The sequence below is a fragment of the Humulus lupulus genome, chromosome 8 (assembly GCF_963169125.1).
Source record: "Humulus lupulus chromosome 8, drHumLupu1.1, whole genome shotgun sequence".
NCBI classification, from domain to species: Eukaryota; Viridiplantae; Streptophyta; class Magnoliopsida; order Rosales; family Cannabaceae; genus Humulus; species Humulus lupulus.
In genome coordinates this window covers 10,184,476-10,256,564 of record NC_084800.1, presented here as the reverse complement: position 1 = coordinate 10,256,564, position 72,089 = coordinate 10,184,476, and the positions used below count along the sequence as shown (strand labels likewise).

Genomic DNA, 72,089 nt, shown 5'->3' with positions numbered 1-72,089 from the left:
AAATGGAAGATGTTTTGTTAACCAATCTATAAATATACTGGAGAATTTCATTTGTAGACACACACAATTTGGTACTGAGAATACTCTGCAAATTTGCTTTGTAAAAACTTTAAGAGAATTTCACCACTCAATAATATTGATTTGTGGACTAGGCAGATTTTAACTGCTCAACTACGTAAAATTCCAATTGTTCTGATTTATTTTCTTAATTCTGTATTTAGTGCTCTTCATATTTAAGTTGACGAAAAACAGCGTCAACAATTATAATAATATATAATCCTAATTTTTATAAAATTTTGCTAGAATAAATATTTAGTAATTATATTAATATAAATTCAAATATTATAAAATAAATATTATTATAATAATATTTAATACAAAACTAGATATTTAATAATTATATTAATATAAATTCACATGTTATAAAATATTATTATTACAATAATATATAATACATAATAAATGCATTATATATAAGTGTCATGTGTATACAACTAGTATGATTGTGTAACTAAATGTTTAACGCTCAAACGTGACTTCCACTTAGCGGTAGTCGTAGTATAAATGAGTGTATTTCTGGGCACTAATCACTAAATAAGAGATTAGAATAGCGTTTATCTTCTATTAAGAATAAAAAAAATTATTTTCCAATCTTTGAGATGTGATTTGAATAATATTATCACAAATATTTTGTAACTAAAATAGGAAATTTATGATCTGAAATGTTATCTTATTATTTAAAAAAAAATCATAAATGATATTTTGGTTTTTTTTTTAATATATTTATGTTATTTTTTTATATATAATATTATTTATTTATTTAAAATTTATATAACAATCCTAAAAACTTAATAAGTAAATTTTATAAATAAAACTAATCGAACATGTATAGTATAGAATATAAATATAAACGAAGAAACACATTATAGAATGTGCCTTTTGGCTTTTGTATTAATTCCAACACTGCTACTTTATAATAAAGTTGATAGCTTTGGCTATAAATTAAATCTATCATTTATAGTAAAAATCTTTACATTAACCGAAGTTTTTTTTTTGCCCCCACAATAATGCGTGTAATGTACCGAAACCATTCATGTACGATATTGTTCCCTACTAAAAAAAATATTCTGTTTGGCACACTGAATTATTAAACAATGGAAGGAGAAGGTCGAGTGTTTGGTTGAGATATGATAGAGATTTGGGTTGGATTTTGTTTGGCCAATTATTGTAGAAAAAAGTTTTGTTCTACTGAAGAAACGGTATGGTATAAGGGGAATATTCAAATAATTGATTCACAGTTTTATAATTAATAACTAATTCAGTTTATATAATAAACTAAAATTAAACTAGAAACTGAGATCATTAACGCTTAAAATAACTAGTCTAAATAGGAAATTTTGTCTATTTATCTTATAGTATTTGATATTATATATAGAATAAAAAATGCAAGAAATATTTATTATTATATGCAAAATGTTCTGTAATTATCGTCAAATATGTCTTATATGTCTCAATTATTATGGTTATATATAGTTCATTTTATATGAGCAGTATTATATTTGGTGTGTGTGTTGCCACCTTTTAGAAACATTTTCAAATAAGTATACATTTAAGAAAAAATAAAATCTATGTAAATTTACTGTTATATACATTATTGCTTCAAAATAAAAAATAAAAAGAATATTAAGGCGTCTTTGCATATGTAAAATAAAATGAGTTTATCAATGGAAAGCACAAGGGAAATATTTTCCTACTAAAAAACAGAAAAACTAAAATGAAGATAAATGAATGCACGTTTTTCAAAACTAATAGGTTTTTTTTTTTTTTTTTTTGCATTTTTGTTTTTATGGAAAAGAAATTTGCATTTCATTTGTGTGACTGTATCAATGATAATGTTGGTATATATACAACTGCATTATGATAGAGACAAAATTTATGCAAAATAAAATGTTGTGTGCTCTTTAGTCACTATTTCACCTGGTAAATTTGTACTGAATAAATATAAAAAAAATTATTTTTTTTAAGTCACATTATTTGATCATTGATGTAATTTTTTTGGGGAGTATTTGGTCTCTTCAATATTATAAATTTCAACGAGTGATGTCCCTATTTATATAATTTTAAAAAGTAAATAAAGACGAGGTGCATCTCACTCTCACGCAACGAATTGGATCCATTATTCAGCCCAGCCTCACTGGAGCTTAGAGCTTATTGGGCCAAGCCAGGCCAGGCTAGGCCTATTTTTGAGCTTAGAGTTGGGCTGCTTAGTCTCACCAACCCTGATCTGAAAGTAGTATTTCGTCAACTCAATAAATAACAACAACATTAATAATAAATAACAGCAAGTCAACAACAACAAAAATATTATAAATAATTATTTGCAAATGTGTGGCTATCAAATTTTCTTATCCAATTATAAAACAACAAGACCCATCGTTGTTCTATTATTAAATAACAAATGGTTATACTTTTTTTTTACTTTATATTTTATCTTATTATTTGTTTGGACTTTGTATTTTAATAAATTACTTTTTAGACCATATATTTGTAAAATGGTTAAAATAGAACCTTAAACCTGATTTTGGTCAATATTTTCTCAACTAAAATTACAAATAATTTACCAAACTAACAATCCAGAATAAAAATAAAAACATTCTGTTTAAAAACTGTGTTGTTATATTCAATTTTTTTTCTTCATCAAAATTGAGTTTAGGATTCTATTTTAACCATTTTACAAAATATATGGTCCAAAAAATAATTTATCAAAACACAGGGTCCAAACAGGTAATGAGACAAGACACATGGTCCAAAAAAGTATAAACATAATAACAAATAAACATTATATCTTTACCACATTCACCTTAGGTGGGGTGGTGGGGGCTTGGTCATCAAAGTTAAGGATGGGAATTGAAACCTAATTAATGTATATCATGTATATACACATGTATTTGTTTATGAAGATATTGGTATTGGTCCCCCAAGGTGTTGTTGCTATGGATTCCGCTGCCCTTGTGATGAGGTTTTGTCACTCCTTCATTCCATGGATGTTCCTAGTAAGTTGTTTCGAGTATTACAATGTATACATTGCATGTAATATACAATGATTTAAAAAAAATTGTATCTTTACACAACAAAAAAAAAAATTATATGTTTTCTATAATAATTCATTATTACGATTCACACAACCCCAACTATATTTAAATAGTCAATCTTATACTAATTATTTTCTCCCGTGATTATCAATTTAGGTGTATATAAAAATAAAAAATAGTCAATATTTCTACCAACAGATCAGATCCCTTTTATTTTAGAGAAAAAAGCAAATTTTATTAACGAGATAAATCCGCCATAAACAAGACAAACAAATCGTGAGGAACAACAACCCCTCTATATACACAGTTTGAATTGAAACAAAAGCTCCTAACTAAAAAGTGAGCAGTTTTGTTAATAGATCGACGAACAAAAACCACTTCCACATGGTGACACCTAAACAACATATCCTTGCAACCACAAATAAGCATACCAAAGGAGAAAGAAGTTTAGAATGACAATTAATAGCTTGAGTAACCAATAGACAATCCATCTCAATGATTACCTTTTGAATATGCTGGGTCTTCACCCAACTAAGAACTTATTTTAGCCCAATTGTCTCAGCCATATGAGCTGGAATAATGCCTCTGTAGTACCTCGTTTTAGCTTCCACCACCAGACCGTGATGGTCACGAGCCACCCAACCAATACCAAACACATCCTCATGAGCAAAAAGTGCAGCATCGACATTAACTTTGATTTTATTCTCCATAGGCTTTGGAACATCCAAACTAGACGACAACACAATTCCCTTATCATGAGTAATTTTCCATTGATCAAAGTAAGTGTTGACCGCGTTTTTGGCCAACGACGTGTAGACGTCAAAAACGATAAAACCTTCAAGAGAAATGAAACGACACAGACGATTTTTATAGTGGTTCAGCCCCAATGTATTGGTAATAGCCTAATCCACTTAGAGTTATGATTATAGATTTGCACTCAAGATAAGATGAACCTGAGTCAACTGAGTTTCTTCAGTGCAGATTACAAGAATACAAGAATTCTCTCAAATACAAGTACTCTCTCTCTCTCTAGAAAATAAGAATTCAATCGAAAGTTCAAAAGTCCCAAAAAAAGTCCCCTTTATGATGTCATAAGCCTTGTATTTATAGGCTTAGGATCGTATAGATGATATCCTCCATCATCGGGATATTTTATTATTCTCATTATATTTAAATTACAACAATATTCAAAATGTAACAATACACAAATTTGTGGGATAAAGGAGAGATTCCCGCGTATGCCAAGACCGATTCTTGTTGAAGTCGTTTCTGGGAATCTTGACGTAGTCCTACTCTATCTAGTTGATCCATATCACCTTCAGTCTGGTCGGCCACACCTTTACTGGGCAATCATGCACTTGACTGGGCAGACATGCACTTGGCTGGGCAGACATGCACTTGACTGGGCAGACAGGTCATGACTGGTCGGACATGGTCATGACTGGGCAGATAAGGTCATGCCTGGGCAGACAATCATATGACTGGTCGAACAAGGTCATGCCTGGTCAGTCATGACACTTGACTGGCCAGTTAAAACTCTTCATTGGTCTACCGGGTCACTCCTAAGCCAGATCACTTTATCACAACTTTGAGGAGCCAATATATTTATTGACTATTAATGTGTCGTTTACGGACCATGCATTGCCACTTGTCACCTCTATTGCCACGTCATCGATCTCCAATTTTTGGGGATAATAGTAAGTAACGGCGAAATCAAGTACCTCTCTCACAAACCACCGCTTTCCATTCCAAACCAGGTCATTTCGGGCCTTCCATATCCCCCAACAAATTATGTCTATTTGGTAGACCTTCTCCCCAACACCCTTAGAGAAAGCTTGCACCAGCCAAGAAGTAAAATCCATACCTTCCATATTGGGAAACACAACCCCAAACTTGGTCCAACAAAGCTAAGAAAACGGGCAAGAAACCAAAGCATGCTAAACAAATTCATCATGGCTAAGGCACATAGGGCAAGAGATACTAACATCAACAAATCTATTTCGAAGCTGGACATTTGTAGGTAAACAACCTGTCACAGCTTTCCACTAATAATTCTTCACTTTGGGGGAATTTTCCGATTCCAAAGTGTGCGCCAAAAGCCAGAATTAGCTTCCCCAATCCACCTACCATTAAGAGCTTGTGAAAGCTTGTAAGAACTACGGACTGAGAAAGTTATGAGATCTCATGATTCCAATACCAATGATCCTCACCCTTAGTCCAATGCAAAGGAATTTGGCGGATCAGCTCCTGATCCTTATCCTCAAAAATATCAGCCAAAATATCTTCATCCCAAGCTCGAGCATCTTGCTGCTTAATGCTTTTAACAATTTGATCAAGTAAGCTCGGATGTCTAGAATGCACAAAAGGATATTGATTATGCGGAAGCCAAGGATGATGGAGTATAGGAATACACAAACCCGACCCAATAGACCAACGAGCACCAGAGTGAATCAAACCTTGAGTTGCCCAAATACTGCGCTAAAAAAAACTCGGATTGTTCCCCAAAGAAGCATCCAAATAAGAATTATTTGGGTAATAACGAGCTTTGAACAACCGAGCCACCAAAGATTACTCTCGCAACTTAAGTCTTCAACCTTGTTTACCCAACATTGCCAAATCATAATCCCTTTCATACCAAAAAAAATTGAAAAATGTTGAGAGTTTTATTAATATTGGATATTATAATTAATACAAATACAAGATCTACATAACATTATTTTTTTTATTAGTGTGAGATTCACTTTTAACAATATTATAAACAAAAATTCCCAAATATATATATTTTTTAAAACACGGCTTGAAGACAATCAGTGCGGATCCAACATTCATATTGGCTTGGAGCAATGAACTTTACTTGATTTCTTAACATTTTTTTTAATAATAGAGTGAACAATGTTTGAAACTCATAATACAAAAATATTATTATTATTATTATAATGGCATCCAATGTTAAATTACGAATTTATTCAAGCACACCTCAATTCTTCACTAAATTAACAGGGAATATACTCTAGAATCACCTGTTATCCAAAAAATTAGCATTGATGACGTGGCAAGTGATCCCTGGATACGTGGCTGACACCTGGAAATGTTCTGTTAGAGTATCGACCAGAAGACACATTAGAAGCAGTGCAGACCAGTCTTACCTGCGACCATTCTGGTCGATAGTTCCGCATACAAAGCAACATTTATGGGAAGATCTTTGTGAATCCCGAATTTATCTCGCACAATCTCCTGGATATCCGATTATTCAGGAGATAATATCTGTAACAATTTTTTGTAACCCCCCTTGAGCCTATAAATAGCAAAAGATAGCTCAAGGAATGGACTTTTGGACTTTTTTTGGCTTTTGAATCATTTGAGACTATAACAATTCTCCTAGCAATATTGTATTGTTCTTCAGAGGTAAGTGAAACTCATTGAACCCTAGTTCTTTGATCACTCCTTTGACCCTTAGATCAATATCAGTCTAAGTGGACGTAGGTCATTACCAGATCTTGGGGCCGAACCACTATAAAATACTGTGTCTTATTTACTTTTGTCATTGCGTTCTTCTCATCATATTCATTCATATCAAGCATATTCTGACTCAGTGTCAGTTGGCCAAATCTTGGGTCAACATTCTGGTGCTTTCATTGAGAGCTTGATTTATCGTTGTTGAGAAAACTAATGGCGAAAGCTGGACAGGCGGCCGCCGCTGCACCATCGAACCCGCCACCTCCTCCTCCTCCTGCAAGCATGGCAGAGGATGAGCCACAACTGGACTTTGAGGAGGAGGAAATGGATGATGCAATGTTGAAAAGCACCCTGGGCGCGTTGCAGGAAGAGCTGGCTAGTCTGAGAGCTAGTCAGGAGACTGCCGCTGAAATTATGGCGCGGCAGCAGCAAGAGATTGAACGGCAGCGCGCGGAATTGAGTGAAAGGCAGGCAGAGGTGGACCATCGCCAGAGCGAGGCCATGGCAGCCCTTGAGGCAGCCTTGCAACTGGCTAGAAATCAGGCTGCACCTGCTTCGCAGCCTGACCAACCTGCTAATGGGCCCCCTCAGAGAGGTCCCAATCCTAGCCCACCGATCCAGCCTTCAAGTCCACAGAGGCCCGAGCAGCCTCAGATGCCTCATGACGATGTCCAACTGGATCCTGTGGCGCAGCCACCATCCCAAGCTGCTCGGGGTAACCCCCCGCAATAGAGGCAGAATAGGGCCGAGCATCAGCCTCGCAGTCCTAGACGCCGTAGGGATGATGGGCCAAACCTACCGAACAGAGGTCAGCACCCTCCTGGTAACAGGAGAGACTCAGAGTTAGGCTCTGTGGTCCGGGGTCCCCCACGGCATGATAATGCACGGGGACACCACGACCAGCGCAGGCCACCCTCTAACGCTCGGGACGTTTCAGCCAGAGACGGGAATAGAGGGAACAGTCGATCCCACCATAGCCAGTCGAGGTTCAGAGATGGCCACGGATATAATGAGGCCAACTCAGGCAAGGGAAATGCCGGTGAGAGAGGCGAAGAAAGAGGTAAAAGCAGGAGCCAGGTACCTCAAGATGAACAACCCAACAGACGGGACTCTGGGGGGCAGCCCAGACAAAGTAATGTCTACAACCGGCTCGGGGGTAGCGACCAGCGGAGAAGAGACGAGGACCTAAGAGATGTACTCAACGATCACCGTGAGCGACATGGCGAGAACGTCCCCCCGGCGACAGAGGCCACAGCGATTCCTGCCGCTGTACAGGCCCAGATAGACGCCCTCAACCAGGCAGTGCAGCAGCTGGTCGGGGGAAGAACTTCTTACATCGACCACGATAGGAGGAAAGGCACTCCTTTCGTACAAAGGATAGCTAATGCCGAAACTCCTAGCAAGTTCAAAATTCCTACACTCCCAAACTTTGACGGATATGGGGACCCAGTGTCCCATGTCAACAAGTTTGAAATTCAAATGGACATTCAGAAAGTTTCCGAAGACGCTCGATGCAGGATCTTCCCTGCAACACTTTCTGAAGCAGCGCAGGAATGGTTTTTTAAGTTCCCTCCTGCAAGCATAGTTTCCTGGGAAATGTTCGTGAGGGAGTTCTACGGACAGTTCTACGCAGGTCGTGTGCATCTGACCGAGGCGAACCAGTTGGTTGAAATTCACCAACAGGAAGGGGAGTCAGTGAAGGACTACATCCAGCGTTTTATGCGAGCAGCAGCTGGAGCGAAAATGGTCGGGGACGAAGGCAAAATGATGGCCATAACTGCAGGAGTTAAACGTCGTTCTCCCCTCCGGAAAAGTCTTCGAAAGGAAGGAGTGAGAACTATCCAAGAATTTTTGGACCGGGCTGATCGCTACATCAAGCTCGAAGAAGCCATTGCCGATGATGGAAAGCCCTCAGGCAAGGATAAGAAGGCTTCCGAACCCGCCAAAGCCGCCGATGGGTCCAAACCTAATGGCAACGGCAAGGGCAATGGGAACGGTAACGACAATGGCAAGAATGGTGGAAAACGGCCGTATAACGAGCCTTCCACCTCCGACAACAAACGAGCCAAGGGTAATCGTTATGAACCTCGGTTCACCAACTACACTGCCCTCGTTGAGTCTCGGGGAGAGGTTTATTAGGCCACAAGTTCAAGTGTGCCTTACAAAAAACCTGGCCCCATTCGAAAGGATATTTCGAAAAGAGACACCACCAAGTTCTGTCGTTACCATAACGACTATGGACATGACACTAATGAATGCAACCAGTTGAAAGATGAAATCGAGTTCCTTATTAGACAAGGACACTTGAGAAGGTACGTACGGGCCTCGGGAAATTCCCAACAAGAAGCTCCGGGAGGCAACGAGCAAGTGCCCACGCGCCAGCGCTCGCCACCCTTACAGCCTGCCCCCGTGACTGGAACACTCTTAACCATCTGTGGAGGACCGCACCTCGCGGGAAATAGCGGAAAGGCCAGAGAACGATATGCTCGGACTCTGCGCCACGACCAGGACATCGAGATGATGAATGTGGAGGACCGTGCACCAAAGAAGGCTCGGTCAGAAGAAGGAGAGATAACCTTCTCTGATAGCGACGCCCAGCATGTCAGGTTCCCACATTCCGATCCGCTAGTCGTGGACATCCAGATGGAAAACATGATGGTGAAGAGGGTACTGGTCGATACAGGAAGTTCAGTGAATATCCTGTATAAATCGACACTGGAACGCATGAAATTGTCCATTAAGGACTTGGAGCCCTGCAATCAAACGATATACTGCTTCTTTGGAGAAGGACTCGCCCCAGCCAGATTGATAAAACTCCCAGTAACGACGGGTACAGTGCCTGCAACAATGACATTACTCGCCACTTTTGTAGTGGTCGATTATCCTTCGGCGTACAACGCCGTTACTGGAAGGCCAATACTGGTTGATCTACGGGCCGTCATCTCCATGTGGCACCTAGCCATGAAGTTCCCAACAGACTCGGGGGGAGGACTCGTGTTGGGGAACCAAAGGGAAGCCAGGGAGTGCTACAACGCCTCAACCACCAAGGCAAAGAGTGGAACGTCGAAGAGCACTACCCCAGATAGGTTGCTGTAATGCCCCAAATTTCCTAATAAGGTTTAGGACCTTGATTAGGAGACCGGGAGGGCCATAATTGATTTATTATAGTATTTAATGATTATATGCATGTTTACGTGAATTATATTATTATATGATGGTGGATGCATGCATATGGGAGAATTTATTATTGTGAGGGTATTTTGGTAATTTGGCCACTGTGGGCGTAATTGTATATTCTGGGTGCATGATTGTGATTAATTAATATAGCCACATTATAAGGTGGATTGGTTCGAGCTTTTCGACATGAGACGATCATGAGATGTAAGTGTTCGGTCTAGTCATAACGGGGTTGAGCTCGGGGCTCGGGGTGAGTCTCGGGGTGATATTAGTAATTATAGCGTTACCGGGGATTTTAGGGTAATTGGACATGAGTTATTGGTGTTTGAGGATATTGAGATTAGCGGGAATTAGAGAGCGTTAATTATGATTAACGGTATAGGTTGGAAAGGACAATTTTACCCTTGAAGTGATTTTAGAGGCTTTTGGTGGCTTAAGGGCATTTTGGTCATTTAAGGTTTTGGATATATATAACATAGGAGGGCTGTAGAAGGATAGAACAAAAACAGAGGCTATCCACTTCCCTTCCCGTACACTACCTTCCCTTCATCCTTCTTTGGTGTTCTTGAGGCCATCTTGAGGTTTTGAGCTAGGAATTCAAAAGGCTAAAGTTGTGGACCTGGTTAAGCTATTAAGGAAGGTTCAAACTGGTTGCAAGGTGAGTTTTAAGTCACTTGTTTCAGGTTATGCTCTGTTTTGATCTTTAAATTCTCAGCCTTTGATCCTCGATGGAAGTATGGATCTAAAGGGGTTTTGATTGATGGTATGATTGGGTTTTGATGATGAGAGGTTATGGGTGATGTGTGGGGGTTTAATTATATGTTAGGGAGGTTTTATGGTGATTAGAATGACTGGTTTGAGAGGAAATAGCACAGGGAAAATTCTGGTGCGTGTGGCCGACTTGGCTGGTTTGGGCTGGGCGCCGCGGCGCAGCAGGGGAGCGCCGCGGCCCTTGGCGTCTGGCAGGGAGGGAGCCTTTTTGTTTGGAGGCGCGCCGCGGCGCAGCAGGGGAGGGCCGCGGCCCTTAAGGCCATTTTGACCAAAAACATGTTTTTAAGATTGGGGATTCAAGCCATAGGCCTCGGGGTTGTACCTAGTACCCGGTTAAGTGGGGATTGATGTTCCGGAGGCTAGATATTGATTTGGGAACTTATGTTGATCATTTTTATTGATGATACCTTATATTTGGTTATGACTAGGTGACCGCTAAAGGACTAAAAGTTGATCGTTCTCAAGGGTCGTTCTTTTAATCGTTCTAGCTCCACTTTGAGGTAAGAAAACTGCACCCTGTGTATATGAGACATGCATGGTTATTATGATGCATGTTGGTTGATTAATGAGTACGTCATGCGTGGTTATTATTGATGAATGTCGGTTGATTATTATGTATGACATGCATGGCTATTCTTGATGCATGTTGGTTGGTTATTAAACGTGACATGCATGGCTATTCTTGATGCATGTTGGTTGGTTATTAAACGTGACATGCATGGCTGTTATTGATGCATGTTAGATTGCTGGATTTATTGCATGTGATGCATGAGAAACATGTGTTTGGGACATGCTTTATATACTGAGTATGATACTGTTCAGAGCTTGAGCCTCTGTGTTTATGCATGGCCCTAATAGCACTACTACCTGTTTCGTAAGCATGCTAAATGCCTCGTTTATGGATGTGGAACATGTGATATGTGATTGGTGGCATGTCTTACTAGTGAAAGACACTGACTAGTCAGGGACCGACTCTAGAGTCGAGAATTATGCATTGAATGGCTCTATGGCATTAATGCCAGACCGACCCTAAGGTCGAAGAACTTATAAGCGCTTGCCTGGTCTACAACCAGATGACTATAGCCAAGGTATATGACCCCGGTGACCGTTTGTCACATGGCTAAGGGACGTTGTCCATAGTTTCGACTCTAGAGTCGGGAGGAAGGTTATGTTGGTGACCATTCACCTTGCACCTGTCCTAAACAAGCTTAAATCGAGAATCACGCATTGAATGGCTCTATGGCATAAATGCTAGACCGACCCTAAGGTCGAAGAACTTATAAGCGCTTGCCTGGTCTATGACCAGATGTTTATGGCCAAGGTATATGACCCCGGTGACTGTTTGTCACATGGACAAGGGACGCTGTCCATAGCACGACTCTAGAGTCGGGAGGAAGGTTATGTTGGTGACCATTCACCTTGCACCTGTCCTAATCAAACTTATGAAAGGATCACTTATCAGTTGAGCCCTGGTGACCCTATCGTCACATGGCTAGAAGGAGCGATGCTCATTATTGTGACTTTTGGCTATTGTCATCTATTTGCTTGGACTGATAGTCCTGAATGGTTATTATGATCGTTGTTGATATTATATCATGCTTTATTGTGTTTTCTTGCTGGGCTTCGGCTCACGGGTGCTACGTGGTGCAAGTAAAGGCAAGAGGAAGCTGGACCATCCTTGAGTTGGAGAGCTTAGGTGATGACGTGTACATATGCAGCTGCTCGTCCGCCACGGCCGAGGTTTAAAGTGGAACTAGGGTTGAACCCTGTTTTGCCGCTTAGAACGGCCTGTTGTAAATATTTTCTGTAATAAACTCTGAAATTATATTTTCGGGATCCCAATGTATAAATTAAACGTTCTAGTGAAACGTTACATCTTAACCAAAGTTTTTAATCCCTAAACCGCTAATCATACTTAGTTCACGATTTTGGCCAAATGACTCGGTTAGCGAGTTTAGCACTGTTTACAAGGCACACCGTAACGGTCCCTGGAGTTTGGGGCGTTACAGGTTGCAGATGGCAATTGATACGCAAGCCCAATCCGGTGATGAAGTCACCAAATAGGGTGTTGCCCAAAGTAAGGATAAAGATTTAGATCCTCGCTTTGGGGATTTTGAAGATATTGTTGGACCTGTCGAGGACCTGGAGGAGGTCCAACTCGACAAAGAAGACCCGACCAGAGTCATAAAGGTTGGGAAAAACTTAGAGCCTACCACGAAGCACGTACTGGTAGAATTCTTGAGAAAAAACCAGGAGGTTTTCGCCTGGTCGCATAAAGACATGGTTGGGATAGATCCTGCGGTAATCAGCCATGTCTTGAATATAGACAAGACCTTTCCACCCGTGCAACAAAAGAGAAGACTGCTCGATAAGGATAGGTCGAGAGCCTTAAAAGAAGAAGTCGAGAGGCTAAAAGAGAATGGGTTCATCCGGGTGGCATTTTATCCATCGTGGGTCTCCAATCCGGTACTAGTTCCCAAGCCTAACGGCAAGTGGCGGACCTGTGTGGATTTTACAGACCTCAAGAAAGCCTGCCCAAAAGACTGCTTCCCACTCCCGAGGATCGACCAGCTGGTCGATGCAACTGCAGGACACGAGATCCTCTCGTTCATGGATGCATATTCAGGCTACAACCAGATTAGCATGCATCCCCCTGACGAGGATCCCACCAGCTTTCGGACCGATACAGGCTTATATTGTTACAAGGTAATGCCCTTCGGACTGAAAAACGCAGGTGCGACTTACCAACGGCTAGTCAACCACATGTTTAAGGAGCAAATCGGTGTAAACATGGAGGTATATGTGGATGACATGCTGGTAAAGTCTAAAAAGGCAGAAGGGCATGTAAGGGATTTACAAGAGTGCTTTAGTGTGCTAAACAAGTACCAAATGAAATTAAATCCCCTCAAATGTTCCTTTGGAGTTGGATCAGGGAAGTTTTTAGGGTTTATCGTAAATTCAAGAGGAATCGAGGCCAACCCCGACAAGATAAAAGCCCTGATCGACATGAAGTCGCCAGAAAGGATCAAAGATGTACAAAGTTTAACCGAGAGGATCGCAGCTCTAAGTAGATTCATTTCGAAATCAACATACAAGTGTGTTCCTTTTTTCGATCTACTAAGAAGAAACAAGAAGTTTGAATGGACGAGAGACTGCGAGCAAGCATTCCAAGCCTTGAAGGCTCATATGGCACAGCCTCCCATCTTATCAAAGCCGATCGAAGGAGAAACTTTGTTTATTTATCTGGCGATTACTGAAGTTGCTGCCAGCGCGGTGTTAGTACGAGAGGAGGAAGGCGTACAAAAAGCAGTCTACTATGTCAGCAAGAGACTGATTGGGGCAGAATTAAGATATCCACCAATTGAGAGGTTAGCATATTGCTTGATCCTTGCCTCTAGAAAGCTACGCCCCTACTTTCAAGCCCATCCTATTACAGTTCTAACTGACCAACCCCTTCGGCAAGTCCTCCAAAAACCAGAAGCGGCTGGGCGATTATTAAAATGGGCAGTCGAACTGGGACAGTTCGATATAACTTATTCACCACGAGCAGCAGTCAAGGGACAAGTCTTGGCTGACCTTATTACAGAGTTCACCGAACTCCTAGACAGCAAGCAGTGTGAACAGCCTGAAGCACCCGAGCCTCAAGATGAAACTCCTTCGTGGAAGCTATTCACGGATGGCTCATCCAACGAATCCCACGCTGGAGCGGGAGTGATATTGATAACGCCACAAGGGCATCGATTTCACTACGCCATCAGGTTCGACTTTACTGCATCAAATAATGAAGCGGAATACGAAACACTCCTTGCTGGATTGAGAATGGCAAAGGATATGAGCATAAAGATGCTTGATATCTACAGTCATTCACAGCTGGTGGTGAATCAGGTCCTGGGAGAGTACCAAGCGCGAGGCTTGAAAATGGCGGCCTACTTAAATAAGACAAAAGACTTGCTAGCCCAGTTTACGAAGTACACCCTCCAGCAAATCCCGCGAGATCAGAATTCAAACGCAGATGCCTTAGCCAAACTCGCGAGCGCAAAGGATGCTGACACCTTGAACATTATGCCAATAGAAAGACTGAGTGAGCCTAGCATACAAGCTGCTGAGTCCAGTATGGAGATTCAGATGGAGGATACGTGGATGGCACCTTTCCTGGAGTATTTGATGAATGGTACGCTGCCAACAGATAGGAACAAAGCTAGAACTCTACATAGGCGAGCTGCTAGATACATACTGGTCGACGGTGTAATGTACCGAAGAGGATATTCAATGCCACTACTCAGGTGCGTTACACTAGAAAAAGCTAAGGAACTCATGAAAGAGGTGCATGAAGGCTTCTGCAGAGATCACGCTGGGGGGCAGAGTTTGGCAAAAAAGATCCTAAGGCAGGGCTACTTCTGGCCAACGATGAACGAGGATTCCATGGAGTTTGTACGAAGATGCGACAAATGTCAAAGGTTCTCCAAGATTCCACGAGCAGCTCCAAACGAATTGAAACAAATGCAAAGTCCATGGCCTTTTGCAGTATGGGGGATAGACTTAATTGGGTCCCTACCTACAGGGAAAGGCGGTGTAAAATACGCAGTTGTGGCAATTGATTACTTCACCAAATGGGCCAAAGCTGAACCGCTCGCTACCATCACGACCAAAAAAGTTCTCGACTTTGTTGTCAAGAACATCATCTGTTGATATGGTTTGCCTAGAAAGATAGTTTCAGACAATGGGACTCAGTTTGACAGCGACTTATTCACCGATTTCTGCGAAAGACATGGAGTCATCAAAAGCTTTTCTTCAGTCGCACACCCCCAGGCGAATGGGCAGGTCGAAGCCATGAATAAAACTCTTAAGGACACCTTGAAGAAAAGGCTCGAAGAAGCTAAGGGAGCGTGGCCAGAGCAATTTCCTGAAGTCCTCTGGTCGTATAGAACCTCTAACCGAACTGCGACAGGACATACCCCATTTTCCTTAGCCTATGGATATGAGGCAATGTTACCTGTCGAGTTAGATCCCCCCTCACATCGACGTCTAACATACGTCCAGGATCAGAACAGCCAATTAATGATGGAATCCCTGGACTCGATTGACGAGATACGAGAAAAATCTCAACTCCGAGTTGCTGCATACCAACAAAAAGTCGCCCGGTACTTTAACTCCAAGGTTAAAGAAAGAAAATTCAACGTCGGTGACTTGGTGCTACGACGAGTTTTCTTAAATACCCGCGACCCTACTGCTGGAGTGCTCGGACCTAATTGGGAAGGACCTTACCAGATTGAAGAAGTCCTTCATCCAGGCACCTACAAACTTGCACGCTTAAACGGAGATCTCGTTCCACGTTATTGGAATGGATAACACATGCGCAAGTATTATCAATAAACAACCCTTTCTAAAGGACTGGCTTGTAATAAAATTTTCTTTTTACAAGTTTAGCAAAGAGGGTTAGCCACGCTGTATGGCTAATCGCTCGTATATGTAAGATTCTATTTCAGAATCACTCGTAAAGACATGTTTAGTCCATTTTTAATACGAGATTATAAGGGACTGTGCGCAGCCAGTCATTCTTGCCAACCTTTGTGAATTTATATTTACAAGTATTTGTTCATTACGTGTGTTGTTTTGCTGTATTACAAGTATCGTTTTTTCACACGAACAGAAATGTTCGAGCAGGTCATGGTCAAGGCAAGTGACCAAGGACCTAAAGCTCCTCGATCACTTGGGGGGAATATAAGGCACATCGATAGCAAAGCATATCCGCAAGGTATGTAAACACATGAACAAAATGAGTGAAAGCATGCTACAATACTTAGAGTATTTTTCAAAATTTATATTTTGTTAAATCATGCCAAAGTACTATGCTAAGTTCGGTCATACGGACAAATGTTATAATAAATAAAAATATTATAGCATCATGCAATCTTTTACACCGCAAGCATCACTGCTTGGATGTAACTGTTCAAGTAAAAGAAAAGATTTACTGCCTGTGCAGTAAATTCAAAAAAGAAAATATTGTCTTTACATTACGACCCGTGGGTCGTGTAGCCAGAAAGAAAGAAAAAATAATGGAAAAGTTTAAGAGGCATTTGGGGCCGGAGGGTCCTTAGCAGCATTCTGGGTGACAGCATTCTCAGCAACAACTTCTTCTTCAGCACCAGCCAGGCTTGGGGAAGCAGGAACCCCCGCTCTTGCCTCCTCTTCAGCCAGTTGGGCAGTGCAGCGAGCCAACTCGGCAGTCCTGACGTCTTCCGAAAGATAGCTGAAGTCGGCACCCTGATTGTGTTTCCAGAAGTTGTAGAAACATCGGAGCGTCGTCCTCTTGTACCTCTCCAGATTTTTGGAGTTGTCAAGCTCCAGCTGCTTCACTTTGCCTTCAAGAGTGGCAGTGGCCTCGTCCTTAGACTTTAGCAGCCCTTCCAACCTTTTGATCTCGCGAAGATGAGTTACGCTGGAGTCTCGATACTGCTTCCTCGACTTTATTGTAGCTTCCTTTGCAACTTCAACTTCCGACAGCTTAGTCACTGCAGCGTCCCTCTCTCGAGCCATTGCCTCCAACTCCTTGGCGTGCCTAGCCTCTGCAGCCGAAAGCTCCGCGGCTGCCTTCACTTGATGCCCCTCAATGGCCTTTGCCTTAGTCTGCTCGATGGAAGCCTGGGCACGAGTACGAGGAGTGGTAGCAGACAGCAAGGCCTGTGAACAAAGGAAAAAGTTAAAACCTGTCAAGAAGACTAAAAGACTAAGGCTTGAGAAACAAGGGAGTACTTACGCTGGAAATTTCATTCAGGGCCTTGTTCAGGATCATGTCGATCGACATGCTTTCAGCCTCAACCATTGCATCCTTGACACGGTCATTCTTGCCGATGTGTACAAGGCGATCCTTAGTTGATCGCAGAGTGCGGCTCAAGATTTTGGCCCCGAGAGCTTCTTCCCGAGTAATTTACTCTCCGGTAGGCGCAGCCGGAGGTTTTGGCGTGGCAGAAGGAGTCTGTTTCTCCGTAGGATTCGGAGGATGGGCGGAAGTTTGCCCAGTAGGTGCATCCCTTGGATGATCTTCGGTTCGACTCTTTTTGGTGGGCCCCTGACTGGTCTCGCCGGTATGCCTCCTTGATGACTTCTGCCGAAGTTGGGGAACTTCCTCTTCCTCCTCAGCCTGCTACATGTCAAAGATGTTGGGAGTGGCCATGTCTGCATACAAGTAAACACAATCAAATGATAAGACAAGAGCCAGATGAAAATTCTTTATACAACAAAAAAGAGGTAACAAAGTGAATACCCGAGCTACAACTACTGGTCGCTACACTATTGACTCTATTAGTCATATACTTACTATCTGGCATGAAGAAGTCTGGCCCTAATTTAGGAGTATATGTAAAGTTTCCTTCCTCGTCAAACAAGTGACAGGGAATTGGCAAACTGTTCAAAAGTAAAATGGTGTTACCGTTCTCATCAGAAGACTCCCCCAAGTCCACAACTGGCTCTTTGGCCTTTTGTTTCCCCTTGCCTTGGGGAGCAGAAGACCTTTCTGCGGAAGGATTGCCCGTGGGCTCCCTGATAGTAACCCCTGTTGGCCTCCTCCGAGGAGGGGACGCAGGAGGTTGCTGCTCGGGAACCCCCTCGGTAGTGGCTTCGTCCACCACGGACCCTCTTGTTTCATGGCGAGGAGCCAGGAGGCCTGACAGCCTCAGGTTTTCTTCAGTGACTAGGATCTTGACGCTTTTTGCTGCATCAGTCCTCCTGGCCAGAGTATTGGACCTCAACACCATGTCTGGTGTTGGAGTCGGATGTAACCATGGGCCTGAAAAACAGATTACAATTTGAGAAAAATAAAAGAGAACAACTCGATTAAAAGTGTCGACCAGTCGAAGACAAGCACTTACCTCCTCGGGCGAAGGCCAGGTTGTTGCTGGTTATGTCCAGGGTAAGGAAGTACTCCTTATTATACTTCCCCACATTCGAGATGTGCGTGGTGTCACTCAGGAACGTCCGGTTGGTCTCCTGGTGACAGAAGTGGAAGAAACCCGTTCCATGCTGTTGCGGGTTGGATTTGAGGTCGAAAAGATAGTTGACCTCATGAGGCGAAGGTTCTGGCCATTTCTTAAGTTTATACAGGATATAGAGTGCGACCAGCATCCTATATCCGTTTGGAGTTATTTGGAAGGGGGCGACACCGAAATAGTTGGCCACCCCCTCATAAAAAGGATGAAGAGGGAGGTAAGCTCCCGCCTCAATGTGATACCGAGACCAGGCGTTGTTTACACCTCCGGGGAGGTTAGCCCTCTGGTCTGCGGCAGGACGTATAATGGAAACCCCTGTGAGAGGGTATTTCTTGAAGTAATTAGCAACCATTCGCATGGTCACTAAGCTGGCCGGGGAAGTGTACCACTCGACATCAGGCAGATTCTGATGGCGAGGGCGAGCCCTAGTTTGGATATTAGGGTCAGGAACAAGATTTTCTCGACCACTGGTCGAGGGAGCCCTAGCCTGCGAATCAGGCTAGACAGGGGAATTTGGGTTGTTTTCGACTCAGGCCTTTTCTTGCCTAAAGATTTAGAGCGGGCCATTGGAGTAGAAAGGTGGGGTCTGGAAGAGGATCGCGAGAAAGGAATCTCGTGGACATGGTCGGCCGGTTGTTCTTCTCCCTCGAGCAGCTGGGCGAGAAGGTCGTCGTCAATGGGCCGCTCACCTCCCCACGAATCTGGCATCAATGTCTGCAAACAGAAGAATGGGGAGGTGAGGATAGAGAATTTTCAAAAGCTTTTTAGAATAACGCTGGTCGAGTATAAAAGTTAAGCTTTTATACAGCATCATTCTAACAAAAAGCTAAATTTTTCTACACGAACAGTTTGAAAAACGGATCAAAGGGTGAAAACAAAAGTTTTTCTGAGAAAGCTTTTTCAAGTCCCCTTAGGGCGGGAAAAACCTATTTTCCAACTAGCCTAAAGATTGAAATTTTACTTCGATTTTACGTCCTGAAAAGCATGATCATAAATTTTAAACTAACTCGTAACTCTATTCTGCCTACAAGCGTCTCAAACTAGAAACAGATAAACTCAAATAGTCCACATTTAGAGGCATGCACCACGAAAATCTGAAGCATGAGAATTCGGAAACTTACCAAGAAATGATCGTGGAGATGGAAGAAAGGTCTTCGGAGATCAAGGAACTCTCGGTCTGAGTCTTGGAAGTGCAGGAGAACGGTCTCCGGAGAAGTTTAAAACTCTGGTTTTTAGGGTTTCTTGCAAAGACAGTGGTGTACGTAAAAAGAAAAAGGAAGACCTCGAAGATCTTATATAAGTTTGTCTCTGGCATTAAAAAGTGTAATCATTAGTTTCCCTTTTTCAAAGTATGGGGAAGCGGGATGGCCGTCGAAATCATTTCTGGGGAACCGAAAGGACGTGATTAGACAGAAGTGCGTTATTTTTTCTAAGAACACACGAAGGGTTCTGACACGTAAGACGGGGTTACCGAAGAGTCGTTCGTCCAAAAGTTTATTTTACTGCTCGTGATAAATAAACTTGGGGGGCAAATGTTATCCAAAAAATTAGCATTGATGACGTGGCAAGTGATCCCTAGACACGTGGTTGACACTTGGAAATGTTATGTTAGAGTATCGACCAGAAGACACATTAGAAGCAGTGCGGACCAGTCTTACCTGCGACCAGTCTGGTCGATAGTTCCGCATACAAAGCAACATTTATGGGAAGATATTTGTGAATCCCGAATTTATCTCGCACAATCTCCTGGATATCCGATTATTCAGGAGAGAATATCTGTAACAATCTTTTGTAACCCCCCTTGAGCCTATAAATAGCAAAAGATAGCTCAAGGAATGGACTTTTGGACTTTTTTTGGCTTTTGAATCATTTGAGACTATAGCAATTCTCCTAGCAATATTGTATTGTTCTTCAGAGGTAAGTGAAACTCATTGAACCCTAGTTCTTTGATCACTCCTTTGACCCTTAGATCAATATCAGTCTAAGTGGACGTAGGTCATTACCAGATCTTGGGGCCGAACCGCTATAAAATACTGTGTCTTATTTACTTTTGTCATTACGTTCTTCTCATCATATTCATTCCTATCAAGCATATTCTGACTCCGTGTCAGTTGACCAAATCTTTGGTCAACATCACCCTATTACACTTGCTTTAAACAACGTCCGAACATAAATGTTTATACTTTTAGGTGACGTTTGGTTTGAGAGAATGAAAATTAAGGAATAAAAATGAAATAAAATAAAATTAATATGAATAAAAAAAAAGTATATGCCTCCATGTACACCACTATTTTGGTGAGACTTTGTGGGACTTGAGCTGTAATGCCCCGAAATTCCTAATGCGGTTTAATAGCTGAATTAGTAGGCCGAGAGGCCCATAATTATGTTTATTATACCATTAAATGATTATATGCATGTTTATGTGAATTATATTATAATATGATGTTAAATGCATGCATGTGGGTCCACATTTGATTATCAAGGGTGTTTTGGTAATTTGGCCCGTTGATGGCATATTTGTATATTTGTATGCATGTCTGTGACATATTGTTGAGACCACATTATAATGTGGATTTGTTCGAGCTATTCGGCATGAGACGATCTTGAGTGCAGATTAGCAGTTTAGTCATAACTGAATTAAGTTCGGGGCCCGGGGTGAGTCTTGGGGTGATTTTAATGATTAGAGCGTTGCCGGAAATCAAAGGGTAACGGGATATGAATTATTGGTGTTTGAGAATATCAAGAATAGCAGGAATTGGAGAGTGTTAATTATGATTAACGAAATAGGTGGAAAATGTCAATTTTGCCCTTGGGAGCCTTTAGAAATCTTTATTTGACCTAGGGGTATTTTGGTCTTTTCACCCCTAGGATAGATTTAAGCCATTGAAGGTTGTAGAAGGAAGGGGAAAATAGAGCATAGAAAAACCTTCTCCCGTACCTATTTTCTCTCTTTTTCTTCTTGGATTTTTTAGCTTAACTTGAGGAACCAAGCTTGGGAAATAAGTCTCGAGGGCTTGGGAGTGTGTTACACCATTGAAGAGCATCCTAATTTGAACTTGAGGTAAGTTTCTAGCCATTAAATTCCTGGTTTGCTCTGTTTTAGTTATAGAATTCAGTTGAGATTTCTAGGTTGGTTGATTGGTTTTTTTGGGAGTTTTTGCCTAGGGTTCTTGTGGTTGTGTTGCTTAGGACTTGTGGGGATGGTTTTTGGGTTCATTTGGCACCAAAAATGAGGTTTTGAAGCATTAGAATCGAGTTGGAAATGAAGGAGTCGAAGGAAGAAGATTCAGGGGCTGATCTGGCTGGGTGTAGCGCTACAGCAACCACAAGGGGGCGCTACAACGCTACCTAGGGGAGGCTTGGGCGGTTTTGGGTTATGAGATTAGTGCTGGGGCGCTAGTGAGTAGCGCTACTCTGTTCTTTAAGAATCACGTTTTGAGTGTTTTTAAGGGTTTTTGGCTCGGGGTTTCAATCCTCAAGGCCGGGATCAAATCTACTCACCGTGTGGGTATGTTTTGAGGTCCCGAGAGTGGGGTTTAGGTAAAGACCCTTTCATTGTTGATTTTCATTAATGGAGGTTATAATTGGTTATGATTAGGTAATCACTAAGGAATCAAAAGGTCGATCGTTCTCAAGGGTCGTTCTTGTTCTATTTCTCGCTCGAACTAGAGGTAAGAAAACTGCACCCTGTGTATATGACATGCGTGATTGTTGTAGATGCATGTTGGTTGTTAAATGTGAAAATGGATTGCATATTAAATGATAGCAGAGGTTGTTTACTTGTGTATGGAACTGACTATTCAGAATCGGCACTGGTCGTGTATTACTGACCTGAGAGTCAGAAACGGCATAAGCGTCATGAATGCAGGGCCGATAAAAGATTAGATCTAATCGATATCAGCATTGAATGACTCTAGGAGCATTAATGCTGGACCGACCCTAAGGTCGATGAAAATTATAAGCGCTTGGCTAGTCTAGGACTAGTTACTTAGAGCCAGGGCCAAAGGCCTAGGTGACTGCTTGTCACGTGGCTAGGGAGCGAAATCCCATGGTTGTGACTCTATGGTCATGCGGTAGGTTATATAGGTGACTAGTTCATCGAGCACCTATCTTGATAAGCTAGTGAAAGGATCACTTATTTGTAAAGCCCAGGTGACCTTATCGTCACATGACTAATGGGAATGGAACCCACTTTAGTGACTTTTCCAGCTGTCACTTCTCTATTTTGGACTGAAAGTCCTGAATGATTATTATGATCATTGTTAACATTATATTCATGCATTATTGTGTTTTCTTGCTGGGCTTTGGCTCATGGGTGCTATGTGGTGCATGTAAAGGGAAAGAGAAGCTCACCCAGCCTTGAGTGGAGAGCTTAGGTGGTGTTGTATACATATGCGGCCGCTTGACCACCACGGCCAAGGAGTTCTCAGAGGAACTAGGGGGTTTACCCTATTTTTGCCGCTTAGGTCAATGGGTTGTAAATTTAAACAGTAATGACCATTTTGAGTTGTAAATAACTTGTAAACGTTTTGATGGGCCCACGAACAGTTTTATGTTTTAAATAAAATATATAATTTCCTTTTTATTGGTTTTCCACCTTAACCAGTTAATAACACCTAGAAGCACGTTTTTAACCAAAGAACTCGGGCAGCGAGTTAAACTCACGGTTCAACGTTCGCCGTAATTGTCCTGGGGTAACCAGGGCGTTACATGAGCCCACTTGTCATAGTTATAGGCTATTCGTCTTTCGAGCAAGTTATTTTAGATCATTACATGTTAAAATCATAAATATTACAATTTAGTACATAACATGCTCTGAGGAGCCCCAATTTTCTACATTAGAAATCATCAAGTCGAACACAACCCACCAGTAGAGATACTTTAGTATGACATCGGATTTGAACGACTCGCACGAAGGGGTCCAACAACATGTTAGAAAATATATTATATTCAATAGAAAAATGGAAAAACAAGATACAACTCTCAACAATAATACAATAGACAAAGTATTTGATAAAAGTAATGTTACAACTCAATTACTCAAAATACAAGTAAATCATAAGATGTAGAATAGGAAGATCACAAACTCAAAACAATAATAATACAAGTAAATAAGAACGAGATTAACAATAGAATGGACACAAACTCTCACACAACCAAAGTGTAGGGTAATGAGGATCAACAACTTGAACAAGGTTCAAAATCTTTGTCCAAAAGCTTATTTCCCCATATTCTCTAAGCACTAAAGGAGCTCACATATAAATAACTCTCTGGAATTATCAAGTCTTTGTGGTGTATTTTCTAGCCAAGTGCTTTGTGCATAAAAAATTGTGTCTTACAAGTGAGCAATAAACTCCTATTTATAGAGTTTTGAGACACCCATTTAATTTTAAATTCCACTAACCCCCGTGGTTGTTACCAATGTTTAATTGGATGTTTATGGAATTAAAAAAGACTTTTGGGAGTTACATGAGGTGTTGGAACCATTCAAGATGGAAAAAAAAAGTTAAAGTTGGCTATCAGCGTCCCTGGCCGCGACGATAATTAGTGGTTGTGGCCACATGCAAATTCAGCTTCCAAAAATTCAAATTTTACTAAACGTCTTAAATCCTTTCTCACGTGATTTTGTAACCTCCATACACCTAATGAGAGTTAAAAATATGTCTCCAACAACCATATTGCATAATGACTCCATGAAATTCAAACACAAATGTACTGATTTTGTAACTCCAAAATATGTTACATTTGGACACACACATGTGTCCAATTTTGTAACTCTCAATAATATGTTACAAGGTGTGACAAATCACATTTTGGCACATTATTTAATCTAACATTATATTATATGAAATAATATAACACAACACTACCACCACCACATAAGGGTACATTAACCACCACCACCATAAGGGGAAAATGTATATGAGAAATTTGAGTATTTATGCATTATGGGAAGTCCTAAATAAAAAATATGCTATGTTATATATACACGACCATTTTATGCCATTATTTCCCTTGGTTCAAAAAATACCCCTAACATAAGTTGTCATTCACTATTCTATATTTTTCTCACTTTTCTCCCCCTTCTTCTCCTCCTTCTACCACATGGGCGACGCACCTCCATCAACACCCAATCACCTTCATTTTTTTTCTTAGTTTCCCCCTTTCTCTCTTTCACCCTCCATTTCCCCTTTCCCTTCCCCCCCCCCCCCCCCCCCCCCCCCCAATTTATTTTCTCTCGTAAATTATTCATGGATACTAAAAAAAAATCCAATGATATTAATATATGCATTTCGAAGAGATCTTGACATGATTTTTTTGGTTTTTTTGCGATTTTTTAGACCTAAAATGTTAAAATTTGCAGAAAACTCAATGTGCCTCAATCCCCACCTCGATCGACCCTTAAAAATCATGATTTTCATGAAAAATGATCTGCCTCAATGAATTTCGATGAAATTAGGAAGTTTAAAAATTGAAAACATGCCTAACTTTAAAAATATTAGGGTATTATTTTAAACTTTGGGGTGTTACCAAACTTTAAACTTCTCAAATGTGTATTTACACATCTCAAACGTGTAGATCTCTAAAAAATACCTAGATTAAAAAAGAAACACCTCAAATGGACACCCGAGTAAAAAATTATGCATTTTCAATAAATAATATTGAGTTTCATCGAGGTGTATCGAATTTTATCAAGGTACAACATTTTTTCATGAGAATCATGATTTTTAAGGGCACATCGAGGTGCATTGAGGCACATTGAATTTTCTACAAATTTTATCGTTTCAGATCTACAAAAATCGTGAAAAAAACTGAAAAAAAAATTGAAAAAAAAACAAAAAAATCATGCCCAGATCTATTCGAAATGCATATATTAATGTCTTAATTGAACATTAATGTGGGTGTAAGCTCTCAATCATCAAAAACTATCTAAACAATAAGCTTCTTGAAGAACATGATTCCTCCAAATTTTACTTTCTTTATTTCTTTTTATTGTGAGTCTTTTATTATTTTTTATTTTAAAAAAAACCAAATAAGGCTTCTTCAACCATGAAATAACACATACATACATGTCCTTTACCAGAATTTGCATATTTTATTTTTGTTTTTATTAAAGGTTCACACTTTTTATAAACATATTACCACTAATTATTATAATTTAGTAGTGGACAATTAATGATCAACTATATATAATTTTTTAATGATAAATTTCTTGGAGTACATAATTTAGATTTAAAAAAATTAATTTTTGTATGTTCTCAATAAATATTAAAAGAATTATTGATTTTTTTTTGTACTAATTTACATGTGCGTTGGAGCACAATTAAAATATTGGGTAAAATATAATATTAACTTATTTTTTTGTGCTAAATTTGATACAAAATTTACATATTGCATTGGAGATGATGCGACAATATTTGAAAATTTTATTAAATGATAAAAAAAAGGGTTTTTAGCACTATTGCCCCCTGAGTTAATCATCATTTGTCAATTTAGTCCCCGAGTTTTTATTTTGGGCAATTACATCCCTAAGTTTTTTAAATAGTGTCAATTCACCCCAATTCACTTAACATCTGTTAAATTTTAACAGAGATACACCAATTGACTACCATGTGACTCTCACGTGATTAATACTATGGGCAAATTCGTCTTTACATTAGCTCACTATATTAGTGATGTCCTAAAACAGAGCACATAAAATTGATTTGAGTATAGTAAAGTACGAGTGAGAACATAAATTTTAAAATATTGTGCAAATGTCAATTTTGATTTATCCCTAATATATGAGATCAATCTGCACTTCAAAAATATACGATAGTGCAGATTTGTATACCTACAAGTATACCCAAAATTTACCCAATATACCCAAAATATATCCAAACCACACCAAATGTTCTAAGTTAATAGTTTCTTTATCAAAAGCAAAAAACTAATAACAAATTATTTCACCAGCAGCTCACTATATGACATTCTCTTTGTTTTTTTCCTTTTCATTGCCTTCCCCCTTTTCTTTGCTTGTTCCAGTATGTTTGTCAAGAACCTTGATTCCAATATCTCTTCTCATCTACATTAATTTAAAATTTTAGTTACTAAAATAAATATGAACAAGGGATAAAAATATTTCAAATTATGTTACCTGTAATTTTTCTTTTTTCTTTGTTGTCAGCTTCTTCTTTGCCTTATCTTTTTTATTTTCCTTCTTCTTCTTTATAGTTGTAACTGATTTGCTTTCAATTGGTGGTTGTTGTTCTCTCTTGGGGCATCCCTTCTTGTTATGGTTTTGTTTACCACAAATGCTACATGTTTTAACCTCTTGTACCCTCCTCATCTTTACAGTTCTACCTCCTGGAACTTCAACTTCACCTGGCTCCATTGTTCTTAGCTTCTTTGGTCTTCCAGGTAGTGTTCTAAATGGAGGAGCTCGTGGGGGGTCAAGACTTGTTTTTCTCCAAGCCTCAGGGCCATTTAATGGATTTACAACATAACCATATATTTTTAAATAAGTGGTCTTGTTGTAACACTCGTGGACTAACAACTCAGGGTTAATGTCTCTATCCTCCATGCAACTTATACCATGAGAACATGGTATTCCAGTGAGTTGCCATCTTCTACAGCTGCATGTCTTAGTATTTAAATCAACGCAATATCTATCACCAAAATAACATCTCACCTCAAATTTTCCATCACCGCAATACTCAGGTATACATTGCAAGGCATGAGACTTGTTATTCTCTAGTATCTTGAAAATTCTTGGTGCAATGTCATGATTCCATTTAGAAATACTTTCCTTCTTCATAACTAATCTCACCATTATATACCTTCTAATAGTTTCTAGTAGAGTAAGAATTGGCTTATCTCTAGCCTCCAGTATTGCTGAATTGAAAGACTCACACATGTTGTTAAGTAACATGTCACAAATTGGATTAGGTTGAAAATGTGATCTGGTCCATGTTTTTGGATCTTTAGCATCCAACCACTTATATGCATCAACATTTAGACCCTTCAACTTCTCCATTTCAGCCTCAAACCTGTGATAAAAAAAAACTCAAAGAAAACTAAAAAACAAAAGTAAATGAAAAAGACAATGAAGTTTAAGATGAAGAGATTTTACCTATGAATAGTTGTAGCTCGTGCTGCCCTCCACACAACTTGCTTAAGAACCAACCCTTTAAACTCTTTTTTGAAATTATTATATAGATGTCTCACACAAAATCTATGAGCGGAGCCCTCAAAACATATTTTAATCGCTTCAATTAGTCCTTTTTGTTTATCAGACATCCAAAATATCCTTGAATTGTCTTGAATGTTCAAGTCATCCTTTAAAAAACCTAAAAACCAATTCCAAGAGTCCTTGTTTTCAGATTCTACAACTGCATATGCAACTGGGAAGAAAGAGTTATTTCCATCAATACCAACAGCAGCTAGTAATTGACCTTGATGGTGCCCTTTAATGTGGCAACCATCAAGACCGACTAATGGTCTACACCCAGCCAAGAATCCTAGCTTGCAAGCAGCAAGACACACATACAGTCTTTCAAAATCAGGATACCCTTTCTCAGAGTTACATTGCATAAAAACAGTAGTTCCAAGATTGCTAGTTTTCAATTCTTCACAATAGTCCCACAATAAAGAATATTGCTCCTTCAGTGATCCATATATATTCTTCAAAGCCAATTTCCTAGCTCTATAATATTTGGAAAGTGAAACATCTCCAGCAGTTGTATCTCTAACTTCTTGTGCAAAACTAGCCCTAGACCAATATGGGTCAGTCTTCCATTTCTTCTCAAATTTTTCAGCTAGCCACTTTGCAGTAACATTCTTATTCTTGAATACCCTACCGCATGTGTGTGTATTATTCAATGTCTTTACCTTGAAAGTTCCTTCCTTATCAATCATGGATGCAAAAACCATCCAACTACAACCTTCCTTACAACGTGCTCTAATTCTGTCTCTGTCATTTTTTATGAACTTAATCCCTCTATTTGATTTTATACCATATTCTTTTATTGCTTGTCTAAAAGTAACAGCAGATGGGAACAACATACCAATCTTGAACATTGGATCCTCCATGTCACACTTGGGATTAAACTCATAATGTCCTTGTCGGTTTTCTTCATTTTCTGAGTCACATTCTGAAATAAAGTCTTCAGAATCAACATCACTAGAGTCCGTGTAAGCTTGTGTTAGTTGTGCTAAATTGATTGCTTCACCAACATTTGGACTTTTTCCCTTGTTAACAACTATCTCATCATCACTAGGCTCATAATCTGAATCTATTAATTCATCTTCATCTTCACCTTCATTAACTTCTTTCTTGCCCTCTTCCTCAACTAGAATCTCAAGAAAATTCTCAACATTGGCAGTGAACTTTTCTACTCTAACTGAATCATTTTTCTTAGTTTGTTCTTCTCCATTTTCAAACTCTTCTTGAATGCCATAATCTTCCTCACTTACACACATATAATCAGGTCTCATTCCAACTCTACACAATGCTTGACTGTAATCAATTTCAACCCAATTTGGAATTGACACTACCACATATAGGTTAGTCGCCCTATTAGTGTCTAATATGCTTGACATGGCCAAAACATCCTTATCATTGACTATAGGAACAAACTCCCCCAAATCATTCAAAGTAATAGACTTATAATAATATTCTAACTTTACACCCTTTGAATAACCTAAGTTGGCTAAGAAACCATTCAACTCTAACAAACTTATGCAATTATTTGATACCCAATCATAATAATCAACTTGACCACCCTCATATATCAACTTACTATCCTCTCCAAGAAAAATAACTCCCCCGTGATTAATCTTCAACGTAAATGCTTCAGTTTCATTTGAATCTACAATAAACCAAAACTAAATAAATATTGATTGCAACAAACAAACAAAAAAAGTATGTCTATTGTCTACCCAGGATATCTAAACAAGAAAAAATGTACATATATTTGAAAGACCAAAATCACATATACCTAGAATATACAAATAAGACCAAATAAATATGTTTTTATATATATATATATTTATATAAAAGTGAAGAGCAAAATCACGTATACCCATGTATTCAAATAATACCAAATCATATATATTTATATGAAGACCAAAATCATAAAATTTTCCATTAATCAGAATACAAAGTAGTTGAAGTGAGAAAAGAAAATATGAAGCATCTTACCGTATATTGCATTTCCCCCTCTTCTGTCTAGAAGCTTTGCCATCTATTTTCAATCATAAGAAATGAAGACTTGTAACCCTAATCAAATAAGCAATCTTTTTTGCTTTCCCTCGACTTCTTTTTTCTTAGCATCTACAGACATATTGACTTTTTCACTCTAATATATTGAGCTAATGTAAAGATGAATTTGCCCATAGTATTAATCATGTGAGAGTCACATAGTAGTCAATTGGTCTATCTCTGTTAAAGTTTAACAGATGTTAAGTAAATTGGGGTGAATTGACACTGTTTAAAAAACTTAGGGATGTAATTGCCCAAAATAAAAACTCAGGGACTAAATTGACAAATGATGATTAACTTAGGGGGCAATAGTGCTAAAAACCCTAAAAAAAAATTGTCCATGATATGATGATCCAACGTTTTCATATTATATAATACAAAACAAACACATGGTACTCCATCCATGGTTCCATACATCTGATCTATATTAAATGTATGTCTCTTAGTCTACCATGTTTCCAACAATAATTGATCACCAATCTTCCACTGACACAGCTACCTCACATATTTTATTATACATCTCACGTTTTCAACGCCTCCCTTCTCCAACAACACACAAAACTCAAATATTTGTCCGCCAATAAGAGAATTTCAAAAAGGAAAAAAATTAATAGCGTATACGAAAGTAGGTATAATAAATAATAAACAAATTCATCTCTCTCGCTCCTTATCATAAACGTCAATTTTGCTCCAGAGTTTTCGTTACCTCCTAGCTTTTTGATTTTTTTTTTTTAAATAAACATTATCTTTTCGCATTATTATAAAGTTATTATTCTTATTATTATTCGTACTACTTTTTTTTTTTTTGAATATGGTGATAAAATGTTAGCTGAAACGGTTTCTCGAGAACCAACCAGAAACTAATAAGTACGGGAGCTTGAGATTCACAGGGTTTGTAAGAGAAAATGGCTACGATTCGGAGAAGAAAAGCTGCGGAGAGCAGTGAGATTATCAAAGAAGAGGAAGAACAAGAAGACGAAGTAGAAAATGATGATAAAAAGAAAAAGCAAACAGGAAAGGTACATAAAGCGAAAAAGAAGAGTGAGAGTAAGAATAAGAACAAGTGGTCTTGTGTGGATAGTTGCTGTTGGTTCATTGGGTGCATCTGTACAGTTTGGTGGGTTTTGCTGTTCTTGTACAATACCATGCCGGCTTCGTTTCCCCAGTACGTGACGGAGGCCATAACCGGTCCCTTGCCGGACCCGCCCGGTGTTAAATTGAAGAAAGAAGGAGTCAGCGCGAAGCACCCTGTGGTGTTTGTGCCGGGGATTGTGACCGGTGGGCTTGAATTGTGGGAGGGTCATCATTGTGCAGATGGACTTTTTCGGAAGCGCCTTTGGGGTGGTACGTTTGGAGAAGTCTATAAGAGGTAAATTGAGGACAGTTTCTTTAATAAGTTTTCTTTGATCAATTTGTGGTAGTTGGTGTTGCTGACTTACGGTATTTGTCTTATAAAGTCATTTTCTTCTCTGAGTTTTAGCTTTTATGCCTTTGTTTCCATTAGTAGATTGGTTAATAATGACGGCAATTTGTTGGTCATGTAATGTTTGGAGGGGAGTAGTCTGCTAATCTATGGTATTGCTTTATGAAGTAATCTAATTTCATTTGTATATACTATAGGAGAGTTGTTTAGTATGAAATTTTCCTCAGTTTGATGTACCCCAGTAAGGAGATTACCAGCTCTTCCATTATTTGACTTTTAAAGTTTTAATATAAAGAAATCAAGAGTTTATGAGTTGCCTTCCATCCCATTGTTCAAAATCGTTGTCTTTTTTTTTGGTTTGAAAATAATATATTTTACTGAGGAATTGTTAGGAAAATCTAGAAGAGCATATTTAGGAAACTGTATACGGTACTTGCATGGATTTACTTGGCCTAATCTCTCATGTAGGTATGTGGGTTGCAGACTTCAATTGTCGTGTTTTTTAAGTTTTTCAAGATCAGATCTCAAGTATTATTGTAATTAGTCCTCATCACTATACTTGTAGATTGAAATTTAAAACTGAGCAATTGTTTTTTGATACTTGGGCAAGCTGATTGGTTGGATCTTTCACAGACCTTTTTGCTGGATGGAACATATGTCATTGGACAATGAAACTGGGTTAGATCCCTCTGGTATAAGGGTCAGGCCTGTCACTGGACTCGTGGCTGCTGATTACTTTGCTCCAGGGTATTTTGTGTGGGCAGTTCTGATTGCTAATTTGGCTCGTGTTGGTTACGAGGAGAAGAACATGTATATGGCTGCATATGATTGGAGAATCTCATTTCAGAATACTGAGGTACTCTCTTTTAAAATCCCTATCTGTAAGATAAGAATGTTGTAGAGGGGTTCGGTTTTTTCTTCACATGCTTCATTCAATTTACCATATTACGAACTGCTCGTAGTGGTGAAGATATTCTTGTCAAACTCGTGTAATTAGGTAAGAGATCAGACCCTAAGCCGGATAAAGAGTAACATAGAATTGATGGTGGCTACTAATGGTGGGAACAAGGCGGTTATATTACCACATTCAATGGGCGTCTTATACTTTTTGCACTTTATGAAATGGGTTGAGGCTCCAGCTCCAATGGGTGGTGGGGGAGGACCAGACTGGTGTTCGAAACATATAAAGGCAGTGATGAACATTGGTGGACCCTTTTTGGGTGTCCCAAAAGCTGTTGCTGGTCTTTTTTCTTCTGAAGCCAAGGATGTTGCAGTTGCCAGGTTTGATCCTTGTTTTCCTTCATGTACCTGAATAGTCATGACTTGTTGCAGAATTTTGATTGCTTGTTGAGATGCCTTCAATTTGTATTTGAAATAATTTCTTCATAGCGTGTAGACTGCATGTAGATTAGTATAATTAAGTAACAAAATATATCTACTAACTCCAATTATGAATCCTGGACGTTGTGCAGGCTGACTATCTAGGTTAGCCTGATTCTGTTTCAGCCAATATTTTGACAACCTTTGGGTCATTTGTGAAAAGAAAAAGAAGATTTTCTATGTTTTTGTTTCTGATTTTACACTTCTAGATATACTTTCTAAATTACCTGTTCAGATATCTTTACTCGTAAGTTTTGATAGCTTTCTCTGCTTTCGTGTAATTTTTAACTACATAAAAGTTTCTGACTAAACATTAATATGCTAATTCTGTTAGACTACTCACGTGAAGTTAGATGCCACTAACAATTGTTGGCAACATGGCATTCTGATTTCGTTTCTAGCTATTAGAGTAAGCATGAATGGTGATCAACAAAGAAACTTTTAGTTTTCTGGCTGTAGTGCCTATAGGTTTTATTTAATCTGAGTTTCAATCTTATGGGAATTCCAACAATATATGGCTTTCATATTTTATTAAAATAAAGATATGTTTGTCATGGTTCGAATGCAGGGCTATTGCACCTGGTTTTTTGGATAATGATATATTTCGCCTTCAAACTTTGCAACATGCGATGAAGATGACTCGCACCTGGGATTCAACAATGTCAATGATACCAAAAGGTGGGGATACTATATGGGGGGGTCTTGATTGGTCGCCTGAGGATTGCTATAATCATAAAGAAAGTAAAAAAAACAATGACACCCAGATTTCAAGCGAACAGGGGGCTGAAAAATTGTTATCTCAATCAAAAACTGCTAATTATGGAAGAATTATATCATTTGGAAAAGAAGTAGCAGAAGCACCTTCGTCTGAGATAGAGAGAATTGATTTTCGGGTAAGATTTATTTCTTATTAAAATTTGATAATTGAGTGGAAATATTGGGCGTTCTGTGAGATGCAGGATCATAAATATTTATAAAAATCACACGGTGGGCTTTGATGATTTCTTTTGCAAGAAGGTTTTGGTAAAGGTGGATAATTGATGTTGGTTTCATGCGTATTTGGCTTATATATAACGAGCATTTTGTTTATAGGTTTTCTCTAGTCATTTCACATAATTTATACCAAAACATTACACACCTATGTGGCAAATTTTTTCTACTAATCTGATAGACCTCCTATTAATTACGTGTACGCTAGGAGAGGGGGGATAAAAGAGAGGACAGGTCAGCCAGTTAGTTATGAGAATTCTGGTTGAGTGTAGGAGGGTACACGGGGTAAATTAGGCCAGAGTATATAGCTGAGTAATTTTGTTGTATTGAGCATGGAGAAATTGGTGTAATTTTCTGTTTTGTTTGGAGAGAACCAAGCTCTCGAATTCTTGGTAATTTGAATGATAATTCTGGCCAAATTCTTGCTATCTTTCCTACTGTTTTATTTGCAATCTATTTTATACTGCTATCATATTGGTATCAGAGCACAGATCTACCATGGGACCTAAAACTATTCCGCAGCTGGAGTTGGTGGAAGAGAAACTTGAAGAGGTGCAATCTGAGCTGAGACGTGAAGTTTCGGAAATGAGAGCTCAGATGCAACACTTCCCACAGGAGCTCGAGGCTCTTCGCACGGATACCCAGAGAATTCCGGGACTGGAGAAGAAGGTGGAGTTCTTGATTGGCCATATCACAACGTTGTTGCAAGGATCGACGCGTATGGGTACGACGGGGCCAAGTGAGGAGAACGACCGACAACGACGGGCAGTGGACGGTGACTGTTCGGCATCCCATGCTCCGCAACCAGATCCGACGGGAACACAACAGCCCCCTACGATGCCGGCGGAGACTACGGCCACTCCGGTCGATTTCTCTGGCGGACGTGATTTCGGTCCTCCCCGTATGGAGCTTCCTCTGTTTTCTGGTGAAAATCCCGACGGATGGGTGTTGCGGGCTGAACGTTACTTTGTTTTGAACCGATTCTCTGAGCATCACAAGTTGGAAGCGGCTATCATTGGGTTAGAGGGAGCTGCCCTAACTTGGTTCCAGTGGGAGAACCAGAGGCATCCCATCACTTCGTGGTCGACATTGAAGCGGCTGTTGCTGCTTCGATTCCGTGAGGTGCCGATTGGGTCGACGACAGAGGAGCTGCTGTCCATTCGACAAGAGACCACGGTGAAGGATTATCGTCTTCGTTGGGAGGCCCTGGCTTCTCGGGTGGCCGGCGTCCCGGAGCACGTATTGGAAGGGTGTTTCGTCAAGGGGCTGAAGGAGGAGATTAAGGGACCGTTGCATATGTTACAGCCTTTGGGCTTAGCCCATATCATGGACACAGCCCAGCGTATTGAAGAAGGGCACCAACTTCTGGGATTGGGCCTTCAGCACAAAGGGGCTTACACTAGGGTTTCTCCAGGCCCAATTACACCACCACGTTACTCTCCTTTCCCTGCGACTGTACGGCCGACTCAGCCCCCTTTCACGAACAGTTCTGGGCCGATATCGACGTTTTCTGGGCAGTGGGGAGGCAAACAACCCAGTTCTTCAACACCTAAACGTTTGACAGAAACTGAATACCAAGATAAACGCAGCAAGGGCCTTTGCTTTAGGTGTGATAAAAAATTTCACAGGGGGCATGTATGTGAACAAAAGACATTACAGGTGCTTTTGGTGGGAGATGACAATGAGGAGAGCGAACCTTCAGAGTCCCCTCCTCTTAGCCCAGAAGCCAGCGTGGAAGCAACATCGGAAGACCAGTTAGCTATGTTATCATTGAATTCATTAGTCGGCATCTCTTCAGCTCATACGATGAAGCTATCGGGTATGATTGCCGAACAACCAGTCACAGTCCTTATTGATAGTGGTGCGACACATAACTTCATCTCAAAGGAGTTAGTGGAGGCTTCGAAGATCCCCATTACAGCGACTACAGCTTATGGAGTCCTACTTGGGACGGGAGGTAAGGTGAGAACGGACGGAGTTTGTACGAACGTGGAGCTGGAGCTGGGCACTTTAAAGGTGATTACTGATTTTCTACCGCTGGATTTGGGTGGTGCGGATGTTATCTTGGGTATTCAGTGGCTAGGGTCGCTGGGAAATATGCAAGTTAATTGGAAAACGATGGTGATGAAGTTTGAAGTGGGAGGAACATGGATCACACTACAAGGGGACCCCAGTTTATGTAAATCACAAATTTCGCTCAAGGCACTTATTCATTCGGTTCAGCAAGAGGGGCAAGGTTACTGGATTCAGTTTGGTTCCCTGTCCACGGAACACATCCAAGAACCCGACTGTGTACCGCCGGCAGTAGTGTCATTATTGCAGCAGCATGAGCCAGTTTTTTATCTGCCGGAAGGATTACCACCGCAGCGTTCTCATGAGCACAAGATTACTTTAAAGGAGGGGGCTGGTCCAATTTCAGTTCGTCCTTATCGCTATGCACAGGTCCAGAAAGATGAAATTGAGCGATTAGTTAAGGAAATGCTGCGAGCCAGAATTATACAGCCTAGCACGAGCCCTTTTTCCAGCCCAGTTTTGTTGGTAAAGAAAAAAGATGGCAGTTGGAGGTTTTGCGTGGATTATAGAGCATTAAATCGGGAAACCGTTGCTGATAAGTTCCCCATTCCGGTCATTGACGAGCTTCTTGATGAGTTGTATGGCGCAAAAGTGTTTTCTAAGTTGGATCTCAAGTCGGGTTATCATCAAATTCGCATGGCAGCTAGGGATGTTGAAAAGACAGCGTTTCGCACGCATGAGGGACATTACGAATTTTTAGTCATGCCTTTTGGCTTGACTAACGCTCCAGCTACATTCCAAGCCTTAATGAATGAGGTTTTTCGTGAATTTCTTAGAAAATTTGTGCTTGTTTTTTTTGACGATATTTTGATCTACAGTGCCTCCATGGAACTTCATCTGCAACACCTGGATATTGTCTTAAACTGCCTCAGCCAACACCAGCTGTTTGCAAACAAAAAGAAATGCTTATTTGCCCAGTCACAGTTGGAGTATTTAGGCCACATTGTTTCAGCAGAGGGGGTGTCCGCCGACCCCCTTAAATTGGCTGCCATGCGCCAATGGCCCACGCCAAGAACACTTAAGGAGCTGAGGGGATTTTTGGGCTTAACTGGATACTACCGAAAGTTCGTTCGAGGATATGGCCAGCTCGCTAAACCGTTGACAGACCAGTTAAAAAAAGATGCATTTGGCTGGAATGAAGAGGCACAGGCAGCGTTTGATGGTTTGAAACAGTCTCTGTGTGATATTCCAGTTTTGGCTTTGCCAAATTTTTCAAAACCATTTGTGGTTGAAACGGATGCTTCCGGCACAGGTATTGGGGCTGTCTTGATGCAAAACCAGCGGCCTATTGCGTATTTCAGCAAAGCTTTGTCCCCTCGGGCTCGCGGTAAGTCAGTTTATGAAAGAGAACTCATGGCCATCGTCCTCGCTATCCAAAAATGGCGTCCATATTTACTTGGGAGACATTTCATTGTTCGAACTGATCAAAGGAGTTTACGGTACTTATTGGAGCAGCGTATGGTCGCCACTGAACACCAGAAATGGCTCACAAAACTGCTGGGGTATGATTTTCAGATTCAATATCGGCCCGGTTTAGAAAACAAGGCTGCCGATGCGTTATCGAGGGTGCTGCCAGAGGTAACTTGCCAAGCAATTTCAGTCCCAAATCTGATTTCTGTTGCTGATTTACAATCTCATGTCGCCACGGACCCACTGTTAGCTAAGATAATCCAGCACCTACAAGCAGGGAAGTCATGTACGGGGTACTCTTATCAACAAGGCTGTTTAAAGTTCAAAGGCAGGTTGGTTTTACCATCCTCTTCCCCGTTTATTCCGCTTTTGCTGCAGGAATACCATGACAGTAACGTAGGGGGTCACGCTGGCGTGTTTCGGACCTTTCAACGGATAGCTGCCGACTTCTATTGGCAAGGAATGCGAGCTGATATACAGAAATATGTTGCTGAATGTTCAGTGTGCCAGCAGAATAAGTATTTGGCGCAATCCCCAACAGGTTTACTTCAGCCTCTTCCTATCCCGGAGCAAGTATGGGATGATATTTCTATGGATTTTATTGAGGGACTACCTCAATCTAATGGCTTTGACTCGATATTGGTCGTGGTGGATCGCCTTTCTAAATATGCCCATTTTATCCCACTTCGGCACCCATACTCAGCCACCACCGTTGCATCAGTTTTTGTTAAGGAAGTTGTCAAATTACATGGTATTCCTCAATCTATTGTGACAGATCGTGACAAAATTTTTTTGAGCCTCTTTTGGAAGGAACTGTTTAGATTGCAAGGGACTGTTCTTAAGCGGAGTTCGGCGTACCACCCACAGACGGATGGCCAGACGGAGGTCGTCAATAGATGCTTGGAGACATATCTTCGCTGTTTCGTGAGTACGAAGACAACACAGTGGGTTAAATGGCTGCCATGGGCTGAGTTTTGGTACAACACTTCGTATCATTCCTCAGCGGGTATGACACCTTTCAAAGCTCTCTATCACAGAGATCCTCCACCTTTAATACGGCTGGAAGGTAACCAAACAATTGTTTCAGCAGTTGAACAGAATTTACAGGCTCGGGATGAGGTTTTGGATTTATTAAAACTGAATCTCCAGCGTGCTCAGCAGAAGATGAAGCATCAAGCGGATAAAAAACGGAAAGATATTCAGTTTCAAGTGGGCGATAAAGTCTATGTGAAGCTCAAGCCTTATCGGCAGCGCACTTTGGCTAAAAGAAAAAACCAGAAATTGGGTCCGCTGTTTTTTGGCCCTTTTCCAGTGCTGTCACGCATTGGGGGTGCGGCTTATCGACTTCAGCTCCCATCGGATGCAAAGATCCACCCAGTTTTTCATGTTTCTGTACTTCGGCCAGCGTTGGGTCCTCTCCAATCTGCAACTAAGCTCCCTATGAATCTGTCCTCTGAGATGGAATGGCTGCTGGAACCCAAGAAGGTGTTGGACATACGACCAGGAACTCACAGAACACAGCCACAGGTTTTGATCCAGTGGCTACACCTTCCTGAATGCGAATCCACTTGGGAGGACTTTGCCACAATTCAGCAACAATTTCCAAGTTTCCACCTTGAGGACAAGGTGCGTCTTTGGGCGGGGGGTAATGATAGACCTCCTATTAATTACGTGTACGCTAGGAGAGGGGGGATAAAAGAGAGGACAGGTCAGCCAGTTAGTTATGAGAATTCTGGTTGAGTGTAGGAGGGTACACGGGGTAAATTAGGCCAGAGTATATAGCTGAGTAATTTTGTTGTATTGAGCATGGAGAAATTGGTGTAATTTTCTGTTTTGTTTGGAGAGAACCAAGCTCTCGAATTCTTGGTAATTTGAATGATAATTCTGGCCAAATTCTTGCTATCTTTCCTACTGTTTTATTTGCAATCTATTTTATACTGCTATCATAATCATACTTATTTTAGATGGGTTTCATTTTTTAGTATAAATTGTGCGTGCAGATATCATTACTCTTGTCTTATTATGTCTTAACTATTCCCCTGAAATCCCTTATTTATATTAAGTTGGCAAACTGGTATATAGGATGCAATCAAGGGGAATAATATTGCAAATAGTACCTGTCGTGATGTGTGGACTGAATATCACGACATGGGGATAGAGGGAATCAGAGCTGTTGCAGAATATAAGGTGTACGCAGCCCAAGATGTTTTGGACCTACTTCATTTTGTTGCCCCGAAAATGATGGCGCGAGGTGGTGCTCACTTTTCTTTTGGCATTGCTGACAATTTGGATGATCCAATGTACGATCATTACAAATATTGGTCCAACCCACTGGAAACTAAGTGAGAATCCTTGTACTATTTCTCTCTGTAATTTATTTCTTTTTCCTTTTTTCAATTTAGAATATACTTGTTGAATGAAAGGATCTCGATCGTTTGGCTCACAGAACACCCCATTATGTGGTAGTCTAAACTTCTAATTGATGAGCCACCTCGAAACATGGGTGTGTGAAGATATAAATGGCTCTCATCTTAAGTTTAGGCAATTCCGGATGCTGCAGCAGAATTGTAAACCTTCGAAATGGTCACATGGACAATTTTATTTGGATTGATTGCAACATAAAAGGATTAAATTCTCAAGAAAACCTTTCTTTGATAGTCTGGACTTATAGGTTGTCTATATCAGAGTACTACACTGCTAACATGCTTCATAATTTAGTCATTTACCTCACTTTTCTTGTTTTACATTTTCTGTTTGCATATATTATTAAGGATATATTGCACATTACTTCTGTAGTTTTAGCTCATTGACGAGTTGGTTTGTTTTTCTTTCGACTCTTGCTTTTCTTTACAGATTGCCGAATGCTCCTGATATGGAAATTTTTTCTCTTTATGGAGTTGGAATACCAACAGAAAGATCCTACGTTTATAAGCTATCTCATTCAGCTGAGTGCTACATTCCATTTCAAATAGAAACTAAGGCTAATGATGAAGAGAGCTGTTTGAAAGACGGGGTGTATTCTGTAGATGGGGATGAGACCGTGCCTGTTTTAAGTGCAGGTTTCATGTGCACTAAAGGTTGGCGGGGAAAGACCAGATTCAACCCTTCAGGGATCAGAACATATGTAAGAGAGTATGATCACTCCCCTCCGTCCAATCTGCTTGAGGGTAGGGGTACTCAAAGTGGTGCTCATGTTGACATAATGGGAAATTTCGCTATGATTGAGGATGTCATAAGAGTGGCAACTGGTGCTTCTGGAAAGGATTTGGGTGGCGATCAAGTCCACTCGGACATTTTTAAATGGTCTGAGAAGATCAACTTACGTCTATAATTTAGGTGGTATGTGTTCCTTCCATAATTTAACCATAGATTTGATAACAATGTTGACATATTCTAAGATCATTTCACGGGACTGATTTGCAGTTTATATGCCTTGAAATCTCATTAATATCTTATTTTGCCAAATTCATTAAGCTCTACCAATTTATGTGGCCCTACTACAATAAAAAATTATCTGTAGCCTGATATTTTCTATCTACTTTTTTCTAACAGAGTGCAGACTTTGCTCCAAGAGATAATCACGTTGTGTTTTGCTAAGAATACGAATTTATACTCGACCATCCTGAATAATAGAGTTAGGGAGGGAGAGAAGATTTTCCCTGTTCTTTTTTATGTAAGAAGATTGCCCGATTCGGACTGGTTCGACTGGACGCTCTGAAAGGCAAAGGCGTGCTTTTGAGGTATCTCTAATGGTTATTTATTTTCTTAGCTTGATTTGATTATTGAGAGGTTTCCTATAACAGTTTTTGTCTAGGAAGCTAACAACATAAATTCATTACCTCTTGCTGTATGCAATGCAAGTGTATAAGTAAATTTATGGCAGTGTGCAATATAAGCAAGCACCCAACCAATTCTGTAAAGTTTTGCCATAATTATATAACATTATGTACTTAATCAACAAACTTCTAAATTTGAAGTTGTTGATTTTTAGATCATTATTTATGTTATTTTTTGTTGACTTGAAAGTTGAATCTGTCCTTGGGATTTGATTAGCCGATACTTTGAGTTTATATGTTAAGTAGAATTCGATTTGAACAGTTGGACTTCGAAAAAAAAAATGCAAAATTGATATTGATGTGTCGAATATGGAAGCCAAATGTGAACAGAACGCAGGTTGGTCGATGTATCAATTTTCAGACGGATAACGCCATTAATAATAGTAATTATTATTACGGAGAGAGTGGAAGGCCGAAATTAGTGACATTATTAACTTCAACGCTGTTTTCCGTACTTTCAAATGAAAAAGAAAAAATATATATATATTTACATTGACAAACGACATGTCCTTATAGGTATATTGGACACAAATAAACTAATATTTGAAGATGACTTGTGTCTCAAAAGGACACGAAGAAGCTATGCCTCTGAACTACATACTACATGTCGTTTTTCATAAAACCAAAATACAATTACAAATAAGTGAAAAAAAAAATCAACTGGATAAATTAAAATATGTTAAACAAGAAATCGACATTTCAAAAAAAAAAAAAACAAAACAAAAAATCGACAATAAACTTTTGCTCCATGAACGACTCTTCGTTTTTTTCTCCAAAGGGAAAAAAGATAAAGCATACTTCTGCATTGAGGCTTTGCCATGCTCTTTACACAATTTCGCTAGGAAGAGCAAGAGTTTTAACCATTGGCTATATAAGTTCTTTTTTAGCATCATTTTGCTGTATATTATTATTATTATTATGAAATTATTAAAAATGACACACATACAATCTTGCATTTTCAAAATTGATTCAAATTACTACACGATTGTCAATTTTAATTTGTTACCAGTAGTAAAAAACAAATTGAAAAATAATTATAGGAACATAAGATTTTTGGTAAGAAAAAGAAAAAAAAAAAGGGTCAAATATCGTTTTCAAAAATCAAAACAATAAATCTCTTAATAAAAGCAATATTTGACTGAGGTTTCAAACATTTTTCTTCGTGTCGTTTTTTTTTCTTTTGATTTCTCTTCGTGTCGTAGTTGATAATTTATTATTATTTATTTATTTAAATTGCTGCAAGTTGATATCATACACCGTAGCACAGCAGAACATATTCCAGTTCCATCTTCTTTAGAATTTTACACAAATTGTAAGTTTGTAACGGGTCTCGCCGTTTCTCTCTTCAAACATCACAATTTCTCTCTCGATCAAACCCGAACTCCAAACCCCAAATCTCTCCATCTCTTCACTGGCCTCGTGATTCGCGCTCTGAGATCCTCACTCTCGCTCTTTTCTTCTCTATTGCAAGCCCTGACGAAAACCCTTTTTTCTCTATTCCTAACCCTAGCTCACTGAGTTCACCCCCCTCCAACTCGGAAGCTGCTTCTGACTAATCACAGGTCCTTTTATTGACTTTCTTCAGGTGAGGATCGTTTCCTTAAAACTTATATTGTAAATGTGTGAATTTCCCAATTTAATACATTTACGTTGCAACTATTGTTTTGTGCTTTGGGCGCGCTCTTAGGGCAAATAGAAGAAATCATTAATAATAAATAAAAAAAACCAAAGCTTTTGCCCTTTATTTTTCGGAGATTTGTTTGTAAATAGGGAGTTTTCAGTTCGGGGATCATATTGGGTATTAAGCGAATTACGTTAATAGAGGTTTTGGTTAGGCGAACTGTGGCGGCGTAAAGCGATGTTGAATTTTAGATTTGACGTTTACGTGATTCTGCATAGTTGTTTTATTGCGTCTTGAAATTTAAGCTCCTCGTGCCAATGATTCTTTTTATGTCCCTTTGCTATAGGGATCTTGTTTTAGCGTTCTAGGTTGATGATGATCTTTTGTTTAACGAATTCAATCAGTATTAGAGCCTTGACGATAATGCAAGTGATAAAACTTCAATTCACGGGCACTTAAACAGATGCTTAGAATAATATGATCTTTCTTATTTTTGAAATTATACTGTGCATTTGGCTTGATTCCTCATTCGTTCTGTTTGGGTAGGTTCATTGGGACTACAGGAGCTTTAGTGGGTAAGGTGAGACTTTGATTTGATTAATGTTATAATCTTCTCAAAATTTCAACATTATTAAATATGGTTATCTGGATCAGGACATTATTTTGAGATATTTTGGCAGTGGCATATCTTGAAAATTGTTATTGCTATTCCAATTTTGGTCAACACTTTTTGTGTTTTCTTTGCACTATGTTATATGCTGAAGGAACACAAGTCAATAGATTTTTGTAACAAAAATGATCTCTGGATAAGAATTGCAGTGTTTACTTTCACCTTGGTTTATTAGCATCATCTGAACATGGTTTTTATAACATTGATCATTCATTCAATGTATGTTAATGCAATAGAGTGGCTTAAACAGATGCCAAGTTCTTTGTCATAGGTTAAAGGGTTCTGTGAAGGATGAATATGCAACCGGCTGTCCATTCCAGATCATCTGCCAATGGATTTGGCCGTCGCAGAGGCGAAAGAGATGTGGGGACCAGGCTGGAGAACAAGTCACAGAGTGGGAAGTCAAATTCCAATAACAGATTAACATCTACTGGTGAAATTCGCTTACAATTTCTGTTGTTTCTTGTTAGGATTTATTTTCCATTGTTAAAGAGTCTAAATTCTATGACAGGGAGCAAAACTGGTGGCCATGGGAGTCCTTCGCATGATCGCTTAGTATATATAACTACTTGTTTCGTTGGTCAGCATGTGGATGTCCATGTGAAAAATGGATCCATATATTCTGGAATATTTCATGCAGCAAACGAAAAAGATTTTGGTAGGTTTCACTTTTTCTATTTTTGTTGAAGAGCTCATGTTTTACAGGTTTCAACCTTTTTTATTTAGGTTTCAATCTTAGTCTTCATTGAGTATTTTGCATTTTTTCTGGCGTTTAGTATTACTTTAGTCAGCTGACAGTTCTAATCCTGTATTTTAGATGAGCTTTATCACATTCACCTGTTTGTTACATTCAGGAATTATATTGAAGATGGCTCGCTTGACAAAAGATGGTAGCTCTCGAGGACAAAAGTCTCCTGCGGAGTCAGTTAGCAAGCCTCCTGCAAAGACATTGATTATACCTTCTAAAGAACTTGTGCAAGTTATAGCAAAGGTTTTGCAATATTTATGCTCTGTTCTTATTTCTGATTTCAATTTGTTGCATATATTTTAAAAAGTTCCACTGCTTATGGTTTTTGTTTGAGTTATGTTATTGTTTTGTTATTACTATAACTAATGACAAAACTATTGCTACTATATTACATTAATGCCTTGCTTGGTAAAATTTTTGGTTTCAAAAGTGAATAAAGGGTGGAGATCTTATCAAGATGTTACTTCAGAAAATCTTCACAATTATTTTGAATATTGAAATAGAAATCTTTACGGGCAATAGCTTAATAGGTAGCTACATTAGATATTACATAATTGGATAGTGTATGCTGATGCAGTGGTAATTCAACTTTGACAGGATGTTTCTGTTACAAGTGAGGGGTTTTTAGATGAGGCTCAGTGTGAAAAACAGCAAGAACTTATGATAGATTCTGTCATATCGCAATCTCGCCATGTTGAGTTGGAGAGAGAACTTGAGCCATGGGTCCCTGACAAAGATGATCCGCAATGCCCTGAATTAGAGAATATTTTTGATGGCCATTGGAATAGGTTGTTCTAACATCTATTTTTTCTCATATTTATTGGTGATATACTGCTATTTCAATGTTGCAAATGATTTTTTCTTTCAAGTAGGGTGCCATTTGAACAACTTTGTGGTTCGATTGGTAATTGCCATTTTCTTTTAAATTTAAAGCTAATTTGTGATAAGTCTTTAGAGTACTGATGCTTCTTTAGATTTTTTTTTTTGTTTTTGCTTTCCTAAGTAATTACTAGTGCGCTTTTCCTTTTAGGGGATGGGACCAGTTTACAGCAAATGAAGCATTGTTTGGAGTTAAAAGCACATTTGATGAGGAGCTTTACACCACAAAGCTTGAGAGAGGTCCTAAGACTCGAGAGTTGGAAAAGGAAGCTCAAAGAATTGCAAGAGAAATTGAGGGTGAGGACACTCGTGATCTTCATTTAGCAGAGGTGAGGCTTTGTTGATGGTATTTTGAACCTATAAATACTTTTTTTTACCTTTGAAGTTTTCTAGTTTTGGATGTTGATTTTTTTAAATGCAACACAGGAAAGAGGCTTTCAACTCAGTGGCAATTTAGATATTGATGAGGAGACAAGATTCTCTTCTGTCTATCGTGGTAAGATAGCTGATGACAGTGGTTATGATGAGGACGTATTGGTGGATTCACATAATAATGATACCTTTGGAGATTCCTCTACCTCTGGAATTTATAGTTCAGCTGACTGGAACAAAGGAAAAAGTAATGATGTGGCTCGAGCTTCATCAAGTTCTTGTGCTATGGTAGCTCCTTCATCAGAAATCTTTCTCATAATTTTTTGCTCAGCATGTTAGCTATTGAAGTTCGTTGTTGTTTAGTCTTTTGAATTATCTAAACAAGTCTGTTGCACTCTGGATTATTGTCAAAGAGTTGGTTGGTAAACCATATGAATATTTTGAAGCAAAATGAACTGCAAGACCTTTCTAGAATTTTGTTCTTAATTATATTTCTTTTTTGGAAATTGGGTTTATTGAAGCAACAGCCTATAAATCTCCATGTTATCTCCACCCCACTCCCCTTCCTCTCTATCCAGAAAAGGGAAAAAAATTAAAATAAATGAAGAATAAAAAAGTTTCTGTTCGAGGCGTGTTCCATAAATTTATGCATCCTTCTTTTATTATGAAAATTTAAAATTTATTCCTGATATAGTCCTGGTTTTTCCCCGTACATTGTTTTGTTGAGAATGTTTTCCTCTATATATATTTCTCTTTTATACAAATGTTATGGATTGCTTTTGCAGGATCAAGCACAGTCTTTGCATTCAAGTGTTGGTGTGGATTTAAGCAGGTCTGGTTCCTATGATCATGCTGGGCAGCTGGCATCAGAACCACCTTTTAAAGGCTCTTCCGCTACAACCAGTGAAAGCAGGTTCCCAATAGAGTAATCATATTCATTTCTTTAGGATTTTTTTTTGGTGTGTGTGTGTGTGGAGGGAGTGGGGAGAAGAATTTTAATTTTTTGATGTACTTTAAAGCAGCACCAGCCTATTTCATAACTAGCTTCTCTGGTCTGAAATTTCAGGATCTTGGATAATCAACTTTGCGAACATGGAGGGAGTGTGAAAGAGTATTCAGAAAAACAGGCTGTGAGTTAAACTTCCTTTGTTGCCTTCTATTGCTCTTTTTTTTAATTGCTTTTAATATCCTCATTTTTTTTATTTGTATTGGCACAGTTTATTGAGGAGACTCAATTGTCAAAACCTGATGGTGGTGAGTGTTCAATCTTTTAGGGAATTGGATGACTTTTTTTTTCCTTTCTTTCTAATGTGTATTTATTATTATCCTTCGACACTAAAAGGTATTTTGTGCAGCAATGTAATTTAAAACTGAAAGTTTTATAGGCAAGAGTTGTTTGTGGCTCTTAAGCAAAAACAAAATCTGTAATAGTTGCAATTTTCTTGATGAAACTTTTATCTTCTATATCAACAATTTTGTTTTATTATCATTTTTCAGTTAATATTGTGAGATTTTTTGTTCTCTTAACTTTCTTCCCCGCTTCTCTCTCTCTCTCTCTCAACATGTAACTTTTGTTTCTTAATTATTCAAATGCAGATTCATTATTTTCGCAGAATGGAAAAAAAGATTGCTCTGATAAAGGAGGATTATCTCCTAATGCCACTTCTTATGCTCCTTCTAGTGTTCCACTGAAGGGAAATGAGAAGACTTTTTCTCCGAGTGAATCAGTGGAGACTGTAGCTACTGGTAAAGCACACGGGCAGGCTCAAGCTGTTAATTCTCATGGACGGCCTGGTAGTTCTGCATCTTCCAGTTCAGAATGTGCGGTTGCTGCTTCTGCTACTAGCGGTCCTGGTTTATCACCAAGCTCGTCTATGGGTTCATTGTCCTCTGAAAGATCGACACTCAATCCCCATGCTAAGGTGCAATTAGCTTGTCATTTGTCTTGATCACAAACGTCTCTCTCACTTGATAAGAAACAAGAATTATTATTTGATAAAGAAGAGATTTGCTATAATGGCTCAAATTTGATAGCTATTCAATCTGAAGCCTATGCAATTTTCTTTTCTGAATCTGTTAGTTCACTTGGATATTCTCATTTACTATCATTGCCTATATCTTGAAATAATCTAATATATATGGTTGCCTTTAATTTTTTCTCTTAATATTAGGAATTCAAACTCAATCCAAATGCAAAGATTTTTGTACCATCTGCGCCAATAAGGCCTCAATCCCCTGTGGCTGATGGTTCCTACTATTTTCCACCTAATATGTCTGGTGTACCACAAATGTCTGGCATGCCTGTGAGCATTGGAGTAAGTACCATTGCAGTTACATGCAATTATTTCTTTGGAATGTTTATATCAGGCCTTGTTTTGTGAAGATGTGGCTTAAATATTTGAAATTTGGATAGTGGATAGCTATGTATTGTATTGGCCTCTGTTGGGGCACTATGAATTCAACTGGGGGTTTGAGACGTCAGAGAAATTTAGGCAATGGAGTTTCCTAACACAATCATTAGCATTGAAAATTGTTTCAATTTATATTGATATTTTTATTCCTTTTAGCACATAATCAATTTAAGTTGTGCTTCTGAAATTGATCTATAACTGCACAGCATGCTCTTATGTCTTGTGCTTTATTTAAAGTCAGCTAATCATTCTATTGCCTGTGAGGGATTGATTTTGTCATTCATGATTTGCTTTCGTGAGGTCTACAGCTTGATTGCTCACTAGGGACTTTACAATATGGCTTCCAAAGGTTGTGAGGTTCAATGTATAAAAAGAAATATATGGTCTTTATGGGTAAAAATAAAAATATAAGACAAGTAGGAAAAGCTAATTATAGTATGATCTATCAGAATTCAATCAATTCGTAATCCTTGAAAGCCTTCGTGTTCTGACTGCAAAGATTGGCATGTGTACTGTTGAGAAGTTGCGAGTATTATTGTTGACTTCCATTTCAGGTGAAGTGGATTTTTATATGCATGTTGAAAGCTATGAGTAGGGAATATGTTTAGCTTAGAATCTTGTATTATTACTTCATTTAAGAATGTTATAGCAAAATATATAGTTCTGCTTTATTTACTTTGTTGATTAATGCTAATTTCCTAATGTTTGCAGATTGGTCCCGCCTTTCCTCACCAGCAGCCGATTATGTATCCCCAAGCTGGACAGCCACAAACATATTTTCATCCAAATGCACCTCAGGTATAACTTAATTCTGAGCATTTTTATGCAACTGTCACTGTTTTTTTTTTTTTTTTTTTTGTATCTGATATCAGTGAATATAGATTCTCGTCCTTAATTTTATTTCTTTACCTGAGTGCAGTATGGGCAACAGATGCTTCTTGGTCATCCTAGGCAAGTTTTGTACATGCCAAACTACCAACCTGTAAGCAATTTTCTTAATCTTTTTCATTTCTATCAAATGCATAATTGTTCGAGGACATGTACTAGGTTGATCGCTGTTAGATTTAGGTCGAATAAGTGTACATTAAATGCTCGTTTCGGGTTTAGTTTTCATTGAAAGAAAGTTACTGGATTTTTTTTGCAGATTTGATCTGGTTTCAAATGTCTTTCATCTTCTGATATGAGATTGATTTCATTGGATTCATGTATGTGATTTTTGGTTGTACAGGAAATGCCATATAAAGGACGAGAATATTGACTTGTTTGTGGCGAATCAATTATTGGTTTTGCATTGGTCAACAGCTGAAGAATAACCCACCTGGGAGTGGAGGCGTCTTGGAGGAACCTATTTAAGGAAAGTGCCCACCGTCCCCTGATGATTTGACCTTTGTGTGTGTGCTAGATCAAGTTTACCGTTTCTCCGAGATATAGGGTTGCCACCACCCATCCTTTAACCCATGCTCTCTATGTATTGGGGATTTCCCAATTTCATATAGTGCTATAGTGCCCTTCACAATGTCTCAATGTTTTTTTTTTCTTTTTTTTTTTATAAATTTTAATTTATGGAACGTCAAATATTTTTTTTTGACACATTTCTTCTTTATGTTACTCATTTGGGTTTTAATGAAAAGTGAAAACAATGATTTGTAATTCTTGGGGTTCTATTTGCAATTTTTTATGGACTTAACGGTCGCCATTTTGGATGTGTATATGCTATTTAACAAGTGAAAAGGGGGCTTTGCTGATTAGTTGCCTAGGGATGCAAATCTATTTAAAGATTGAACTACCATGTTTCGAGTCCTTTTTTAACTATGATAAAAAAAAACATGTATTGTTTAATGTATTTAATAAAGCATACATGCTTCTTCAAAAAAATAAAAAATAAAGAAATCATGCTTATTAATGAAAATATTTGATGCGAAGGATAATGTAAGAGTTAGGAATTTCAGGTCCATAAATCTGACCCTCGTAATTTGTTAGGAACCGTAGAAAGTTGTAAAAATTACATCTGGGATTACACCTCTCTTTTGTCTTTTCCCCTTATTTTCCTCCCCTTTTCCCTCTCTCTAAAGCCACGCTGGGCTTCTTTGGAACAAAATTTGTGTACCTGTTCTGCTTCATTCATTACTGTTTTTTGGCGAGTTTGTGGGTACATCCGCTACTCTATAAGTATTTTTTTTAACAATATTTAAGGTCGTTTGGTCTCAAAGAGTATAAATATGACCTACTCTTCAAAGAAATTATTTTAGTGTATAACAAGTTTATGCCTGTTGTCATGGCTAGAGAAGATTATTTGAAGAGTTTGACTTGTATAATTGTTATGTTTTTAAAAGTAGCATTTTAGTATTTCTATATTTGGTTAACTAAAAACTAATCAAAATTCAAACGTAAATACAATTTAAAAGTAACCATACTAATGACAATGAGTTATCTAGAATTATGTTGTTTGTGCAACTCTAAGAGGACTCCCTATTTTTTTGTAACTAAAAGTTATTTTAGGGAGCTACTTTTATTTATTTAACTCTAACTATACTCCCTATTTAAGCTTAATAAGCTGTATAATATAGTTAAAATAATCATAAATTAAAATGTTAGTGGTCTAATATATTAAAACAATCATAAAATAAAACTAATTTTAATTATAATAATATTAGAAAAAAAAAATAGTGAGCTCTCACGTTTGGCTAGCTCCCTAGCCACCCTCTAAATAAGAGAGTCAATTTGGAAGAGTGGTAGGAGCATAGTTTTTCTAAGTGAACTCCATAAAATAGCTAAAGAGCCCTAAGATTGGTATAAGAAAAAACTGGGAGGAAAGAATATTTTGGAAAGAAAAATGGAGGGTTGAAAAAAATTGTTTGTTTGGAAAGAAAAGTGAATGGAAGAGAAAAATGGATTTACAAAAAACAAAAAACAAAATGGTGGGTTCCACCAATATTTTTCTCCTCTTAAATTGGAGATAAAAATTAGGAGAAGACTTTTAGGACATATATCTTAAGCAAACTACTTATTTACCTTTGTATTTAATTCAAAATAATTGATATATTAAATTGGAATTTCACTTCCAAACTATTTTCTTTCTTTCCTCCATACCAAACTAGATTAAAGAAATATTTTTTCTTTTCTATCACTCCAATTTTCTTTCTTTCCTTTATTTTCAATATTTCCATTTTTCTTTCCTTTATAACCAAACCTAGGAAGGGAGTCCTTTGGAGTTGCTCTTAATTTTCATTTACTGTAATATTTCAAGACATTTCTAAAAAGTAACTTCAACCTCTATTTAAAATCATTTAAAAAAGAGTAATTAACAGTAAAACCTTCTCATCTTTATATTCTTATACACTTAACTTCCAATTTTTTTTTTTTCGCCAGTAAAATATCTCAATTTACTATTTCATTAGCAAATCTAAAAATGAGGAAATTTTACCGCTAATTACTCTTTAAAAAATAACCAAAATCTAACTTAAAAACCCTAAAGTTAATGAAGATTTTGTAGCTTTGAATTAACTAGCATAATAGGTAACTAAAACAAATAGTTAACAAGTAGTACTGCAATAATAAATCAACATAATTTAACCCATATTATTCATAATTTGGTAGCTCCAAATTTTTTCATTCTTTTTCCACGCTAAATTAGATGAGCCCACAATTTGTGAGATTTATTATGAGTATAAATTATTTTCATTTTGGGTATGAAATATTTTTTTATTTTGAATATTCTTGTTAGTTAATTTCAATTTCTATGCATTATATTTGGTGCTAATTAAAAAATGTGCTAGACATATTAAGTTTTTCAAAATAATGTCACTTCTTGGCACTGTACCAAAAGTACCCTCATATTTTCCCTCTTCTCACTTCTCTCTTCCCCCTCTCTCTCTTTCGGTTCACTCTCTTTCACCTCACGACAACACCAACACCACCATCACACTATATATTGCATTTCGAACAGTTCTGGGCATGATTTTTTGGTTTTTGTTGTGAATTTTTTAGATCTAAAACTCTAAAATCTGCAGAAAATCGACCTTGCTCTATAGTGGTTCGATGGTGCCCAATGCCAACTCGATGGGGCCTTCAAAATCAAGATTTTCACGAAAAAACAACTTTGCTCAATGATGATTCGATGATGCTCGATGCCAGCTCTATGGGCTCAATACGATTTTTGCAATCGACATAATTTTTCACTCGGTTGTCTGTTTGGGGTGATTTTTTTGTTTTGTATATTTTTTCATGATCTACCTGTTTGACATGCTCATATGCACATTTATGAAGTGTAACACTTGAGAAAATATAAAAATGCAAACGTACCTCATGTGTTAAGACATGTTTTGGTATGTTTTTAAGTTTTAAACTTCACAAATGTGAATATGAGCATGTCAAACGTGTAGATCTTGAAAAAATACAAAAAAAAAATCACCCAAAACAGACACCCGAGTGAAAAATTATGTCTTTTATAAGAATCACATTGAGCCCATCGAGCATCATCGAACCACCATTGAGCAAAGTCATTTTTTTTCTTCATGAAAATCTTGATTTTGAAGGCTCTATCGAGCTGGCATCGAGCACAATCGAACCACCATCGAGCAATGTTGATTTTTTTTGTAGATTTTAGAGTTTTAGATTTAAAAAAATCATAAAAGAAACTCAAAAATCATGATGAGATCTATTCGAAATACAATATTTAGTGTTATAGTGGTGTCGCGAGGTGAGAGAGAGTGAACCGAGAGAGAGAGAGGGAAGAGAGAAGTGAGAAGTGAAGATATTTTTGGTAAAGTGCTAAAAAGTAGCATTATTTTGACATCTTTAATATGCCTATTATTTATTTTAATTAACCCCCAATATTAAGCATAGAATGTGAAATTTTCCTTTTTACAATTATTTTTTATTCTCCCATTTTTATCATTATTTTATATAATATTATATATATATATAAATCCCTAAAGTATTCCCACCAACAATAAAAGTTAGACTTGCAAACTTTAGGTCTTTTAATTATTGATCATGGGTATAAATCATAGGTCTTATCATCAATCTATTCATAATCAAAAACTACTTCTCTTTTTTATTTTCCATATCTCTCTAATGACTTCTTTGTCTATAGTACAAACTAAAAAGAAAGTAATGATATGGGAATTCAAAATAGTTTAGTAATCAATCATATTTATTGAACTTGAAATTTCCTATTTTGAAAAATAGTATCACATGTAATGTTTGAATGCACCTACTATTACTTTAAATGTTTCTTAGTGGGAAAGCTATAATTTTGAAGTATCTAAACCACACCAACCAAAAGTATAGCCATGGGTTGCCCTACGATTGTTTTCAATTGGATTTTAATGAATATGTATTATAGCTATTCAATGAGGGATATTATACAAATCTTTGTCATATTCCTATTTCTTAGAATTTTTTTTACAGGTAATTGATTTTGATTCTGCTGTCAAAAAAAAAAAAGACCTTTAAATTTTTGTTCTAATCTACTGTCATAGTAAGAATTGGATGTTAAATTATAGAGAATTATTATACATATGACAAAAATTTGTCACTACACCAGCTGTTGATATCGTATTTGAAATTGGTATTCACTGAATGGGTGCTCTTTTATAGAGTTAAAACTATTGAGTAATGATGAAAATAAGAATTTTATGTACTAAAACTGTGCACCAAGTCATATAGCAGTTATTCTTTTATTAAATATTTGGGAGCATCTAGTTTTGGGGTCATTATTTGTTCTTATCAGTGTGGCTTGGCTTATGTCGTGGAGTGGGATTGGGCTAGGTACGATATTCCAACATTTGTTAAAGAACCAAAATAAAAAAAAAAAAAAAGAAGGGAAAAGACAATAAATATAAAACATTAATTCAAACAAAAAGGGTCTTAAATACTTGAAGAACTTACTAGTACATATGGACCCTCTAAAGTAAACCCCTTTGGAATGTTATGTACAGAATTTTAACTCCATTGACTCAGCCACACTGTTTTCCTATAATGATCTTCTATCAATTAGTGGTGCAAAATTTTATGTATAAAATTAGATAAGTGATCATAAACCCGTATTGCTTCTTCACTACTCTTTATTATTATTACTATTATTAGGATGTAATAAAAAATGTTATATTAAGTATTGATTTTTAAAAAAAATAAATTTTGATATTTTAAATAATGTATTAGATATTTTTATGAAATATTGGGGTGTCAAAGATAAAATTCCCATTTTATTTATAAGTTGGAATTACCAAAATACTCCTAGTAAGTGCCACCATACATTATGTTCCTTCTCTCAATTTGTTTACAGCAAGGTTATAAAATTGGTCAATAATATTATTATTTTTGGAGAGATGAGTATACGAATTTAGGGATATTTTGGAAGATTGAGACATGGTAAGAATATTTTCTTAAAATAATGACCAAACAGAATTAACAAAAGTAAAAAAGCATTTTCCTTTATTGCAAAGTAAGTGCTTTTAAAAAGTTAAAAAGATGTCCCTTGATTCAATCCGAGAGCTCTTAGGAACGACACCTAATAACAAATTTGGTTCTCCATTTTTTTTTAAAATTTTAATAATAATTAAAAGTTTACAACATCGTACACATACGAGGTTTTATTTTTGAGAGAGAAAGAGAGGCAACTGTTCCAAAAAAATATTGGTGTCGGTTGGGTTGAAAGAGTAAAGATTAAAGATTAAGAAGAAGAAAGATTATCAAGTAATTAAGATTAGTGATTAGTGATTAGTGTTTAATACTAAATATATGAGAAAAAGCATTAGTGATTAGTGAACAGAACACGCTGATTAGTTGTCAACTGACACACCCATTACCTCATCCCATTAAACTATTCAGTATCTACTCCATTATTTTCTCTCCACCTCTCTCTCTCTATAAAATCTCCTTTTAAACACTTTAATAAACTAAATTATTTCTCTCTCTACAAAAATAAAGAAGACTATATAGAAATAACGTGCAATGCACGTTTACTTAGTTTTAAAAGTGTAAACGTTGTATATAATTTTAATAAAAATTAGCTCACTAATTTTTTAATATATATATATATATAATAGAATGAATTATAGTTTCACAGTATATATAAATGTTTATATCAATAATTTCTACATATATGATATCTAATCACAATATTAACATAGATATATATATATATATGACTACATGACTACATGACATATATATAAAATACAATAATTTTTAAAAAGAAATTAATAATAGAAATAAAATCAGAATATAAAAAGTCATATATAGTGTAGACAATAGTATGTATGCATCAATTATTTTTAGTTTCTAATGTTTCTCGCAATGTCATTTGGTGAATTCGATAAACAAAAAGCTTCAACCACTTGATAAAAAATAAACTATTATACAAATTTCTAAGATAAAAAAAATGATATGTATGCATTTATTATTTTTAAATAAATATGATTTAATTATTTAAATTATCATAAAATATCTTAAAAATGTCATATTTTAATTAATTAATTTATTTATTTTTGTTCAACTTATATATTATATGTTTAATATAATATTAATTATAAGTTTAATTAAATTTTATTTAAGTTATAAATGTATGGTTTTATTATTTTGAAATAATTATCATTGTAAAATATCTCAAAAATATCATATTTTAATTTATTTAAGTTTAAGTCATGTTTACAATCCACTATTAAATATAAGAATATTATGTTAAATATAATAATATTCCGTTAAAGTTAAGTGAAAAAAATAAAAAAATGTTAAAACTAAGAATTTCCGTTATCTACACACTTTTTATATATAATAGATTTTGGAGAAATTCTATAGTGTACCCGCCAAGAAGGTGCACAACCTCTGGCATTTTTTATTCGATAACGATTTTCAGCGAATTTTTTTTATAATCGTGTATAGTTATTTAGAGCTATATTTTCAGAAAATTCTAAATAATTTATAGTGCTGAAAATTATGTTCAAAATAAGTTATTGCTTGTGTGTCTAATTTTTTTAATGTGCGTGGAAAGTAACATATTTGAATTTTATTTTCGATACTGTAAATTATTTGGAATTTTTTTAAAACTTTGCAGGATGGTCTAAATAACTACAATGTACACTATCATAAAAATAAAATTCACCGAAAATACTTTCCGAACCAAAAATACCAAAAGTGCACTAATGTGCACCTTTTAGGAGGTGTACTCGAGAATTTGCCAATATTTTGGTAGGCCTTGTTGCTATTTGGGTTATTTTTAAATTATTATTATTTTAGTGGGTAATGTAGAAATAAATGATGTAAAATTAGAATTAGTAATTTGACTTGTTTTTTTGTTTGGAATATGTTTTTGGAATCGTGCTTGTCATTGTAGTTCATATAATAGTATATCATCAAGATAAGGTCATGCTTGTTTAATTAAATATTTATTCTATAGCGAAAGCAGAACTAAAGAAAATAAATAATTATTAATTTCACAAATATTAATCACAATAACACCCTTGTTTTGCTTTGGTTGCAGATATCTTATTATCCATGCTAGGCCTAACCATTCAATTTCGGTATTTCAATATGTTAGAGAATGTTTGTTACAGTTATTTTTTTAATATGTAGATAGAGTCAATTAAAATGTATCTTTCTTTTTCTATTGCTGGTGAAGATATTAAAGATATTTTTTTTAGCCTTGGGATTTTATTTCAATATAATATTTATTGCTTGGTACAAATAGTAATAAATCAAACTTGGGATTCTCAATTGGTAACACTAAAAAACAAAAACTTCACTATATTTGTATAGTTGGATAATGATAATCACTTGAATTATTTGATAAAGTGCTAGAAAGATAAGACTCTGATTGGTTCGCGATTAGAAAATTGTATTTTTGAAAAGTGAGATTCTAAAATGAAAATCTGAATTTAGTGACTAAAATCATATTTCTGAAAATGTGATTGGTTCAATGTCAGTAAACTGTTTTTTAGTTTTAAAAAAATGAGTTTGTGATTGGTATTAAATTTGAAAATATAACATAAACTGAATATGTGATTGGAACATCTAAATTTAAATATTATTTTAATTTTATATATTTTATATACATAGGTTGTATAATATTAAATTTTGATTTATCAATAGATTTAATTAAGTAAAATTTAATTATATTGATAAATTAAAATTTAATAATAATTATTGATTAAATTTATAATAATATTGCATTGTCATCTATAAAAATACCAGCACAACTTATTTTTGAATTGTGCATAAATATCATAAAATGTTCCATAAACACCTTATTACTAATGAGAACATACTTAAGTCATAAAAATTGGCAAAAATAAAATAAAATAAATACAAGCAATGATACAAAGGATAGGAGTAGAGAGAACAAACAAATCCTGATTTTGATTTTAAGTTTTTTGAGAAAAAATCACAAAACAAAACAGAGAAAACGCAAAATTATTGTTTTCTAAATTACAACACAAAATTAGAATTCTGATTAGGATATAATTTTAAAAAACAATCTACCAATCAAATATTTTGGTAGGTCCCACAAATTTTAAGTTTTCAAAATCATAAAATTATTTCCAAATCTCCTACCAATCACACCTTTATTCTCTCGTCATTAAATATGTACAGTATAATCATAGAAACCTCAACTATTTCATGAAATAAATTTGTGACTTATTTTTATAAGGGACATTATATATTCTAATTTAAACTATATTAAAGTTATTAAATTTAATTACTTAAAAAAATACCACATCGAGTAATGGTTGAACACTTTATATCAATATTGAATATGTTAATATGATTCAACAAAAAAAAAATACATTTATATGATTAATACTATATATATAATTTGACCAAAAACAAATATACAAGACATTAATATATATGTACAAATTTAAATAGTTTGCCTTCAAAAAATTAGTTTGCATTCAAAAAAACCAATAAATTGGTTTATTTATTTCTGGAAAATTAATAAATTGGAAAAAATTAATTTAATGTACATGAAAATATAAATTGGTGGATGAATGGTTGCTCTCATAGTAAATAATTTGCGTATAAGAGAGGGGCGATCTTTCCTTCCAGATCTGCAAGGTAATAAATGTGAGTGTTGTTTAAATCAATGGCATTAAATTTAAAAGCTGCCACATCTTTTACTCTTACCATTTATTAATTAATTATAAATTTTAAATATAATTAGTTTCTCAATGAAATTAATTGGGAAAGACAAACTCCACGCGCGCTGCTGGGTGGGAGCGCGTGCAACATTCGCATCGGGAAAGATTCCAATAAAAATAGAAGAAGTAGTAAGTAAAGTAGTACTACTTGAGAATTCTTGGAAGTACCGCATCCTTATTCCAAAGTTATGGCTCATTATTCATCTTCACACACGTACTCCCAAAGCATAAACCCAAACCCAAACCCAAACCCAAACCCAACTTATTTTTACACCTATTTTTAATTGATACATTATATACAAATTCTTCATGCTCCACTATAAGTTTAATCCAATCCAATCATCATGATTTAATTTAATCAAATTAGTACAGCTACGAATATTCGTATTTATACAAATCGAAGCAGACTGAAATTTTATAATGCATGAGATACAATTCATATTTATTTATACATTTTAATTATATAATTTCATAATATTTTGTAAAATAATAATTTAATTTTTTTTCAAAATTTAAGGGTAAACAAACTTTATAAAAAATTATTACAACCGGAAATTAATATTTAGAAAGAAAATGTTGAATATCTGCCTCTGGGTTGGGCACCATTAGCGCGTGGTTGAAAGAGCGGTCGGGTTATGAAAGGGCGGCTGAGGTAATTTGACTTGTTAAGATTTAACAAAAATCAAATAGTATTATTATTAGTGGATTTATAGCCAAATTTATAATCTCATCTTTCTAAAGTATATTATATAAATGAAATGAATAGTTTAATAGTTGATAATCATTTTGTGCTACACGACAAAACTAAACTACAATTCAACAATTTTTTTTTTTTTTATATCCCATGTTTTTAAACCAAAAAGCAAGATTGATTTTTATTGATATAATTTTGAAGAAGAAGAAGAACATGATGAAAGAAATAAATAAATGAAATGGAGAAGGTGGGAAGGTGGTGGAGCTGCCGGTGAGGACTGGTAATGGTAGTTTTAGCTAGTGAGTTTAAAGCAAAATATATTGTTTAAGGAGATACCGCCTCAGACTTGGCACCAAAAGCCAAGTGACCAAGAGAGAGAGAGAAAGAGAGTGCTTTGAAGGGTTCAAGGAAGAAGAAGAAGAAGAAGACATGCACAGTTCCGAGTCTGGCTCTTCAACGATTCCCATTACCTGTTTCGCCACACTTTATTAAATCCCAAACCAAGGTCCGTCTTTTACTCAGGTTCTTCTTTCTTTCTACTTTTCTTGCCTTTTCTCAAACTGGGATTTTTTTTGTTGGGGTGGGGGTGCCCATCTAAATGTTTTTTTTTTTTTTTATACTTCTCCATTTTTATATCTGCAACTTTTTGTTTGTTTGGGGGGAATCATACTATGGCAGAGGCGTGAGTGTTTATGAGATTGCATGTGGAGCCTTAAGATGATAAGGCTGGTTTTTAGTGCTATTGGGCTCTAACTTATGTATGGGTTTCTTGTTTTGGGAAAAGGGTTGTATATAGATGCTTTGTTGATTTAAATAGCTTGTCTTTTAGGGTAGCTTCTTTGATTCCACGGTTCCATTTCAACCATGTTCTTTTCTGATTTTAAAGGTTGACTTGCTTGACTCAATTTATTCTGTCTTGACTTCCCTCTTTTGTTTTGTTTCTAGTCCCCATTTAAACTAGAGAGAATAGAGTTTTCATAAATGGTCCAGGTGTATGATATATATACATATAAATATTTTCGTTTGTTCTGATCGAGTGACCATGATATATGTTTGTTCTCCACTCTTCATTTATTCTTTGACAATTTTCGTAACTGGGAATTTTTCACTCTATTTTTCTGCACATGTAGATAGCTCTGCTCAACAAGTTGTAGGAAGTGTGGTCTATGTACGTTAAAATGTGTTATTACTTTTGTTCATTAGAAAATGATATATAAAAATATATGATTAGTGGAAAGTAAAGAATAGACATGCAAGTTAGTTCATGATTTGGATATACATAAACACTTGTTATATAACTGATATTTTTTTTGGGTCTTTGATTTATACCTACTTCTGTTCAAGAATTTTGGGCCTGCATCGCTGGGGAATAGTATAATAGAGATGATATGCTAGGGCCATGGTAGTGGAGGACATAATTTACATTTAAATTGTGTGTTAAAGGACAGATAACTGCATGCTTTTTTGTCATATCCAAGACAACTTTTTTTTCATACCTTTGCTCAAGTCCAAGGATGGCACTCTCTATTGCTACTGTTCTTTCGATCTCATAATAGAGTTTGGCGTGGCATTTTAAAGTGGTTTCGTTTGCTGCCTACCTTTTTGCAAATTCTCAGAATCATGATGCTTTTTTTAGTTAGGATTCTTGTTTACCACTGGCACATTAATTTAACATATAATTTCATATTTTATCTTAAACCAAATGCATTTTTCAGTGCTTATATAATATATGATTATCATTTTACTAATGTTGCTTAGAGCTGACATCTGGTGTAATTTGGCAGCTTATGCTGTGGTCGGTTCCTGGTTGCCAATGAGTGTTCAGCCTAAATATAAGGTCAGGTTCTCCTGTTTTTACGTATATGAAGATCTAGGAAGTTTGTCATCATAATTTAGAATCTTTAAGTCGCAGCTTAAAGAGAATGCAGAGTTTGCTTAAAGAAGATTTCGGTGTTCGTTCTGTCCAGTCAGAATCGCAAGTATTTGTTGGTTGCTCATCGTGGGAGGGTTCAACTGAGTCACATGCCCAGCAATCATCTGTATCCAAAAGTCTGAGCTTAAATATGGGAGTTCCAACACAACATTTTCACAACACCAAGCAATTGATTTTCCAATTTCAAGATCAAGATTCTTCCTCAACTCAATCTACAGGTCAATCTCACTCTGAAGTGGCTAGCATGAAAGGAAACCTTTATGGAAATGACATGATTTCAACTCTATCAGGTTAATAATAAACCCCTCCTTCCTCACTCCCTGCCCCCCTATTTTTTCAAATAAATCTTCTACACCTCTGCACTAGTTACATTCGTTTCTTATTAATCTTCTACACATCTATATCTCTACATTCTTGTCTATAGACACCCTCTTGATAATGAGACTAAACTAATAAGATTGAGACATGACAGAGAGATAAGACTGTTAGATGGGCTAGTTGATTTTATATATATATACATGCATATATATGCAGACACTTTAAACTAGATATTAAAATTGACGATGTATAGATTAAATTTATGCTCTCTATCTTCTTTGCCTAAGGTAGTACAAAGATTGTTTGTTTTGGTTTCCGTTAGCCCTTGAATTTGTGAGTTTATCAATTTTTCTTGTTGTGTTGGTAAGAATTACATCTAATTGAAGTAGCCTTGTACTTGCTCAGGGTATAATGAAACTCAGGGTAAGACTATGGGAAGCCATATTAAGCAAGTCTCATCAATGGGAAATCAGGACTTCGTCTTCCCCTCGCAACTCGACTATGTTCAACCCATTGTAAGTTGAAACATGCTTGCCTCTAGCTTTATATTGGAGTCAGTGGAATAAATCATATACCTATATTTTGTTTCTTTTTTAGGCTCACATTCCATTCGGCTATGGCGAGCCATACTTTGGTGGTTTACTGGCTGCTGCGGCATACGGGCCACATGCTGTGGTAAGTACTTTAATATAAACTCAGGTTTGTTTTATGCGAAAACTAAAGTTTAAACTTATATTATATATATCAAATAGGTACTTTGAATTTAGATTATACCAGCATAGAAATGTTGAATCTTGTAGAGCTTCCTAGTATTTTAAAAGTGATTTGATAAATTTTCTTGGGCCAATATCTAGGGAAAGATTGGTTGGTTTTGAGTTCCTTCTATGTTGTTAATACGATAAATTGAAGTGATTATCATTTTCATATTTTCAGGTGTTCCGAATCGTTGGTCAGTGTTATTCATTTGAAAATCTTTCTTGAAGGACCGAAATAAATATAAATATTATGTTGCAAATCATACAAAACAACCTTTGCAAAAATACTTTTTTTTTTTTGGAGATTTTGTACGTATGGTAAAAACAAGCATAAAGATAATCTATAAATCGTTTATAGAACTATGTTTCATATACTGCATTTTTATCAATTTGCTTTTATTTAACTGAAAATGGGATTAGTAAGAATGTTCAATTCATAATTGAAAAGGGCGCTTGATTAATTGAAAAACTAATTTGTTATGAAGTAAAAATGTTAAGGGATTAGATGTAATGCAAGTCATTATAATAAACCAATGCTGTTCTTAATGTTTTAAAAAGAAAACCCTGAAAGTTTACGATATTTTTTCATTTTATTTTGTTGGTAACCCATGCCTCTACCATCCAGTGGTTCCCATATAGATTGTGATCCCCTCGTCCTTTATTAATTGCCACTTGATGCTAGGTCAAGTGGTTGGGTAAGGATGTGTTTAAGGGATCAGGTGTTCAATCCCCAGCTGGGACTAATTAGGGGCTCACTCTTTTTCTCATTATTTTTTTTTTTAAAAGTGAGTCTGTCTTACATAAGGATGTATTTTTTTTAGTCATCCAATGAAATAACTATTGTTTTAATGGCACCAGGGTCACAATTCCCAGGCTGTGGGGATGGCTCCTGCTCGAATGCCTTTGCCTCTTGATCTTACAGAGGATGAACCACCCATTTATGTCAATGCAAAACAGTACCGCGCAATTCTTAGGAGGAGAAAGTTTCGAGCCAAGCTTGAAGCTCAGAACAAATTTCTCAAAGTTCGAAAGGTGTGTGCTTCTTTTTAGTGTTCTATTTTTCATGACAATATGCTTTTATAATAAATGAATTGTATGCACTTCCAATGGGAATTCACTCCTTTTTGTTTTGCAAACATATGCAGCCATATCTTCATGAATCTAGGCACCTCCATGCACTGAAGAGGGCTAGAGGATCTGGGGGACGCTTTTTGAACTCAAAGGATGTCCAAGAATCAAACCATGCCCCCTCAGGACATGGCCTTCATGCTTCAAGCTCTGCTCGAAGTCATTTGAATAATAAAATGAAGGAATCCGTAGTTCAACAACTGGAAAACTACAAAGATGGTTCTTCTACCACGTCTTGCTCTGAAGTCACTAGTGCCTCTAACAGTGACGACGTTTTTCAGCAGCAGGACTTTAGGTTCTCTGGCTACCCTATGCATGGTCACGATGTTGATTCATGCAGGGGTGTGAACCAACACCACATCTCTACCCGTCGGTAAGAGATTTTGCCTTCAACCGTTAACACGAGCAATCTGTGTTTGGTGTTCGAACCGATTACAGGTGCTGGTGTTCCAATGGGAAGTCATCCTTGGCTCGTTACAGTTTACTTAATTTAGTGTTTATTTCCATGTGAGCTTAGCTTGTTGGCATCAAAAAGACATTTTACTTTTAGCTATGGTTTAAAGCTTTCTAGGACTTGGACCAAACGTACTTGCATGTTTGTGAAAACTATGATTATGATCACCAGGAAAAAAACTGCTTTGTCTGTGATCATAAATAATGTTAGTCAATGTGTTTTCGGATTGATCATGATCATCTATTCAAGTAAGTTTTCAATTTACTTGAGGGAAATTTCAGTTTCTATACATCATTGGGTGCTAATTAAAAAATATGCTAGACCGATTAAGTATTTCAAAATAATGCTATTTTTTTGGCACTCTATCAAAAATACTTCATCTCTTTCTTTTTCTCACTTCTCTCTCCACTCTCTCTCACTTCACGGTACCACCAAAACTACCACCACATTAAATATTGCATTTTGATTTGGAGTTTTTTTTGCGATTTTTTTTTAAGATCTAAAATTTTGAAATCTGTAGAAAATTTATCTTGCTGGATGATGGTACTCAATACCAACTCGATGATGTCTTTAAAATTAAGATTTTTATAAAAAAAAATGACTTTGCTCGATGATGGTTCGATGGTGCTCATGCTAGCTCGATGGACTTGATGCGATTCTTGCAAGAGATATAATTTTTCACTCGGGTATTCGTTTGTGGTGAATTTTTTTGGTATTTTTTCAAGATATACACGTTTGACATGCTTATATGCACATTTGTGAAGTGTCACACTTGAAAAAAATACAAAATCCAAACATACCTCATGTTTAAGACATGTTTTGATATGTTTTCAAGTTTTATGAATATAAGCATATCAAACCTATAGATCTTGAAAAAATACAAAAAAAAAAAAATCAACCAAAACGGACACCCGAGTGAAAATTTTATGTCTCTTCCAAGAATCGCATCGAGTTCATCAAGCTGGTATCCAACAAAGTTGGTTTTTTTCTTCATGAAAATCATGATTTTGAAGGCCCCATTGAGCAACGTCGATTTTTTGCAGATTTCACAGTTTTAGATTTGAAAAAAATCGTAAAAAAAAAATCTCAAAAACCATGTTCATATCTGTTTGAAATGCAGTATTTAGTGTGGTGGTGGTGCCGTGAGGTGAGAGAGAGTGAACCAAAAGAAAAAGAAGTAAGAGAGGGAAAATGGAAGAAATTTTGTATTTTTGAAAGTACCAAAAAGTAGCTTTATTTTAAATCTTTTAACATGTCTACCATATATTTTAATTAACACCCAATATTAAACTTAAAACGTGAAATTTCCATGTACTTGTATCTTCTTTGAAAACGACACGATGGCTGTATGTGGGCATTAACAAATGGTAAACATCAACGTTCATTGAGTTGGCTTTCTTGCTGGCAATCATATCGTTGATCAAATCAAATGAGTGTCTCAGTCATTTTATAGTCAATTGCATCAATTGATAAGAAATAACAAACTCGAATAATTCTTACCAAAAAAAATACTCGATTAATTAATAATTTCTACCATTAAGTGTTACACATGTGTACGTATACAAATATTCTTATAATGTTATAATGGTGCTTTGAATTTAGAATCTTTATCGAGGAGTCATTAAACATGTGCGAAGTGATTATGTTTTCTTTGAACAAACAAGCAATGTGAATGTTGTATCATGATCACTTGCAACATCGAATGTATATATTTTATTTTAATTTAGGGGCTATATTTATGCATATGTATGTTTTTTTAAATACATCAATGATGGTTTGTAGATTTGAGATAGAGAAAATAGTGATGATTAGAATATTTGATGATTAGTAGTAGTGGTTAAAGTAATGATGATTATGATATTATAGTTGATGTTGTTGAGTGGTCAAGCGAAGAAATTTGAGTTTGGAGGATTAAGATTTATGTTTTAGAGAGTATAAGATAGTAAAGTAGTAGGGTTTTATTGATGGTTTGTTGTTTGTAGTTACACCATTTGCAACCCATGATAAGGTATTTATAGTGGTTAGCCCACTTTACATTTGTGGCAAGAATTATTTGTTCTAAATTTTTCTAGCGTATTTGATTTACAAATACAACTTCTAGACTAATCTACATAATAAAGAGTCTAGACTATGTAAACATATAGATTCTAGGAAGTTTTAGATTATAGAGTATTTTAGAAAACATCTTTGAAGTTTTTCTATTCTACAAATATCTAGAAAATTCTTGAGTAAAGTATTATACAAATATCTAGAATATTATAGAGTATTCAAAAAATGTGTAACATCTTCTAACAGTGAAATTAGAGTGGCCATGACCCCTTGAGTCCTTTGGCTCCGAAAAAATTGAATGATAATGAATAATAATTAATTAAAGAATTTTAAATATGATAAAAAAAGTATAATTAAAACAATTATTATTTTTTTAAAATTTTAAATCAATAAAAAATATAGGAAGTATTATGTAAAAAACATTCAAATACTGTAAAAATTAAACTAAACATCTATGTGTAACGACCCAAATTTACTAATAAGGCTTAAGTGCCTTGATTAGTGTGCCGAGAGGGCATAATTGGAATATATGTGATTTAATGATTTAAAGCATGTTGTATGACTATTTGAATGATTGAGATCCATGACTATGTGTATTAGTATGTATGTAGGCCCCGATTAGGTTAGAAGGGTATAATCGTAATTTTGGCCCGTTGCAGGCATAACTGTATATATATGCGATAATTGTTGAGAGCACATTATTATGTGGATATATCTGTGATCTGTGACTCGAGATGATCCTAGTGAGCAGATTAGCGGAAAAGTCACGGAGGGGATTTATACCCGGCTTGGGGCGAGCCTAGGGGTATAAATGGGAATTTAGAGAATATATTGAGGTTAATTTTGATAATGAGGAATATAATTGGTGATTAATTAGGTATCGGGAAGTAAGCGGAAAATGTTAAAGATACTCGAGGAATTAGCGGAAATTGGGAAAAATGACTAAAATGCCTCTAACTGGATTAAAGGATTTAGAATTAAAAGGGAGGGCATTATGGTCATTTGGCTTTTTAGAGATAGGTATTACTGAGGCTTTATGCTTAGTGGAGTTTGTAGAATACAATAGAAGTCTGAAAAGAAGGAAAAAGAAGGAAAGAAAAGAAAGAGAAAGAAGGGAAGGAAGGCAAGGCCGGTTTGGGCATTTTTCCACCATTTTCTTGAGGGTTCTTGGAGCAAAATTCAGAGGAGAGCTAGGTCAAGCTGAGCCATAAGGTTTCTAAGTTAGGCTTGAAGAGTTGGCAAGGGTTTAGCAAGATCAAACCTTCCACTTGAGGTAAGACTTTGAAGTTTCTTCAGTTCTGGTTTTGATTTTTAACTAAGGTGTCTAAGCTGAATTGGTGGGGAATTATAGGGAAGTTGGAGCTAAGGATTGAGGAAGAGCAAGCTAAGGAGGTCTAGAGGCAACTTAAGGTCAAATTTCCATCAAAGGTATAAAATTCTGAGCTTTAAACTTTGAAGGTTTGATTGTCTTTGCTGAGTTTCTGAAGTCTATGAGCAACTATGGTGAATTTTGAGATTAGGGATGCATGTGATTGGGTTTTGAGTATTTGGGATGCTTGGGATGAGTGGAGTGTGTTAATAAGCTTGTTTTTAAGTTTGGTTGAGAATTGGAAGAGTTTTGGTAAGGGTTGGCTTGGGGAAATTGTAGGAAGGAAAAGTGTTGCATTGGCTGTCTGTGACTAGCGCTACAGCGCTGGCCTTTGGGCGCTGTAGCGCTAGGCCATGCATTCTGGGGGATTTTGGTTCTGCTTGTAGCGCTGTGGCGCCCTCTTTAGAGCGCTGTAGCGCTACCCTGCTTCCAGAAAGAGGTTTCTGAGTTATTTTCAAGGATTTTTACCCGGGGGTTTGGGGTTCGATTCCACTACCCCGTTTGGTGGAATTAGAGCTTCCCGAGGGCTCGGGATTGGTCCCGAGGGTAAGTTTTGGACTTGAGGTTTGGTGATGACTTTGATCTATGGTTGTGATTAGGTGAGCGCTAGGGCGATCAAAGCTAGCGAATCTAAAGGTAAGAAAACTGCACCCGGTTATATGTTTGTGATGGGACTAAGAGCTCCTAGTATTTGTATAATGTCAATGATGGTATTACGCCATGGGACATGTGATAGCGGCCTAAGGGTGCCGTATTCAATATTTGTGCACAGGGCGCAGCTTGGCCATTGGTAGCTGATGACAGCTTATTATTCACTGAGCTCGGTTTAAGCAGGCCGGAGTCAGTGGGATAACGGAGGGTGCGGCCTGAGGGCGCTAACCCTAGTTATCATTTGTAAATTGATATATAATATGAGTTGATATGTTTAGTATGCTGAATACTTGGTTATTCTGAATGTTTATGTGGTTGTGAACATGTTTATGCAATATGAGATATTGAATTGGCTGCTGATTGCTTATGCTCTGTTGTTGTGTTTTCTTGCTGGGCCTTGGCTCACGGGTGCTACGTGGTGCAGGTAAAGGAAAATGCAAGTTGGACCAATCCTGAGATGGAGAGTTGCGGGGTTGAATGTACATAGCCAGCTGTTCGGTCGCCATGGCCGAGGAGTGGATCAGGACAGAGATTGCCTAATTGTCTGTTTTGCCTTAATATGGCTACTACTGTATTTAATTCCTGAATCTTTTGTAAATGATTTTAATCTTAATATTTTTGGGATCCCGTGTAAATAGAAAGTGTTTCTTTATAAGAAATGTGACTTTTAAGACAAAAATCTTTTAACCCTAGTTCCATTATAGTTTCTATAACACGTTCTTAATTAAATGACTTGTTTAGCAAGTCTAATACTTTTATAAACACACAATGTAACGGTCTTGGCTATCCAGGACGTTACAACGGTCTTGGCTATCGTTGGTCAGTATTATTCATTTGAAAATCTTTCTTGAAGGACTGACATAAATATAAATATTATGCTGCAAATCATACAAAACAACCTTTGCAAAAATACTTTTTTTTTTGTGGAGATTTTGTACGTATGGTAAAAACAAGCATAAAGATAATCTATAAATCGTTTATAGAACTATGTTTCATATACTGCAAAGTTTGTGTGCTCTATTTACTGCATTTTTATCTATTTGCTTTTATTTAACTGAAAATGGGATTAGTAAGAAGGTTCAATTCATAATTGAAAAGGGCCCTTGATTAATTGAAAAACTAATTTGTTATGAAGTAAGAATGTTAAGGGATTAGATGTAATGCAAGTCATTATAATAAACCAGTGCTGTTCTTAATGTTTTAAAAAGAAAAACCCTGAAAGTTTATGATATTTTTTCATTTTATTTTGTTGGTAACCGATGCCTCTACCATCCAGTGGTTCCCATATAGATTGTGATCCCCTCGTCCTTTATTAATTGCCACTAGAGCTGTAAATGTGGGCCGCACATTTTCGTGCCTCTGGTAAATTCGGGCCGGGCTGGGCCGGCCCACTTTATTTTTTCCAAAAAATGTAAGCATGAAGAATTGAACCCTCTACCTACTCCTTAACCATCAATGGACTTACCACCAAACCAAATACATTTGTTTGTTTAAATTATAATTTTAAATATTTTTATATACTTTTTAACAATATTTTACACAAAATTAAATGAAAGATAATTATTAGAATTTTAATACCTACTAATAAATGCTAAATTTAACTCACAAATCTTAAAATAAATTAATATAATTATAAAAATATAAACATTGATAAAAATAAGACTTCTATTATCATTTTAATTTATTAATCATTGACAAATAAAAATTTATTATGATTATTAATATCAAAATATCGGATTTTTTATCGTGTCGTGTTTTCGGGCTAGTTTGTTCGTGCTTTAGTGTCGTGCCTTCGGGCTTGTCGTGCAGTGCTCAGGCCCATGTCGTGCCGTGCCGTGCCAAATTTCAATTCGTGTCGTGCCTGGCCCAGGCCCATATTTTTTCGTGCTGTGTCGTACTCGTGCCTCCTAGGCTCGTGCCGTGCTAGAAAGCCCGGCCCGTATTTATAGCTCTAATTGCCACTTGATGCTAGGTCAAGTGGTTGGGTAAGGATGTGTTTAAGGGATCTGGTGTTCAATCCCCAGCTGGGACTAATTAGGGGCTCACTCTTTTTCTCATATATTTTTTTTAAAAAAAGTGAGTCTGTCTTACATAAGGATGTATTTTTTTTAGTCATCCAATGAAATAACTATTGTTTTAATGGCACCAGGTTCACAATTCCCAGGCTGTGGGGATGGCTCCTGCTCGAATGCCTTTGCCTTTTGATCTTACAGAGGATGAACCACCCATTTACGTCAATGCAAAACAGTACCGCGCAATTCTTAGGAGGAGAAAGTTTCGAGCCAAGCTTGAAGCTCAGAACAAATTTCTCAAAGTTCGAAAGGTGCGTGTGTCTTTTTAGTGTTCTATTTTTCATGACAATATGCTTTTATAATAAATGAATTGTATGCACTTCCAATGGGAATTCACTCCTTTTTGTTTTGCAAACATATGCAGCCATATCTTCATGAATCTAGGCACCTCCATGCGCTGAAGAGGGCTAGAGGATCTGGGGGACGCTTTTTGAACTCAAAGGATGTCCAAGAATCAAACCATGCCCCCTCAGGACATGGCCTTCATGCTTCAAGCTCTGCTCGAAGTCATTTGAATAATAAAATGAAGGAATCCGTAGTTCAACAACTGGAAAACTACAAAGATGGTTCTTCTACCACGTCTTGCTCTGAAGTCACTAGTGCCTCTAACAGTGACGACGTTTTTCAGCAGCAGGACTTTTGGTTCTCTGGCTACCCTATGCATGGTCACGATGTTGATTCATGCAGGGGTGTGAACCAACACCACATCTCTACCCGTCGGTAAGAGATTTTGCCTTCAACCGTTAACACGAGCAATCTGTTTGGTGTTCGAATCGATTACAGGTGCTGGTGTTCCAATGGGAAGTCATCCTTGGCTCGTTACAGTTTACTTAACTTAGTGTTTATTTCCATGTGAGCTTAGCTTGTTGGCCTCAAAAAGACATTTTGACGTTTAGCTATGGTTTAAAGCTTTCTAGGACTTGGACCAAACGAACTTGCATGTTTGTGAAAACTATGATTATGATCACCAGGAAAAAAACTGCTTTGTCTGTGATCATAAATAATGTTAGTCGATGTGTTTTCGGATTGATCATGATCATCCATTCAAGGAAGTTTTCAATTTACTTGAGGGAAATTTCAGTTTCTATACATCATATATTGGGTGCTAATTAAAAAATATGCTAGACAAATTAAGTATTTTAAAATAATGCTATTTTTTGGCACTCTATAAAAAATACATTCATCTTTTTCCTTTTCTCACTTCTCTCTCCACTCTCTCCTACCTTACGGTACTACCAAAACCACCACCACATTAAATATTGCATTTTGATTTGGAGTTTTTTTTGCGATTTTTTTTTAAGATCTAAAACTCTGAAATCTATAGAAAATTTATCTTGCTTGATGATGGTACTCAATACCAACTTGATGAGGTCTTTAAAATCAAGATTTTTATGAAAAAATGACTTTGCTCAATGATGGTTCGATGGTGCTCATGCCAGCTCGATGGACTCGATGAGATTCTGGCACGCGATTCTTGCCAGATATATAATTTTTCACTCGGGTATTCTTTTGTGGTGAATTTTTTGTTGTTGTATTTTTTCAATATATACACGTTTGACATGCTTATATGCACATTTGTGAAGTGTCACATTTGAAAAAAATACAAAATCCAAACATACCTCATGTTTAAGACATGTTTTGATATGTTTTCAAGTTTTATACTTCACAAATGTGAATATGAGCATATCAAACCTATAGATCTTGAAAAAATACAAAAAAAAAAAAAATCACCCCAAATGGACACCCGAGTGAAAAATTATGTCTCTTCTAAGAATCGCATCGAGTTCATCGAGTTGGTATCCAACAAAGTCGGTTTTTTTTCTTCATGAAAATCATGATTTTGAAGGCCTCATTGAGCAACGTCGATTTTCTGCAGATTTCAGAGTTTTAGATTTGAAAAAAATCGTAAAAAAAAAATCTCAAAAACTATGTCCATATCTGTTTGAAATGCAGTATTTAGTGTGGTGGTGGTGCCGTGAGGTGAGAGAGAGTGAACTGAAAGAGAGAGAGGTGAGAGAGAGAAAAGGGAAGAGATTTTGTATTTTCGGTAGTACCAAAAAGTAGCTTTATTTTGAAATTTTTGATATGCCTACCATATATTTTAATTAACACCCAATATTAAACTTAAAACGTGAAATTTCCATATACTTATATCTTCTTTGAAAACGACACGATGGCTGTATGTGGGCATTTACAAATGGTAAACATCAACGTCCATTGAGTTGGCTTTCTTGCTGGCAATCATATCGTTGATCAAATCAAATGAGTGTCTCATTCATTTTATAGTCAATTGCATCAATTGATAAGAAATAACAAACTCGAATAATTCTTACCAAAAAAAATACTCGATTAATTAATAATTTCTACCATTAAGTGTTATACATGTGTACGTATATATACAAATATTCTTATAATGTTATAATGGTGCTTTGAAATTAGAATCTTTATCGATGAGTCATTAAACATGTGCGAAGTGATTATGTTTTCTTTGAACAAACAAGCAATGTGAATGTTGTGTCATGATCACTTGCAACATCGAATGACTATAGATTTTATTTTAATTTAGGGGCTATATTTATGCATATGTATGTTTTTTTTAAATATATCAATGATGATTTGCAGATTTGAGATTGAGAAAATAGTGATGATTAGAATATTTGATGATTAGTGGTAGTGGTTAAAGTAATGTTCGTTATGATATTATAGTTGATGTTGTTGAGTGGTCAAGTGAAGAAATTTAGGTTTGGAGGAGTATGATTTATGTTTTAGAGAGTATAGGATAGTAAAGTAGTAGAATTTTATTAATGGTTTGTTGTTTGTAGTTACACTATTTGCTACTCATGATGAGGTATTTATAGTGGGTAGCCCACTTTACATTTGTCACAAGAATTATTTGTTCTAGATTTTTCTAGTGTATTTGATTTACAAATACAACTTCTAGACTAATCTACACAATAAAGAGTCTATACTATTTAAACATATAGCTTC

At 36.8% G+C, this 72,089-nt stretch overlaps 3 protein-coding genes across 15 annotated transcripts; all 3 read left to right on the top strand.

Moving 5' to 3' along the window:
• The first annotated feature begins 30,395 nt into the window (after positions 1-30,395).
• On the top strand, positions 30,396-41,024 carry LOC133794519 (phospholipid:diacylglycerol acyltransferase 1-like). The gene is made up of 7 exons (XM_062231791.1): positions 30,396-31,092; positions 31,780-32,002; positions 32,144-32,427; positions 33,095-33,419; positions 39,082-39,341; positions 39,853-40,338; positions 40,552-41,024. The coding sequence occupies exons 1-6, from the start codon at positions 30,629-30,631 to the stop codon at positions 40,328-40,330; spliced, it is 2,034 nt and encodes a 677-aa protein (XP_062087775.1). The 5' UTR covers positions 30,396-30,628; the 3' UTR covers positions 40,331-40,338; positions 40,552-41,024.
• Positions 41,025-42,127: 1,103 nt separating this feature from the next.
• On the top strand, positions 42,128-49,186 carry LOC133794518 (polyadenylate-binding protein-interacting protein 3). Of its 7 annotated transcripts, XM_062231788.1 has the most exons (16): positions 42,130-42,420; positions 43,003-43,036; positions 43,398-43,559; positions 43,638-43,784; positions 43,981-44,117; positions 44,472-44,662; positions 44,905-45,082; positions 45,180-45,413; positions 45,911-46,038; positions 46,192-46,255; positions 46,343-46,379; positions 46,722-47,047; positions 47,297-47,440; positions 48,248-48,334; positions 48,456-48,518; positions 48,765-49,186. In XM_062231788.1, the coding sequence occupies exons 3-16, from the start codon at positions 43,418-43,420 to the stop codon at positions 48,792-48,794; spliced, it is 1,908 nt and encodes a 635-aa protein (XP_062087772.1). In that variant the 5' UTR covers positions 42,130-42,420; positions 43,003-43,036; positions 43,398-43,417; the 3' UTR covers positions 48,795-49,186. The 7 variants fall into 7 exon arrangements, with proteins under 7 accessions (XP_062087771.1, XP_062087767.1, XP_062087769.1 ...); XM_062231787.1 differs by having other exon boundaries at positions 42,128-42,420; positions 43,003-43,031; positions 43,398-43,784; XM_062231783.1 differs by having other exon boundaries at positions 42,128-42,420; positions 43,398-43,784.
• Positions 49,187-58,505: 9,319 nt separating this feature from the next.
• On the top strand, positions 58,506-70,190 carry LOC133794517 (nuclear transcription factor Y subunit A-3-like). Of its 7 annotated transcripts, none has more exons than XM_062231777.1 (7): positions 58,506-58,877; positions 60,157-60,209; positions 60,301-60,595; positions 61,029-61,138; positions 61,221-61,298; positions 69,179-69,352; positions 69,466-70,190. In XM_062231777.1, the coding sequence occupies exons 2-7, from the start codon at positions 60,186-60,188 to the stop codon at positions 69,823-69,825; spliced, it is 1,041 nt and encodes a 346-aa protein (XP_062087761.1). In that variant the 5' UTR covers positions 58,506-58,877; positions 60,157-60,185; the 3' UTR covers positions 69,826-70,190. The 7 variants fall into 7 exon arrangements, with proteins under 7 accessions (XP_062087761.1, XP_062087759.1, XP_062087760.1 ...); XM_062231775.1 differs by lacking the exons at positions 69,179-69,352; positions 69,466-70,190 and adding exons at positions 62,237-62,410; positions 62,524-63,249 and having other exon boundaries at positions 58,540-58,877; XM_062231776.1 differs by lacking the exons at positions 69,179-69,352; positions 69,466-70,190 and adding exons at positions 62,237-62,410; positions 62,524-63,249 and having other exon boundaries at positions 58,540-58,894.
• The last annotated feature ends 1,899 nt before the right edge of the window (positions 70,191-72,089 follow it).

What these genes read in the sequence shown, in the direction of transcription:
- LOC133794517 (XM_062231777.1), top strand. Translation starts at nt 60,186, where the DNA reads ATGAGTGTTCAGCCTAAATATAAG. An exon ending in GTGTTCAGCCTAAATATAAG is followed by an intron (nt 60,210 to 60,300) that starts GTCAGGTTCTCC and finishes AAGAGAATGCAG; the next exon opens with AGTTTGCTTAAAGAAGATTT. An exon ending in TCGACTATGTTCAACCCATT is followed by an intron (nt 61,139 to 61,220) that starts GTAAGTTGAAAC and finishes TTTCTTTTTTAG; the next exon opens with GCTCACATTCCATTCGGCTA.
- LOC133794518 (XM_062231784.1), top strand. Translation starts at nt 43,418, where the DNA reads ATGAATATGCAACCGGCTGTCCATTCCAGATCATCTGCCAATGGATTT. An exon ending in AGTATTCAGAAAAACAGGCT is followed by an intron (nt 46,256 to 46,342) that starts GTGAGTTAAACT and finishes GTATTGGCACAG; the next exon opens with TTTATTGAGGAGACTCAATT. An exon ending in GCATGCCTGTGAGCATTGGA is followed by an intron (nt 47,441 to 48,247) that starts GTAAGTACCATT and finishes TAATGTTTGCAG; the next exon opens with ATTGGTCCCGCCTTTCCTCA.
- LOC133794519 (XM_062231791.1), top strand. Translation starts at nt 30,629, where the DNA reads ATGGCTACGATTCGGAGAAGAAAAGCTGCGGAGAGCAGTGAGATTATC. An exon ending in TCTCATTTCAGAATACTGAG is followed by an intron (nt 32,003 to 32,143) that starts GTACTCTCTTTT and finishes TCGTGTAATTAG; the next exon opens with GTAAGAGATCAGACCCTAAG. An exon ending in AAGGATGTTGCAGTTGCCAG is followed by an intron (nt 32,428 to 33,094) that starts GTTTGATCCTTG and finishes GTTCGAATGCAG; the next exon opens with GGCTATTGCACCTGGTTTTT.